Raw genomic sequence first — 72,089 nt, 5'->3', positions numbered from 1 at the left:
TTCTGCTTGTTGCCATTACAACTGCAACGTGGAATTGTGAAACCAAAGGTGTGTAAAGACTGACTGCTAGCAATGGTATTTTTTATGAAAATCCTTTATTAATATAGCATTATCTGAAATATTAAACAAGCTTTTTCAACTTTATTTCTTCGGGCCTCAAAAGATGAATATTATTTCCAACGGTGTACTTCATGCTACGCTGTGGGTGTTATCAATATTTTATCATGCGTCACAAATCATTGGCCTACTATCACCGCTAGATGACGTAGCTCTTTTTATTGGTGCCATGAACTCGGAATGAGCGATTAAAAATGCCCTCATTTGTATGTTACTTCGTATTGTTGTGAGAATTGTACAAATAAAGTTATCTTTGATTATACAATTTGATCAAACACAGCCATTGTTACTGAGCAGTGGTTCAAGAGTCGGATCGGTAATAATCATTAAAATTTGGGAGTTATGCTATAAGCTAGATACAGTTTATGTTTATGTTATTTTGGGCGGTAAATGTTGGAAACTGGATTACTATTTTTACTAAATTTAATAAGTTTTCAGATCATTCATGTTCACCGGAATCCCATGGACCTCTGTATATCATACTACCACCACAGCCAGTTGATGATGGGATATAACGGCACTCTTGAGGATTTTGCCGCTTTGTTTATAAAAGACTCCTGTAAGTTCCCAAATAAGGCCATTTGGAAAATAGACAACCTAGGGTAATTCTTTGTAAAATAATTGAACGGCAAAAAAAAATCACAAACATTATTTGAAGAGGTTAGTTTTTAATAGCTTAATTATAATATGATGGCTTTCTACGACGAAGAGTTCAACAGTATTTTGAGTTTCCAGATTTGGTAAAATTGATTGGTTCTTGTTTTTTAAAACAAAATGTGGATATCTAAGGCATAATGTGCAGTTGAAAAAAATCTTACATCCCTGTACAAACATTGAAATGATGATAAAGTAAGCTGTAAATATTAAATCAAACATTAAAAAACATATACGTAAACAATTAATTTGGTAAATTTTTTCACACAATCCAACTTTATTATCTTTATTATTGTTGCTATATTTCATCGTGTATATTTACCAAGTAATAACATAAAAAATATTATTTTTTTTAAATAAAACCATAGCCAATATTTAATGGAATTTATAATTTTACTTGAATAAACTCTTCCTGAAGATAGAAAATAGCAGATTTTTTGTGTGTATGTAACTCAAAAATTAAATTTTAGTTTTATTTAACTAGTTCAGTACAAATGTTTTGTTATTTAGAATTAGAAAATATTTTACTGGCGAATTACCATGTAATGCAATTCTCTTTGTTTTAACCAAAATGATATTATTTATTGATAATTTTGTGGTTTCAGTGCTATGTACACCTTTCTGGAAGCACCATTTGGGATATCTGGAAAAAAAGACTGATTTTAACATACTCTATCTTAAATACGAGGATATGAAAAAGGTAATGAATAGTAACAGTGCGAATTTTAAAGAGAATATTTCTCTACTATCCTTATCAAGGGGAGCGAATTGATCTAGTGGAAGAGTGGGGGGCCCGAGGTCCCGGGTTCAAATACCGCCGATCACCAATGAATTTTATCCATGTGATAATGCAGCAACCCTCTATTACTAGCCTGAAGTAATGTGTTAAACAGATCCGGGCTAGAAATAGGGTCCTATGATGTGAAATGGGACAAAAGAACTTAACTATCCTTATCGAAGTATAGGTTAAATTTTGTTACAGAGGATGTAATTCGTATAAGCATTATGTATATACATTCCAAGTAGAAACTTACTAACATTAGGTAGCTTTGTACTACGGTGCACTTATCATTATTACTACCCTGAAATTGGTACCCTTACACCTGTTCCTTATTAAGCTTGTTTAACTGTGCAAGCAAGAGTACAGTATAGGGCTAACTAAGGGAGCTTCCAACCATATCTTTTGTCATTTTATAATTCCTTGGTATTTATATCATCGTAAAAATCTTCAGAAAGTATTTAATAATGATCGAGAATGTAATCACAAAACAAAAAAGTTCTGTGTATACTTTCATATAAATCCAACACCAGGAACCCCCCTAGACATTCTTGTAGGTTTTGGGAGGGGGTGGTGGTAATGTAAATCAAATAGTGTTTTATTTTTCATCATAAAGTAGTGAAAAGGACTTATATGGTAATCCAAAAACGTACGATTGATTAAACTATATTTTTCATAATAATATCCATTATTATGCTTCTCGCTAAAATCAGAAAAACTTTCTAGGATCTCGCATCCAACGTACGAAAAACAGCAGACTTCCTCAGCAAGCCTCTGACAGATGAACAGGTCCAGATGTTGTGTGACCATTTGAGCTTCAACAACATGAAAAACAACCCAAGCTCCAACAACGAGGACGTGGTCAGCATGACAAAGAGGTTTAACAAGGTTGAGAGTGAGGGGAGATTCCTAAGGGAGGGGACCGTGGGGCAGTGGAAGTCAAAGTTCAGTCCGGAATGGGTCTCTAGGTTCCGTAAGTGGACTGAAGCTAATGTCCAGGGAACAGAACTTGAAAACGTTGTAGAAATGACAAACGGTGTAATCAATGTATAGAAGTAATTGTAGTTTAAATACTTGGCATCTTTGTATAGTATCCTGAAAATTCTGGTAATATACTGGGTGTGGAAAAAACCGAAATATTTTTGCTCAGCGACAGGTGATCTGAGGGTGGTGGGGGTAGGTAGAATGGTCGCCTGAGCTACGTTTGTTTGTTATCAAATCGTTTAGGCAATGGTTCAGTCATTGCAACTTAGTGGCAGTCTTGCGCACTCTTTTAATTAGGTCGACATAGAGAGGTCCCGTCACAATTATCTGTAATGGAATATCAAAATGCTTTAACATGTGACGTAATTTTCCTGGCGGACGACAAGTGGGAAATTACGCCACCGGTAATAAAACGAGGATCCCAGGATTCGCCCTAGTCTGGTCGCGGGGAGTTTCCCAGGAGTCGATAGTGATTCGGATAGCCTAAATTTGATAGCCCTGGTTGTCAGAGCTCGAGACGAACGTTACGGGTTACTAAACACCCAACTAGAAATCACCACTCTAGCCTAGGGCTTGTGGGGAAATTAATAATTTTGCTTGACTCTGTGGGCAAATATCTAAATGACACACTACTAGCTAACTTAACGAATCAACAAGTAAGCTAAGTAGTCACTCCGCTTACCTACGGAGTTAAGTTGTCAACCTGAAACAAACAAGGTTAGAACAAGAATAGGCCTAACCTAGTCTAACTCCCACAGAGTCCGAATTTACTAAAATGATAAGAAAACAAGTTAGCCTAAGTGGTCCAGGTGAGGAACGAACAAAAAAAAAGGAAACTAAAAAAGGTGAAACTGCTCCTTGAGCCAAAAACGAAAACTAAAACTTTAACTTCCTCACGTGTTCAACTTAGACCAACTTCGACAGAACTTGTCCAGCAGAGACCTGTCTGCTGGAACAGACTTTGGTACGTTTGGGGAACTTTAAAAAAAAGGGTTTTAAGAATTAAAAAAGAAAGTCCCAAGACGGATTATGAAACGTAATTGAAAATATATTTCACCAACTGCAGTACTTTACACAAATTGTTGGTTAAGGCGTATGACTAGGTCTGCGAATCAGGCCTAGCCTTCAAGTTCAACCAAGTTTCGTACACGAAAACTGGTCAAGTAATATACAATAATCTGTAAGTTAGTTACAAAACTTACCCGATGACGAAATTATATCAAAATATTCACTACGAAACAATACATACGAACTTAAGCTTTCAGAGCTTGCGATACGAACTTTAACTTGCACGAATTTTCGAGAACGAACCAAAAGCGAAACAAAACTTACCGAAAAGCCGGGCCGGGATTACGAATGACAATTCTCCTCCACAATTCTTCTTCTTCCCTCACCTTCGTCTCAGAATCGAGACGAAAGTTAAAACGCTTCCTGATTGGTCAGCACAAACAGAGTCAGCTGAGTCCCGTGTCAGCAAAGGCAGGCGTGACAGCTTTAACATGCTTTATAGCTGCCTCGCTCACAAGGTGGATCAGCTGCTCTTATTCTCTCCCGTAGCCCGCCCTCAGACGCAGTCGAACAACCAAACAACCAAACTGACACCAACGTCGTCTGCTGTCTTGGAATTGGAGGTTAGGTGCGATGTCAGTTTAGCGTCGCGACTAGGGCACAACAACAGCTTACATTCAGCTGTTTAAGTTTCGTGGTTTAGCCGTTATTTTACCCCCTACACATTTGACCCGTTACACCCCCTCCACACTTCGGAACGAAAAAAAAAGAAAAACGAGAAAAAGAAAAAAAGCTGTTGAACTTTCCTGCAGATGACACATCAGTAGGATCGTGGGCAGGAAAAGTTGACAGAAGCCGATGCCGGACCCCGTTGGTCCGGCTGCTCCAGGGTGTTGACGACGAAAAGTGGGCGAAATTAGGAATGATGTAGACTGTCTGAGGCCGAGTTGCCTCAGAGGTCTGGACGAAAACGAATCGGGGCGAAGAGTAACCAAAGGTGAAGAGTAGGCGTGGGGTTTACAAAGGTAGGGTAGTACGGCAGGCTCGGAGTCTTGGAAGCGGGGCGAAGAGCTACTCACGAGGATACGTCACCCCCAGACGAGGGTTAGCTATGGCTGCTTGTCGGCAGCTTGACGTGGCCGATAGGACTGACGAACAACGGATCACCAGACGTCGCTGCGGTTGCGGGATCCTTGCAGACTAGTCACGTGCACAGAAAGGTTTCAAGTCTTTCACGTGAACGACGTGCACTGCAGCGGTATCCTCATCACGTACCTCGTAGAGATTAGTACCTCGACGACCGACCACAATGCAGGGGCCATGATATTTTGGTGCTAATTTCCCTACGATGGCGTCAGCAGCGGAAGACAGGATGTGAAGTCTTCTCATCACCTGCGCGCCAACTTCGTGAGTCACCTCCCTACGACGGAGGTTATAATATGTCGATTGCCTCTCGTAGGCAGCCTTGAGGTTCTTGTGTGTCTGCACGATCAGACGCTGAAACTCATCCAGTCGTTTGCGATGGGTCTCACTTAACGAGGGACCTTGGGGAGTTTCAGACACCTCAAGCGAAAGGCCACGGACGGCACAGGGAGGCTTCAGTTCACGTCCGAAACACAGCATCGCGGGAGTGAATCCAGTAGAGTCGTGGACAGCTGTGTTAAGGGCGTACTGAAACTCCACCAGGTGGTTGTCCCAAGACCTATGGTTGCCTTTCACGAACTGCGCAATCATAGTCTTCACCACCCGGTTCTGCCTCTCGACTGGGTTTGACTGTGGGCTGTAGGGGGCCGTTGTCTGTAGCGTGATGCCCCACTCATCAGCCAACTCTCGAACCAGTTTACCGACGAACTGCGTGCCGTTGTCCGTAATCAACACATCCGGAGCTCCATGTCGAAGTAGGATAGCCTTCAGCTTCGTCACCACATTCTTTGCGGTTGCAGACGCAATGGAGGCGAGTTCCGTCCATTTGCTGAAGGTATCCTGCACCACGAGCAGAAATCGCTGACCCCGCTGTGATCTAGGCAATGGGCCTACTAGGTCAGCAGACACTGCGTACCACGGTCCTTGGGGTTGTCGGAAGTACATTTTCCCAGCTGGTTTCGTTTGGGGTACTTTATAGGCCTGGCATTGGGCGCAAGACCGTACATAGGCCTTCACCTCACGACGCCAGTTAGGCCAAAAGTACTCCCCACCAACTCGGGCTAACGTCTTCTTCACCCCAAGATGTCCTGCCGTAGCCGTGTCGTGGTTTTCGTGCAGTACCACGGATACTTGGTCGCTTGGCACACACACCCTCCATGTCGTAGGTTGATCCTTCCTCGAGACAGCACGGTACAGCTTACCGTCGCGAAGCTGGTATCTCGAGTATCGCCCAGGGTGTTTGCTGACCAGATTGCGAAGGCGGTCATACCAAGCACCGTGGCTGCCCGGCGGGTTACCATCGTTGTCCGCGTCGGATGATGGGTCGTCAGTCTCCTGCTGCGTCGGACCAGGAGCTTCGTGATCGATAACGTCACCCGCCGGATCATCGCCGAGTGAAGGTTCGTCACCTTCAGCATCGGTTAGGCGTCGTAACCGCAACTGTTTCCTAGCACCGCGTCTGGTTAAAACTCCGACCTCAAACGTAGGTTGATCGGGTTCACCAGACGAGCTGGGCACTTCAGGGACCGGCTGACGAGACAGGGCGTCGGCCACTCTGTTCGCTGTCCCCTTGCGGTACCTTATCTCGAAGTCGAATTGCTGCAACTCCATAACCCACCGAGCCAGGCGCCCACTAGGCTCACTGAGCTTAAGCAGCCATTTTAGGGCGACATGGTCGGTTATCGCAATGAAGTGGTAGCCTTCGAGATAAGCCTTGAATTTCCGAACAGCCCACACGAGAGCGAGACACTCCTTCTCGGTAGTTGTGTAGTTCTGTTCGGCCTCAGAGAGTAGCCTACTGGCATACGCAACGACCACTTCTCGGTCGTTTACACTCTGAGTTAACGCTGCTCCCAGGCCATAATTCGAGGCGTCGACCTGGAGCACGAAGGGTTGGCTGAAGTCGGGACAGGCGAGAATCGGGGCCGTCACCAAGGCGTGCTTCAGAGCTTCGAATGCCTTAGTTTGTTCGGGTCCCCAGAGCCACTTGGCGTTCTTCTTCAGCAAACCTCGAAGCGGAATGGTTACTGAAGCGAACTTCTCGACGAATCGCCGATACCACGACGCAAGGCCTAGGAAACTGCGAAGTCCCTTGACGTTCGTGGGTGCGGGGAAATCCTGAATGGCGCGGACCTTCTCAGGATCCGTGGCGATTCCATCTTGGCTCACGATGTGTCCCAGATACTTCAGCTCCCTACGGGCGAAGTGACACTTCTCGGGGTTTAAACGAAGGCCCGCCTCGCGTAGGCGGCGAAAAACAACCCCCAGAAGTTCTAGATGCTCCTCGAAAGACGTCGACACTACCACAAGGTCATCAAGGTACGCGAAGACCTTCGGCTCCAGCTCAGGCCCGATGACTCTATCCAGAAGGCGCTGGAAGGTGGCACCGGCAGAGTGTAGGCCAAACGGCATGACCTTGAACTGAAAAAGGCCTAGGCCTGGCACAGTGAAGGCGGTCACGGGGCGACTGTCGACGGCCAATGGCACTTGCCAGTAGCCTTGCTTCAGGTCCAAGGTACTAATAAACTTGGCCTGCCGGAGCTTCTCAAGGATGGCGTTAATCCTAGGCAGAGGATAGGCGTCCTTGATCGAGGAGTCGTTCACCCTACGCATGTCGATGCAAAAGCGGTATTTCCCAGTCGACTTCCGGATCAACACGATCGGAGAGCTCCATGGACTCTCGGATGGTTCGATTACATCATCCTTCAGCATGGCAGCTACTTCATCGTTGATGACCGCTTGCATTGCAGGGTTACGAGGGTAGTGGCGCTGTTTGATCGGGACAGCGTTTGGTTTGAGCCGGATGACATGCTCAGTCAACGCCGTGGGTCCCACAACAGCATCGAAGAGAGGAAGTTCTTTCTCGAGAAAATTCTGGCGATGTCGTTCTTCCGTTGACGTCAGCGGTTCCAGTGTGCCCGTCGCACAAGGAAGAGTCGTGGTCGTGTCGAAAGTGCCATCGTGGTTGACGTTTATTCGTATGAGGTTAAGGTTTCGAATACACCTCATACCCAATACGACGTCCGTGGTGAGCCCAGGCACAAAATAGGCTCCGAGTATGAGGTTTTCACCTAAGATCTGGGCCGGGATGTGGTACTTCGTCTCAATCCGACAACGTGTACCATCAGCCATCCTCAGGTCCGCCGAAGATATCTCAGGTTTTACCCCACACTCGTCGAAGTGACGAACAACCTCATCCCCGACGAGGTTTACAACTGCTCCGGTATCCAACAGAGCGTGAAATCCCTTTCCAAGGAGCGTGACGTCGACAAAAGGTCGGATGTCTGTCGGCTCAGACGATTTTCCAGCCGACACGTACGAGGTGCTCACGTAATTGAGCTCGGTAGAGGTCATAGATGGCTGCGCTGCGGGCTCAAGTGACCTCACGATGCCTGAACCCGATTCAGTGAAGGCCGTTATGTACTGGAGCCATGAGCTCCATTCTTCGGAGGTAGTGCAGCCACGGGACGTGGGCTCAGGCGACCTCCGGCGGCCTGAGTCCGTCTGGCGTTTCCCGCGCGACAACCGCAGCTCGTAGTGGCCACTCCTACTTGTTTGCAGTAGTAACACCGCAACACTTTCGGCTGAGTACAATCCCGGAAGACATGTCCGCGTGCATCACAATTCCAGCAGATCGGAGGGTTGCGGTTATTCGGTGATCGAGGTGGGCTCGTAGACGGTAGGCCCCGGTTTCTATTGTTAGGAACGCTGGCTGTCGTATGCTTTGGATGGTTACCCCCGCTCCTCGCAGGGTTATCACCAGTGCGGCCCGTCTTTGGCGAGGTAGGTTGCGGTTTACGGTCGGGCTCAGAATAGTCCATCACCGCAACATCGACAAAACGGTCCGTTCGGCGTCTGGGCGTGTAGGCAGTCTCAGGTACCAATGCTTGAGCGACTGGAGGGGGAGGGCGGAACAGCTTGCGCTCCCGTAGCAGCTCCTCGTATTCGTCGGCTCGCTCGATGAGGTCAGGTAGCGTGACAAAGTCATGACGTCGTATCATGAACTTGTATTCCGGCCTCATGTTCAAGTACACCAGGTCGATGGTTTCCTGGTTAGAGAACGTGCCGCTCCGTCGGATCAGGGTTGTCAGAGCAATCACAAAATCTTTAAATGACTCTGTTTCACCCTGAGTGCGCTTCCGTATCTCGTCATCTAAGTGGCGATGATAGCCGGCAGGGAAGAACTGGACCTCAAATGCCCGCCTAAAATCGTGAAAGGAACGCCACATCATTTTGTTGTTCCTGTACCAGAGGAGAGCTTGGCCATGTAGAAGTGAAGGCAGCGCCTTTAAAACGTCTTCTGGCGACAAAGAGTAGGCCTCTCGCAGCTCCTCTAGACGCTCCAGGAATGACACTGCGTCCCGCCTGCCGTCAAAGCGCAGGTTCCACTTCCGCACCTTGTCGCAGAGGGCGGACGACGTTTTAGCAACGTCCTCATGTAGGTCATGACTCCGCAGGACGTGAGAAGACCGTACACCTCCATACGCATCGTTTGTCCAAGACGGGACGGCGTACCGAGAGGTTAGCTGGTCGACCTTGTTAGCTGGCGGGTCGGCGTAGTCACCCTCATATGTTTGTGGGCCCCGTCGTTCGAGGTTCAACACCTCGGCTAACGTGTGCTCCATGCGGTGCAGGTCGGCATCGGGCGATAGGCCTAGCATTTGGCGTATGCGGTCCAAACTTCGATGTATTGGGTCCTCGAAGGGGTATTCCCGAGGCAGAGACCCTTGAGCCGAGTCGAAGGTATGCTGGGCATCAGTAATGTCCTCTTGTCCGGCGAAGGACAGTTCGTGCGGTGCCGAGGTGACCGCAGCAGGTGGGCTCTGACGCTGGAACGTAGCCCTGGGTAGGCCTACGAGTCCATAGGTACCGGGTGGCCTCCACGCAGTAGGATGATGAATGGACCCCGTTCGGTAGTCAAAAGGCGATGGGCGTGGAGTAGAATCATGCATCGAAGTACGGGCCTGGTTATCTAACACCTGGCCAGTCATAGGCACCTCCTCCTGGGAGGTTGCGGGGGTCTGAGCGCCAGCGTTGATCCGCCAGTATAGGCAAAGGCGCCTGCGAAGTTCCTCTACCGTGCCATGGGTGGGTAGGTCGAGTCGCTCCACCTCAGCGATCAACTGTAGTTTAGACAACCGGTAGATCCATCCAACGCGAGGATCTTCCGTTGGGGCGAGCGGAGCGGAGTAGCCGGTCGAGGTCATCGGTCGTGTGTACACCGTCGATGTTGTGGTAACCGTCGATGCGCAAGAGCAGGTGGGGATAACCGATGACGTAGTCACCACGGCACCAGCCGTGGTTAGAACTCCTGGCGTCGTACAAACTTCAGGGAGTGAGTCAGGCATAGCTGCAAAGTATTAGTGCACAACAAATCAAAACAAATGGCAACAACAATTTAAAAAGGCTGAAATTGCTTAACAATTATGAAAAATCCACAATAGGCCTATTTAAATTCAAACCTAACGTTGAACAGAACTATCTAAGTCCAAACGAGACAACTTAAAAAAAAATTTTTTTTTTTTTTTTTTCAGCCTAAGTCCCAACCAGGTACTCAAAACCCAGAAAATTTGTTAAAATAGGACCAAGTCCAAACTGCTCCAAAATCCAATAATAAAAAGGCTAAAATGCAATAGGCTACTGTAAAGTAAACGTTTTACCTAAAATAAATAGGCTATCACACAAATAGGCTAAAATATTAAACGCTAAACACCAATAGGCCTAGGCTAGCAATAGGCTACAATGACGAAACCAGAAAATATGTAGGCCTAAGCTACCTAATAAACTAGAAATGCTAGGCTTGAACGTTAACGTAGAATAAAAAATAACAGTAGGCCTAGGCGAATACTTGAAAGGCTAGAGCGGTTAACGTAGGCTAAAATCTTACAACTCGACGTCAGCTGCTACAGCGATCTTAGCTTGAGCTCACCAAGTACTATCAGACTATCCAATCACTGGTCCAACTGCTTCGGGCGCCATTTATGTGACGTAATTTTCCTGGCGGACGACAAGTGGGAAATTACGCCACCGGTAATAAAACGAGGATCCCAGGATTCGCCCTAGTCTGGTCGCGGGGAGTTTCCCAGGAGTCGATAGTGATTCGGATAGCCTAAATTTGATAGCCCTGGTTGTCAGAGCTCGAGACGAACGTTACGGGTTACTAAACACCCAACTAGAAATCACCACTCTAGCCTAGGGCTTGTGGGGAAATTAATAATTTTGCTTGACTCTGTGGGCAAATATCTAAATGACACACTACTAGCTAACTTAACGAATCAACAAGTAAGCTAAGTAGTCACTCCGCTTACCTACGGAGTTAAGTTGTCAACCTGAAACAAACAAGGTTAGAACAAGAATAGGCCTAACCTAGTCTAACTCCCACAGAGTCCGAATTTACTAAAATGATAAGAAAACAAGTTAGCCTAAGTGGTCCAGGTGAGGAACGAACAAAAAAAAAGGAAACTAAAAAAGGTGAAACTGCTCCTTGAGCCAAAAACGAAAACTAAAACTTTAACTTCCTCACGTGTTCAACTTAGACCAACTTCGACAGAACTTGTCCAGCAGAGACCTGTCTGCTGGAACAGACTTTGGTACGTTTGGGGAACTTTAAAAAAAAGGGTTTTAAGAATTAAAAAAGAAAGTCCCAAGACGGATTATGAAACGTAATTGAAAATATATTTCACCAACTGCAGTACTTTACACAAATTGTTGGTTAAGGCGTATGACTAGGTCTGCGAATCAGGCCTAGCCTTCAAGTTCAACCAAGTTTCGTACACGAAAACTGGTCAAGTAATATACAATAATCTGTAAGTTAGTTACAAAACTTACCCGATGACGAAATTATATCAAAATATTCACTACGAAACAATACATACGAACTTAAGCTTTCAGAGCTTGCGATACGAACTTTAACTTGCACGAATTTTCGAGAACGAACCAAAAGCGAAACAAAACTTACCGAAAAGCCGGGCCGGGATTACGAATGACAATTCTCCTCCACAATTCTTCTTCTTCCCTCACCTTCGTCTCAGAATCGAGACGAAAGTTAAAACGCTTCCTGATTGGTCAGCACAAACAGAGTCAGCTGAGTCCCGTGTCAGCAAAGGCAGGCGTGACAGCTTTAACATGCTTTATAGCTGCCTCGCTCACAAGGTGGATCAGCTGCTCTTATTCTCTCCCGTAGCCCGCCCTCAGACGCAGTCGAACAACCAAACAACCAAACTGACACCAACGTCGTCTGCTGTCTTGGAATTGGAGGTTAGGTGCGATGTCAGTTTAGCGTCGCGACTAGGGCACAACAACAGCTTACATTCAGCTGTTTAAGTTTCGTGGTTTAGCCGTTATTTTACCCCCTACACATTTGACCCGTTACAAACAGATTAATTCAAATTGATCCGTAGGTATGGAAGATTGTTAGAATCGAAACTCAAAATTCGTGCTTCCGGACGGGCCTACGAGAAATGTTTTCCACAGCAGCATGAAATCTATCGAACGTTAGTTGTCTGACGTCCAATCTGACTTAGACGGCCATTTAACTTATTTTTCAACGCAGAAGCCGTTGTTATAAAGTTAGTAACCACCGCATGATTGTGCTACTCGACGGAACCTCTCCATGTTGACCTAATTGGAAGAATGGATGGGACTGCCGCTGAGTTGTAATGTATTTTAAATAAGACTCAATATCAATTGCGCGTGGCTAAGGCAACAATGTTCTTGACTACAGATAATGGCTGTGTGTAGGCTTTCTTAACGAGCTACCCTCAGATTACCGGTCGCTGAGCAGCAAGCTGCAGAAAATAGATAGTTTTTTTGGCATACCCTGTATTCTAAGCTAGACTATTCTTAGCCTAAAATTGTGCCTGTTTAAGAGCACTAAAAATGTAAAATTGTAATGTTGATAATTATTGTAAAAAGATAATAATAAAAAAATACTGTAAATTAAATTTAAAATAACTAATGTCATTCTTGGATGCATTTATTAATGGACCCTAGACAGAAAATCAAAGTAAAATGTAAACCAAAACCACCAGGTACGATGTAAAAAGGCTCGGCTGAGGCACAAAACCTTTACACCGGTGGATAGGGATATTAACTTCGTATGACGAAAATATACACAAAGCAATTTAAATAGAATATATACTTTTGTTTCCAGTTAAAAGTTGATTAAATATACAATCAGCCAATTACAGCACCCAATACACACATCTGAAGAATCGGTCTTGAATTCTTTACTACGCTTGCCAAATGACCACCTCTACAATGATAGGATAATTGTTTGGATCAAGAATCAAAGTTGAGGGGTAAGCTTCTCACCCCTTTATGTAGGTTATCAAACAGGGATGACATGCCAAATGCACAATTTTATGTATGATCTCCTAAGACAGTCCAGTCCTTCTAATGTCCAATCTAGTCCAAAGTCTAAGGGACAATCAGTTAATCCAAGTAAATCATTATGACATACCTAACAGAGACATGAACACCCAAAAGAATATAATTTGCAATACGTATAGAACACATACAATTAAATTAAGTCCAGCATTGAGCCATTTATATTGTCAAGTGTTATCGCATATTTGCTAACAATTTATTATCAGCAGTTTGGTGTTTTACCAAGCGATGTTAGATAAAACCCATGTTCTTGAAAACACACGCTACTTTTGGCACGCACAAATGTATCCTATTATGTAGGTACTGCAAGAAATATCAAATTTGTTCATTCTTCTTCTCAAATTTAAAGTTTTAAATAACTCTTTTATCATTTATTTTCTTTGGATATTGGTGGCTAATAACTACTTACAACTAAGTACTATTTGTAAAGGGTGACTTACAGGAACCGGACGAATTTGCAACAGCTGTAGTATTGTTGCTACACATGCTAAGGTGATTGAGGTTAGGTTTACCTTTTCAGGGTTGAGTTATAATGGATCAGTGTACGATCGCCATTTTTTTGCATTTGACACTTTTATTTAAAATAATGAGTCGGTAATTTCATCACTCATCAATAATATTGCATTGGGCTCTATCAAACAATACAGCACTTGCATACGCGCTGCAAAATCAACTCTTTTTTTGTAATCCACCACTTTCAGTTCTTGGACAACCTGCATTTTACAAGGATCAAACTGGAGGTGACTTCAAAATCCTCCTCACAGAAACCCGAATTATGTTTAGCTCTAGGGCGTGTCTTCGGGCAGATCTGCATGAACTCCTGTTTACTGTCACTCTCATTCACTCGACGTTTTCGGATGTCCTCACAGTCCTAGCAGAGTCTGGGGCTTCTTTTCGTTATTTTTCTAGTTGTTCTAAGCACTTCAACCCAACTTAATAACGTATTTCAGCTTGGAATTGAATCATTTTTATCGATATGGAAGTGACGACGAAAAATCCACTGTGTTGAAATAATTTATTCAATCAAACTTGTACTCTTAAAACAACTATCTCATATTTATATACTCTTAGCACTTAGCATATACTCGTATTGACAAAACTAACATTTAAAACTCACCGATATAAAAAAAGATCATAACATAAATAAAGTATTTAGGGACTTAACATTATAACAATTTTGATGGAAACTTGGTTTGGTCTAATGCCATTTTAATAGTTTGCCTTTTCATACAACCCAGTTATTGTAAAATGATAGTATTCATCACTAAATGGTTATTCAAATATTAATGTTATTGACGTAGACTAATCAACACAAGGGGGTATGTTTTATCTATGGTCATGACCATTCACATTACACACTATTGATGACAAATCACAAAAAATTGGTAATTAAAATAAATAAATTGCAACTTGTAAGTATAGACGATTTATACAGAACGTAAAATTAAATAATGTGGAGCACTTGCGCATCCTATACAATATATTGAATACTCTTTTGGAATATTTGGATAGCTAGATTAAAACATGCACTACGATAACACTATGATGGTATTATTGGAAAAAATTAATAATTTTGATGTTTTATTTTTTATTATATTTTTATACAGCCAATTCAATTTCCCTTTATTAGTTTTATGATTTTCATAGACTCTTGAGTTGCTTATGCAGAATATTTTATGTTGTGCTGTATTGCTCAAGGAAAAGTATACAATAATTGAATAGGTTAATGATGGAAAATGTTTTTTTTTTTACCAGACAATCTAGCTAAAGTGGAATCGAGACTATAATGTTTAAATTCTTTGGTTTTCAGTTTCCACACCACTTAACCAGACGGGTTTGCATAGTGTTTGCAATATGGAGACTAGCCTGGTCGATATAATTAATTGAAGTAGCACAATGCCAAACGCCAAACAATTATACTGTACCAGACTAAAAACTAAATCCTAAGTATTACTGTAACTGCTTTTGGTGCAATACTGTTTAAATCGTTATAATTTTAGTGTAAATATTGAAGCCTAATGTTTTGCAAACAATGTGTCATGAAAATAAGGCGTTGGGATTTTTTGTACTAAAAATGTCCTTGTTTTGTAAAGATGTCAGGTAAAATGGTATGAAAAAATTATGCACATTAGCTGAATTATGGATTGCATTACGTATATTGCCTTACAAATTCAACTTAAGAAAATATGTGGTTTATTTGAATGTGATTATAAGAAACCGGTTAAGCCAATGAAAACGAAATGTATTCCCCGAGGGCTTTAAACAGTGTTTACATAACTTTGCCATTGATATTTTTATTAGAAAACTTTGTAAACGTCACTCGAAATGAGGTAAGGAAATGGAATCTTTTACTTTTTATGTAAATACTATAATCATAAATGTATGTCCTGTGGTCCAGCTACCGTACTTTATGACAGGTTACCTTATGACGAAAATAAAAAAAATATATGCCAGTAATCAATTCTTTAACCTAATGAGCAAATACCTCACCATTCCTGTGAGGGTCAAGTACAAATTTACGAAACCAAATTAGGACAAAAACAAATTTTTATGGTGATTCAAAAATTCAAATTGTTAGTTCTTAGAATACAATTTATAATCATTAGAAAAGTTACCTTATTGTTCTTAAAATCTAATAACATATCCTACGTTAAGATATAAATGGAAAGCAATAGATATTAAAAACACCTACCTAAATCGTACATATAAATCAAACGTGTACCCCTAAGGGTGTTAACAGGGTACATTTATGTTTATGTTAAATTGTTTAGATTTATACAATCTATTCTCAATAGAATAAACATTTTTACGAACTAGAAAAAAAATTACACTCATTATTAGCTAAGTTATTGTTTAAAAGTCATTTTATATTTTCATCGGTTCATTTGCTTTTTTTAGTGAACTGGTGAGTTTTGAGTAGACTAGCATTGAATAAGGGTCAAGAACAAAGTAAAGAAACTTGACAAATCATAACCTTAGACACGGAAAATGCAAATATGGCGTGAGAGAGCACAATGAAGCTAACACAAGAAAGAATGTAAATTTAATCACTTTAACATTAAAATACACGTTTAGAGTTGGCCTACCTAGTTCATTAGAAATCTCTCTGGCTATTTTGAGCTGATATTTATTCCAAATGCCGAACGTACTAAAAAGAAATAAAAAAGAGCGATGATTAAAACTCCATCTCTATCGTTATATATTGCACGAAATATGATCTTAAGTATATAAGCGGGCATAGAAAGATGTAGAACTCCCATTAAGTATACATTTGTAACTGTGTAACATTTTGCAGGCTAATTTAGTTGGATCAAATGAACAACAACAAAAACCATAACAAGCTATTCATTTCATATTTGTCAATAAATTTGCTTATGTAGTATATGTGAAAAAGATAGCCCTATTAATATTTAATATAATACTTGAGTTCTTAAAATATCGAAAACTACTTGCAACACAGTTTGTCAGTTCAATTTAAGCTATTACTAAGTTACGAAATATTTCATGTTGTATACTGACAAAAAATACGTGGTACAGCATTCTATTCGTGAAACCGTAATTCTTCAAAACACGCATACTTCATCATAAATAAGACTAACTTATGGGTTTATGGGGGTTTTTATGGGGTAAAAACTGGGGTTTTCCATTGTTGACCCTAAAAACATAAATATTTTGGAATTTCTTTCCCATTATTAGAATAACGTGGGAATTTAAACTTTTTTTAACAACAATTTTTTTTTCTCCGTAACCATTAGGCATACAACAATGCTTCGATATACTTCCTCGTAGCAGCAAACCTAAGCATTTGTTAAATCTAACGTTATTTAAATAGGGAATAAATATGTCTTATTTATGGAAATATTTTAGTAACAAGTTGATCAGACTAGTTGAAATTCGCTTAGTCTGCAGGTTTGCTGTGGTCAAAATCACCCTTTGTAGTTTGAGGATGGCAAATGGAAAATTAAAAAATACAATTTAAAAAGACCATACAAAAACAGTTTTGAATGGTAATTACTATACCATACTTTACCATACTGTAAAGCAATTTTCTCATAGGTTTAAAAACATTGTTTCCCACATCTACAAACTATTATAAGTTTCTCAAAAACCTTTTACGACACTTACACTTAGTGGTGGCTCGCCAACGTAGCGTGTTTAGTGGACGGAGAATGGCCAACTATAATTCTGTACCTTTACCGCACGAACACCTTAAGTGGGGCTTAACTATATAGATTACGTCAATGCCAGTAATTCTGCCTTAGCCAAAACTATTCTACCATTACATATCGATCTGCACTTTTCAAAACTCCTGCAAGGGTCAAAGTAGCCTTTAAAATGTAAATTTGGTTTACATGTTGATGTAGAATTTTTATTTTAGAATCTTTAATTTCGGTTGTACATTCTCAACAAAAAAGTTCAACATTTTAAATATAAAGCTCGAGTTCCGTAAACTATACTAATCTGAATAATTGTTAGAAAAACAGGAACAACAATTTCTTTTCCATGCATAATATTATATTTAGTACCTAGGTCCGAAAATGACTTCTCGACTTCGTCTCGAACTTATCTCGAGCCAGCAAAACCATTTCGGTCCGTGGTACGAACGCTATTTTCCCCACACTTTACCCAATTACCATTATTCACCACAATGAAAATGCACAGTCTACACAACGACAACTTTAGGGTTATATAAAGAAATATTTGTTTAGAAATCAGCAAAAAAATAATAAAACAGTTGCTAAGCAGCGGTGACAAAAACAAGTCTATTGCAACAGCTTGTGTTTTTAATATAGCTACATTATTTTTAAGCGAAAAGTTGTTGATTTTGTGGCCCTAAAGGGATGCACAAACCTGTTCGGCCTCCAAAAAGACGATGACAGATGGCATGGCCAGCAAAACGTAACTTCAAGCCACCAATTTAAGTATGTAAAACAGCTAAAAACATCATAGTGTGGTGAAAAGTATATTTACTACGAACTAATAAATAAAGTTTCTATGAGTCCAAATAATCTTAAGTACATTAAATATGCAAGAATAAATATGTGTGCATGCTGTTACGAAGAACATTTAAAAACAAATTGTATTAAGGGTAGTTTTCAAGGACACTCAACATTGTTTGTAGCCATGACGCATGATGAAATATAATTTCCCTAATTGACCGTTGCGTGGAAAAAGGACAACCATATTAATTATTATAGCTGCCCAGTAATTAAATGTCATCATCGTAAACTTTTTATGGCACCCTTCATTATCGTAATTAGGTTTTCAATAATAAACGAATCAATTATGTCAATGGTGCTTGTAGCCAATGGAGTTTCATTTAATTTTATCATGAAATAATCAATTGCTTACATCTGTTAAATGTAGATATTAACTGTATTACGTTGTAAAACATTATAAAATATTTGTTTTGTATAACTATGCTTCTACGTACTTCTAGTGTGGTGGTTTATCAGTCAAATAATGAAGATTAACTTCATTTAATTATTTTTAACCATAACCCCATGTGTTGGACTATAATTATTCAATAGCTTGTTACTTACACAGAAATTTCCTTTTGGACCCTTGGATGGATACAGTTCTGTATTCATTTTTTGGTAATTTTTATATTTGTCTTATACCTTAAATTCACCAACTAATACCTTAAACACCCTGAGCATGTTTACGTAGCAATATATTAGCTAACTAAGCCAAAGGCTATTTTAATTTCTTTAATTTTTTACAGTCGAGTAAAATAAATAATTATTGATTTCCTTAAACTAAATTTACCTAAGACTAAAACAATAACTAAATAATTGCACAAAGTATGGGGTGAACTTAAAATGGGTAAATTAAATCTAAAATAATTAACAATCTTTGTATGGACAATACTTACAAAAACCTCGTTTTTGTACTTTTACATTTTAACTACAGCAGTTCTACCTTTCATAAGGTTCACATACCTACCATGAAGACTCATATATTTAGTTATGATGGAATACACATTCCATTCGCATGATAGTAACTAGGTCATATCTTAATAAGCACGAATCGTATGTATATTCATGAAAGAGCCTCTGCCCTAGCTGTCATAATGCACCCATTTCCTACAACGTAGTGTATGGAATGACGTAAGAACAAAAATGTTTGGTCCAAAATGGAGTATTTTCTTTACCAATATTTAACTTTGGTAGTTAATATTCCCATGCTATGTGAGGACGGTCCTACGATGTGTGCAGTGGCAAGTATAACTTAATTAGGACCGACCATGTGAGAGAGTATTGACGTACGGAACGGCAAACTGCACTAACTGAATTGTGTTGCTCTTGTTAGTCTTTGTTTTATACAGTAAAACTACTGAGAGTGATGCCAAATTCATGTGCAAATATTGTAACAAGAGTGTATGTTTCACATTATGAATAGACTACTAGTTAAAATTCTTGTAAATTAAACATGTGAATTTTTAAAAACGAACACAATTGTTTTTAAAATTAACTTGTCTTGTAGTTTCTGTTACACATTTCCATTATTGTGCTCCGGTTAAAAAACTATCTTTCTGTTTTAGTCCGCAGGGCAACTTTTAAGTTGCAATAAACCTTTAGGTAGATTAAATACAATTGGGATCTTAGATTTGCAATTGGTTTAATATACCAGTTGTAGAACATACCTACCTTATAAACACACTCGCTACTGCAATCGAAAATGCCATTAAATTTAATCAAATAGAAGCTTACCTACAACCACAATTGGCCATATGAGACACATACAAAACCAAAATCTGTATTTGTATTCCATTTATTGGATTTTCTAATTATGTCTGAGTATCACTAATAGCATATTTTCATTATTAGCATTAATCTTTGCACTGTAGTATACAAAAAACTTTGTGGAATTGCCTTTTATGAAGAAACTTATTAATTTATCACTCCAATAACAATGTGTATACTAAAGTAACAAAAGGTTGTATTACTAAATGAACTGTTACAGCCAAAGTTTCATCCGTAATTTGATTATTTTGTGTATTAAAGTAATTATTTTTTAATCGTATCCATATATAAGAGCTTATATAGCCAACAACTTGTAATTTGCCTCTTTTTCATTTGTATAATAACTGGGCCAGAAACGCCTCAGCAAACTATGAAACTAAATTTAGACATCATCTACCAAGGTTTTTTTTTCTTTTTTACTCTTTTTACAACATATTTGACAGTTTTTTTTCAATAAGTGCTGCTTTATAACGTTTACACAATTTCTATTAAATTTTTATTTATCAGTACACGATTTTTAAAAGTACATTTGTATTAATTATCACATAGAAGCAAAATAAATTTTAAATGATAGTAAGTGTATGAGAAAATCTTGTAAAAGATTAGTTCACAGAATTTGCTAGACGATGAAGCTCGTGATTGGTCGGTCAGTAATTATCTGATTTGATTTCTCCGGAAATTGAAGAGTGACGTTCGGTTTGAATCCGATTGCGATTTTGCAGTGAAAAATCTGAAAACCAAATGAAGATACAATGCTGCTGCAAATAGTATAAATCAAACCTATATTGAATGAGGAAAATTATGCTATTTACATGGATCAATAAGTTGACTTTCTTCCTCAATAAAAATCTGCCAGAATGTGCTTTTAATTGGTATGATATTGCCATTAAAAATATTTGATTCCAAATTTTATGAAAACCGTTAGCTTTACAAAAAGATACAATATAGTTAGTAAATTATATCTAGTTTTCAACGATACATTTTTTTTTAAGAATGGTTAAATAATAACAGAGAAATGTCTTCTTTTCTAAGCGCATGACCACTTTCCTCCATTTAAACAATGCTAATACTCCTATTACATTGTCGAAATATCTTTACAATCATCTGTTATACGTCAACCAGGTGTTTTAAAACATAACAGCTGATTGAATCATTTTTATCATTTATAAGTGTAAGTTGTTGTTTATTATAAGTAAGTTGTATTTTTCTAATAATTTCTCATGTATCAGCAAGTGTTTATGTGTTGTAGCCAGTCTGTAACAAATACAATGGTCGCCATCAGATACAAACCAGTCAATATGTCGTGCCCGACCTCAACAACCGTCATTATGTTCCACCCAGCACGTAACACAAGAATGCCGGTGCATGTATCATACAGTATTTTCTTGCTTCGGTCCAGACCTACCTTGTTACATAACATTCTTGCTCTATGCATATACTGTAAGATTGCATACTATCTGAAAAATAAAAACTTCAACAATCGCGATATTAGTAGATTTTTAGGATCTGCGTACTACAATTATGTTACTAAATCATCATTAAAATTGGCATTGTGGTTAAATTGTGGGTACCCTAAAATGGAATGTTAGATGGCGTTTTAAACCTATTTTTGCCACTTCAACGATGCAGTTGCATCCTGAAGACAGGATAAACAACCATCTACTTTTACCATGGAAACATATATCCTAGTTTTACTTAAGTATTTACCGTAACAAATGGGTAGGGTTTAACATCTTTGTTGATCTATACTAACCATTTTATGGTTCATCCCGTGTTTTATTATTACCCACATAATTTAAGTAAGAATTTAGTTTCAGATGGATTCAAAACATAAGCTATACTGATACAATACACATTCTTCGTTATTAATCAAATGTATACATTTGCATTCACATTTCATAAAGCTAGTGTTTTGTTATAAAGAAGATTTATCATCTGCCGGCTACGTCCAAATTCACCAACATTTTTGGGGTCGTTTCTAATGTCAAAATTCACCAACTTTCTATCTGGAGCAGGTACGATATTTCTCCTGGCGGGCGGGGAAGGAATTCCGAATAGTTTGCCCTCGCCTGCTCCGTCTCGTCTCGGCGAGAGTGTACTGCTTAGCACTAATAGTACTGTTTAAGCTGTGATTGTTTCAGACAGCTTTAGGTAAGGTAAGGTTAGGTTAGGTTTGGTTTGGTTAAGTTAGGTTAGGTTAGGTTTGGTTAGGTTAGGTTAGGTTAAGTTAGGTTTGGTTAGGTTACAGTACACTCTCGCCGAGACGAGACGGAGCAGGCGATGGCAAACTATTCGGAGGGAATTCCTTCCCCGCCCGCCGGGAGAAATATCGTACCTGCTAAAGGTAGAAAGTTGGTGAATTTGGACATTAGAACCGACCCGAAAAATGTTGGTGAATTTGGACCTGGCCCATCTGCCTATTGGGAAAACTGGAATTCAAGAAAACAAACAGAAACATTTAGTGGACATTCTGCTGATTGTTCGGTTTGTAATTGACTGATTTGATCACTTCGGAAATTACACAGTTGTATTGGGTTGGTAAGCAAACTTCATTCGCATCGGTAACATACCAAAAGTCTGACAGAGTCACATCTTTTGACAACAAAATATATCTGTAGAGTCAAATTTCACCACACAATTTGCCATTTAGACACATCATAACGAAATTAAATTAAAGTACATAGTAAAAAAAATCGCATACGTAACATTTTTCAATATCGTGTGGTTTAACTTCGGATTTGTGACATGAACACATTACATTGTAATACTATCAGTTCATTGGTTCTCATTTTACTATAATACTATTCTTGTACGATATTTTCCTTAAAACCATAAATATTTGTTTTTGAAAACATAGAAATCATTTTACAATGTAAAACCAAATATTTAACTTAAAAAACCTTGCACATTCATTCATAATTTTCGACTCATAAATCCCATTTACCTATAAACCTTAATTTCATAAGGCTACTAGGTAATATTCCAAAGCTAGGGGTGGTATACTTTAAAATATAAAAATTTAAAATATTTTGATTATTTTACATTTAGACTCAATCGGAACTGTTTTGTATGTTGGAATCTACTTAACTTTAAACACAAGATATTTATATATTTTACGAATGTAATGTACAATAAATAAGAGGTATCAAGTGTAATTGGGGGAGGGTTCTCCCATAAAGCGTTATTAAATTTCATTACAGTAATTGGACATTACGTTGGGGGAGGGTTATAAAGTAAATTATAATTGCCCAGGATTACTAAATGTTATCAAGCCGCACGCGAATCAATTTAATGACATGCTTCAATGTGTCATGGAGTTAAAAAAATGTTCCCCCATTGTTTGTCACGGACGTAAAAAGTGCTCATTTTTATTTTTGTCAATCAACAAACCACTGTCATAACCTTTTACCTAGCTATCTAGTGTCTAGTAGAGCAGGGTTAACAGGAGATTATTCTTAGGGAATATAATAACTCATCTACTAAGCCTTCCCCTTTAGGGTACTTAATAAAACCTTGTCTAGCAAGCACAGCTGTTCAGTTGATGATTTGTTATATCACTAATCCAACCACACTAACTACGAATAAACTAATTTACTACTAATTTTTACATTGCTAAACAAAAAACTAAAATGGTAAGTTATACACTAATAACTGTATAAGGTTGAGCATTGTTTTGTATAGGACTATATTGCAGAGTCAGCAATATCTCCGGTTGTCGGACGTCTTACTCTGCAACATAAACCACATATGCTGCACCCTCCGACATAAACAACCCTGCATGTCTGGGAACACTGGGAATGAAATACTTACAACTGACTTCATCAGTTTGGTCCTTACAGCTTACTCATATTTATCGAATTAATAATCTGAACATTCTTAAATTTGTACCTCTCGAAAATGTTCAATTAGATTTGCATTTTGGTTAGTTGTCGTATTCTAAGATCCGTACCATTATAATACGCAGTTTAGTCAATGTCGGTTTATACTGTCAATGTGGTAAATCGGGTAACGTCTAAGTAACTTAAGATTATGACACCTCCTATGATGTCATAATCTCGCTATCGCTTATCCAATCACCATAATCCTCAGTCTAGAGGAATGACGTAATCTACCTACACCAAAACCTATCTGTTGGCTCTTTGACCATATATATATATAATCAACCTTAGCGTATTTCTTAAATCCTCTTTAACTCCCCAAATGTGTTACACAATTCATCTCCATTTTTTTACTGTTTAGGTGGTTACGTTTAGAATGGTTGTTCCAAGCCAAACAATTATATAGATTATATGCATACAGTATGTTAAACTCAAAAAGCTGTAACTAGTACAAAGGGTTACATTTTGGTACATTATGGAATACAGTATTATCCTGTGAGGTTAAAACCACTAGAACGACGATTTGCATATGTCTGCCATCGAAGAAACCTAATGTAAAGATAGGCTTCATATTCTACATTACAGGTAACACAAGAATGTCTTAGTACTTTTAGTGTAGAGTGGAATATTTTACCATGGGAGTGTGGTACAACTTAATAAGATTCTTTATCCAACATATTTGCTAGAGATTACGTACTGTTTACATTGTCTGACGCTCAATTGTTATTATTTCAAGAATTTATAAATTTGAATCTACGCTGCAGACTATTATTTTAATCTGGTATTATACCTACATATTACAACTCAGGAATGGATTTTGATAAGATGTTGGTAACTTGACCTTCATATATCGTGTTGGAATTTTAAACACTTGAAATAAAATTGAAATACATAAAACCATACTCGCTGGACATTTTGATGATGTTCCTGATTGGCTGGACACTGGACAGTAATTGTGTTGCCTGACTGTACCAGAGATGCAAAGAGACAGCCACGTTTCATTCACATTGGAAAATATTACAAACTTAACGATTTCCTTAAGATGGTGAAGAATCAACATTTCGTTACAACTTAAATTCGAAACATGCATAGCTTCTAACGAGATTGCTAGCATGTCATGTGAAAAATTACAGTACATTTGTAAACGTATGGAATTTCATGTGTTGTTGTGTGAGGATTATATTTCTTTGATTTGTTTAGATTCATACGCAAATGTAACTCTCGTGATTTTTAAATATTACTTAAGTATTGTTAATTCATAAGCCAGGAAAACAGCAAATGTTGAAATTGCGTGACAACTGACATTTACGTTAATGTATAAAAGGAATTTCAGTGATGGTCATTACAGTTGTAAGTAATCTGAAATCACTTTCCAGCAATCATTTTGAATACATTCATTTTTTCTCTGTTAGTCGTACATAAGTTAACTTCAAAGTGCTGCTGTCGTTTAGTGTTTCAAAAATATTGATCGATACATCGTAATATCAACACTGATTTGTTTTCCATTTAGTATATACTGTATATTAATAATATAGGTACTATAAAACATATCTTCTGGTAAAGATTAATTTCCTTTGCATAACTGTAAACTATTATTATTTAAACTTATTATTTCGCCACAAACAGTTATTCTTATTATCACAATCAAAATACTTTAACTCTCATGTGTAGTAAAATAAAATCACTGCTTGTGTATTACATCATTAAACGTATAAAATTTTTATTTTTTGAGGCTTATCGTTAAAACGCAACTCGCCAATTGTGTAAAGTACTGACTATAAAACTATGAAAGACCTGCGAAACGTGTTAAAGCGTATATTAGAAAACATTGCTTGTAGTAAATATTTTTATATACCTTTAGCAACACAACTATTCCCCGTATCTACACATTGGTGTAGAATAACATTATGCAGTCACATCCTGTAATAATTCATGTTATTTAGTTTGGTACTTTTATGACCATCACTTTTAATTATGTGGGAAGCCAATTAGGTAAAGTAGTCACCTAGAAATCTGAATGTTGCTTATTCGATCCTAAGCAAGATCAGTTCATCTACACAGACACCTAGACGTGTTTTTGTTCCATTTCGATGGATATTAGCCTCCGGATTACTGTTTAATACTTTAAGTGGTTGAAATACACGCATTTAAGTAGTCCATTGTGCATCTAGACTACACATCCTGGCGGTACACGTTGCTCACTGTCTCAGTATGTTTTTGTGTTTTGTGGCGTATTTGATGCACACATTGGTGATTTGGTCATGTGATTAATGATCGTAAACCAAATCGTTCATGTTGGAAACGACAACTGGACACATTAATTAAAATTAATATGAAAGAAACAATTTACCGCAATTCACTGGCCCAAAGAGTACTTTGATGATTGTTTGATTATAATTAAATAATTTTTACTGCAGAAATGTCTTAATCCTACAACATGTAATATTAATAATATCAACCAACCGGACACATCGTGAACTAACATTTGAACCAATTAATGAAATGGAGTCCTGACGGAATAAATGAAATGAGTGAATTTGACTACATGATCTGAAAATAGCTATCGATGAAATTAAGAAAACTATTGTTTAATACGGTACCTCCAACGGGGCCATACCCCCATTTCCCATGTCTTTAGCAAGGCATCCTTCTGGGTTGACAGCAGAGACACGACAGCCGGTCTTCGGTATTATAGTGGTCAGTATCCCCGCCTGTCACGCGGGAGACCCGGGTTCGATTCCCGGCCGGAGTGATCTTGTGGAGATCAGTCCACAATAATTTAAATATCCCGCCACGTTCAAACCATGATATACTATGAAATATTACGACATTATGGCCGCGCGAACGGGGCGGGATATTTAAATTACTGTGGACTGATCTCCATAGTTTTAATATTAAAATGTTGTGCCTGTTCATTATCCGTGTGTTTTTCGTTTAATAAAATATATAACGACCTTCAAACTTTAAATAAAGTTACAACTTTATCCGTGTACTCGTAAAGATGACTCCACAGAGATGAAACCGGTTGCAACATAAAACAAAAAATGTGATCACTTAAATGCAGGTATTTAAACTGCTTGGCTTAAAATAAGTGTTATCTATTCATTGGGTTACCAAGCAAAGATATGGAAATATTTCATTTATATAATAGTCAGGTTTTGAAATGTCCACACTAGGTATACAACGCCTAGTTTGAATAGCTTAAGAAAGCAAACTAAAAATTCAAATTAAATAATTTACGCTAAGGTTTTGACAAAAATACTTTTTGATTTACATACTTCTTGTTAGTTAGGGACATCGGGCATATTGTCTAATCTATGATCCTATCCACTTATGAGAGTATTGCGAAGCCTATTGGATCTGCAAAGTATCGAGTGCCCTCAGAAAGGCAATATTGTAGTTGAAGAACGGCTGTAAGCAGACATAGGCCGCACCTGCTTCGCTTCCTCAGCCCAGCGTAAACAATCTCCATGTCTTAATACAAGCAAATATACGATCTAATAAGGTGGACTTCAAACTAAACTAATGTGTTTGTCCTGTTTGAGCAGTTAACAAAAATCTTTTCGTCTGAAATGTATTTTATCTGTTTTTCTTGCTCCATGAGTTAATTTTGTTGTTAGCAGAGTGGGGGATGAAATCATTCGACTTCTATTGCATATCGAGATAAACGTAACCAATCAGATTGATTTCCCTTGAAAGCCTTGGGTTTGAATACCTGCTATTAGGCAATCCAATGTTGTAAACACAACTAGTTTCGGAACCTGTATGGCACCATCATCAAGCTGTACAAGAACGGTTTTCTTTCTTCATACGAAGAGATTGATTAACACGAAAATAATAGATAGACATTTAAATACGACACAAACACGAATACGAAGCATTTATGGTAATTGATCAGTGTTAAGAATACAGACGACGCTAACCCGTTGGAGTTTGAGTCCAGTCTACTAACTGGTGGACAGTGTAGTGGTGTACGTCCGCTATCTTATCATCTCAGCATAAGATCATACAGGATGATGGTGCCAAACAGGTGGCAAAACGTGTGTTTACAACAACATTGGATTGCCTAATAGCTATATTTGAACCTTTTTTAATATTATTTGGCAATCCGGAGGCAACATCTATAATGGACCGTGTATATCGTTCAGGTAAGATTCAGTGAAGTGTTTGAGCTATTTTTATTTACATTAACATACGAAAATATTTTTTAGTATGTTTATTTTTCTAGGAATACATGCACTAGGATTATTTATCTTCTGCTACGTGCTGTGTGGAACATAATGATTGTTGTTTGAGGCCGGACACGACATATCGACTGGGTGATATCTGATGGTGACCATTGTTGTAGCGATTATTAGTGATTATTAAACAATACTGCAGTTTGCAAATTTACACAAAAACTAGGTCTAAGAATATTGATGATGTTGTGAATGTTTTTTATGCATAATGTACTTTATCTGCTATTATTTATATTGGTTTTAAGGTTTATTATTTATTTACAATATTGAACATACAGAACGTAAACATTAGAGTAGTTTCATTTTTATTTTGGTAGGTTAGTAATCAAATCTAGTTTAGAAATGTGTAGCTCAATACATTTCTAGATTAAGTATGTGAGATAGAGCTTTATGCACTTTGATTTGCTTACTCTACTCACAATAATCAATACATTGTAATTTGTACAGTTGGATAGCTCAGAATATAATTAATTATCATTAATACTCAAGTAGAAGCCGTAGCGATGGATAAAAACTTGACCCTTTAAATCTGATCTAATTTATATGAGTAGTTGATGTAAATGTATTGGCTGTATAAAGTGGCCATTGAGAAAAGGCTGATCAAATCCAATATAAAATTTGTAATCTCATACATTACAGATATTTTGCCATCTATTCATTATCACCTTAATATGCTCTCGCTGATGTGTCTGCGTCACATGGATCTATTTTCATATATTTATGAAATTATTGGACCTAAAGAATTCCCCTATTTTATAAGTTCCTTTTTGATCAACCAACCTCTTATTAGCCTAATTGTGTAAAAATATGAATCATTTTTATGTAACCTGAGTTAAGCCTTTCTCGAATGAAATGCATTGAGTAATTCCCATGTAGCTTTCGTCACTCCTAGTGGCCTGTTCTATTGATTTATTATTGTTATTATTATTATTGATTTATTTATTATAAGAACCCACCTCCTCACTAAAACTAGTAGAAACTAGTAGAAAACTAGTAGTTTTCTTTCTATCAGCTATTTGAGCAAATGACATGACAACCATTCAAATGTATACATCGACGATTAAAATTTATTATTACATTAGTGGGTGAAAATTAACCACATTACTTTCTTAATTCTGTAGATAATCAAGGATATTTTTTTTATATTACAGGGCGAAAATTACTCCTATATTAATATGAGTTGGCTGTAAGGACCAAACTGATGAAGTCAGTTGTGAGTATTTCATTCCCAGTGTTCCCAGACATGCAGGGTTGTTTATGTCGGAGGGTGCAGCAGATGTGGTTTATGTTGCAGAGTAAGACGTCCACCAAACGGAGATATTGCTGACTCTGCAATGTATACAAAGTACCTCAGAGGTCTGCAAGCCAAATTATACATAGACAATTTGACATTACTTCTCTTGGTATAGATTTTAAATTATATTTGGCACATTTATGTATTCACATGCTATAATATACGTTGAGGAATTGATTCTTTAAGTCGAGTTTAATTTTGGTGGCCAATACATTTCCGGTTGTATCTAAGATCGCCCATGTACTAAAATTCAGTATACATAGCTCCCACAAGACAATTTATATATTTTCAGACTGTTTTGTTGTTTAATTTTAAGGCGGTCTATATTCCTTTATTTTTTCAATTGTACAAATATTTTATTTTACATTCAATAAATAGTACAGGAGCTAGCCCACTGCCAACATTTCTAATAATGAATACCATTTAATAAAATATACAGATTATACCCAATAGAGGGGTATGCATAATGCATGCTACGAATATGCATTTGCTCTAACCAAGCATTATGTTCCATTAGTAATAGTAGCTCCACCACTAAATATTCTTTATCTTATTCCCAGCAGGTCGATGTTGATAATGAAAACACTAAAAGTCTTGCTTGGCATTCTATATTACATGATTGTATAATTAACATAAATATGATTACATTTCGTTTGCATACTAAAGAGTGAAATACCAACGTCTAGTTTATTCCTCAGATTACAAGAAATATTTAATGTGTTCGTGAGCAAAGGTAGTAATGTCCTCGTTAAGTATTCTAGAAAGCACGGCAGACCAAATAATTAACGCTGCTAATAAACACTATTTCTTCAACTAACGGTAGATACGTTAGTATAATTATCTAAGTTAGATCAAAATCAATAGCTATTTGTCAGTTTTTGATGATTTTAACTTCGTCCTTGATTTAGTGTGGTCTATTTTATTTCATTTCTAGGCTTGGGTAAAACATTATTTTTATACACAATTTGCCTCCAGGGTTTATTAATTGACATAAAATGGGGTTACTAAGCTGTCATCAATCAATCCTATATTTGTCGTCTGAAGAGAAAGATTTGAAAATGGGGGTTTAATCTCGAAAATATAACGACAAAAGGATCGAATGATAACAGATTAGTGACCTCACTTTATGTTAAAACATCATGGGTAATTTTGTTAAAAAGATAACATTTCGACCCTTTCTTGTATAACAGCGCAACGTGCATATTTCATGTACAGTATCATAAAAAATTATAGACACAATTTATAAGATACAGTGAAGTAAAAAATGAATTACGCATGGTTAGTGACTTGTACCCTAGTTTATTTATATCATTTCCTGACTAATTTAAATATTTAAGCTGTACTTGATTGAAGAGTTTTAGTCACAAAGTGTTTTAAAAAGTGGTTTATTATTAGTCAAAATTATAACAGCAAAATCTCCTGTACCAATCTAGAGTACTATACTTTTCCCAAAGGAAAAGTTAATTACCCACCCGCAGAGACCACAATCGGTGCAAAGATCGCTGACTGTTCTTTTCACGAATTTAAGATCGAGATATTAGGCAATTACGTGAAGAGCACGTAGCCTGGCTCAGCACCGAGCAGAGTAGAAGTGAGGTTTGTGTTACGTGATCGATGGACGTGGCGTCGGCGCGGCGCGGTGGGTGACTAGGGTGTCTAGAGGTGCTTGGGGTGGTGACCACGCACCTACCTGTAGCACTGTCTACTCAGTTTGTCTGAGACTCTACACAGTGCGGGAGTGTCTAGAACACTTCTACATGACGAGTGTCTACATCGCTTTTGGATTTCACACAGACAAGAGTAAGTGGTTGACGTAGTTCGTTAATATTTCGACCTTTCTCAGAACAGAGGAGGGAGGGAATATTTGAAATTCTACACCATAATTTAAATTACCTGGTCTGAAGTAATTGATGTTTTTGGTGATGTTTCTTAGAATTGTGTTTTGCACAATTTAATACCTCTAAGGTATAATTCCTTGGTATAGTTGAAATTTTAATTTCAAAAAAATCTGGAGTGTAGTTTGAATTATGCCTGAATTGAAGTGGTTCATAATTACAGGTAAAGTTTGGTAGATTTTATTACGTACGTTGTAAGACATTTAAAATTCCTTTAAATATACGGAATTGGATACATTGTTTTAAAATCTAGGCCTTATTTAAATTCAGTTAGGCAATAGAGTGATGACATTTAGGATAAAGTTTAGAACGGATCTTTAACACAGTGTAATTAGTTGGTGTTTGGGGATTCCTTGGTATAGACGACCGAATTGGAAATTCAGTTTCACGAAAATTAGACTATAATTTTGTTATCTCTTAAAGATAGATAATCGGAATGGATATTGTTTGGCATAATATGATTTTAAAAGTGTAATATATTGGTGTAATTGCTTAATTGTAATTTTCAATTTAGTTACATGAAAGAATCCTGTTTTGTGATGTTCGGTGAAGTATGATATAAACAGTGTAATTCGTTAGTGGTTGGAGTTTCGTATGTGCGGATAGAAACGTGATAGGTTTAAGTTCTAATTCATTTAAACAAAAAAATTATCATCAAGGTTTGACGATACCCATACAGAAATACTTATATTTACAAAATCATGTACATTAAACATTTAGTTACCTAAATTGATGTGGTAGTTTATGTTTATGAATGATGTTAGGTCACACAAGACTTGTACAGGGGAATGCTAATGAGTTAGTATTGCTTGGTATAGACAGAATTGAGAATACTGGTTCCACTAACCAAACTATAACAAACATAGAATTTAGTTATTTGTCGATATGGTTGAAATTCGACAAAGTTTTGTAAAACTTAAATGTAAAAGTAATACGTTAATTAATGAAGATCCTTGGTATCGAGAGCAATAAACATGTTACTACAAAAAGTAAGACTATTAGTTAGTAACTTGATATGTAGAAAGTAATTATTGTATATTATAATGGGTAGCGTTTGATATATTATGATCTATAAATTATAAAACAGTAGTATTTTCTAATTCCCTGGCATAGTTAGAATTTGAGTTATTGTTTTAGAAAAAATAGACTATACTTTAAATGTCATTATCCAATCCAAAGTGGACAGTGTTTATAAGTTCCGTTAAGTAGACCTTGATATGAGCAAATAACACAAGAAAAAAGTGTTTTTCCTATGTAATATGAGACTCCTGTCATTTAAAAAACATGCATGTTGTCTTTTAGTGGGGGATCGTAACCAAAAAAGTAATATTTTATAGAAAAAAAACATTGAAATAGACAAGTTTACTAGGAGTTATATTTTTATTTACAAACCACGTTAAATTTAGTTATACCCAGACTTTTTTGAAATTCAAAAAATGACATGATATAAGATTCAAGATGTAAGCTATTTTCAGTTATATTTTAGATAGCGTGCTTCCAAAACTTTCACAAGTAACTTAAGGTGTGTATTAAGAATTTATTTAGATATTTATTTGTGCCACGATTCAACAAAAACATCTAAACATGTTGCTAAATATTGTAAAATAAATCATTTACCAACAAAATTACACAACCTATGAAAAATTTATTTAATAAATATACTCAGAGCTTTGAGTTAAGATATCTTCTAGGCTCCCATGTTACTAAAACGTGGAATCAACATTGTCGTTAGGTAATAATATATTTAAGACAATCTTTTAACTTATTATGGCAAATTATTTGGTGAACACAAGTATTTATATGTTCCAAGTAATTTTTAATAATAAATGTATACATACTTAGCCAAGGTATAGACATACACTTAATATCATAATACGTGTAAAAAAAAAATTACGGTAAATTCTACACCTGTGCCACTTGGCCTTTGGAACTTTAATTGTATCATAATATTTGTGGAAATGAGAATGATATTTTACCATTTTATAATATTTGTTAGAATTTTATTTTATGAAATTATTGTATTATTACAAACTTGTTTTATTAAAGCCAATAATTTTATAATGATTTTACAGTCAATAAATATGTGGCTTGATAACAAAGTGTCAACACCTAAACTGTTATTCAAGAAATTTAAATTATTAAAAACATCACCTAGATAGACTTCATACACTTGTAGCACAACTTTAAAAGAGTGGGTATTATGTCTAAGAAAACTGGTTATTAATGGTAAAATATTTTAGAGATTAATTTTCTGAAGTATAGCAGTTTCAAATTTCTTTTTTAACGTTGAAAACTATTATAAAAATAAATAATATCACAAAAAACTGTACTTGCTGTACTTCTCTTCCGTCTCGAATATTCGTAATAACCTTTACAATGTCTTTGAAGAACCGTAGTTAAGATTAACTTAAAAGTTCAGGTTTTATTTTAAAATTTTGAGTCTAAGTTACACGTACTTAAAAAAAAAACCAACCAAAAAAAATTAAAAAAAATTAAAGTACTAAGACATGTTTACAACTTTTCAAGTTAACCACTTTCACAAGTACTAAACCAACAACAACACGAACACTAACTTTCCCAAGTTCAATATTACTTCTTGTCAAATTTCAATACACGTTCTTACATAAACAGATTTACATATTCTGTAGGGGCGGGAAGTGTAAAACAACCCTGGAAACGAAATATTCAATCAAGCGAATGCTTTTACTCTCGTCCATTGGACTGGAAATACACAATGCACGAGCTGCCTTTCATCATGTATCCATCTCGTTTCACTCCCAAATCTCTGGAGGGTTGTGGTAAAAATAACATGAACGTGTTTATATTTTTATCCAGAAGGTTAGAGAAATCGCCGAAGACTATAATCATTTTAATAACCAAACTATACTGAAATAATTTGTGATAATTTTGTAAACCCATTTAGGCAAATTGAATTATTTCAATAATCCAACTTAGAAATTACTTTGAAAGATCAGAGAGCATTTCGTACAAAAACCGAGGTTTGAAACATTTTAGACTAAACAATTCAAAATAAGTTTAATACTTAGCATTTATTATATGTATTTACATCTACCCACTGTATGCTTTTAGACTTACATAAATATAAAGAAACTAGATTTAACCATCTCATGAAGTGTTCGATATTTAAGATTATCATCAGTTTTTCATTAAATTACAGGTCATAATGCTATAAAGGTAATTTTTTTTATGGTCAGATGACCTTTTTATTTGGGGTGGTTAAATATTTCAAAACTAATAACATAAAAAGAATTTTGATAGAGACTCGATTGAAATTAGTGGGTTTTTAATTCTAAATAACTACAACATTTACGACTAAATTAAAATCTAGTTCCCGTATCAGTGTTGCCACCATTGTACAGCACAAGTGTGAATATTTAAATGAGTTTAATCTAAAATGATAACGTATTTTATTATAAATATTGGCTAGTGATTTCCTTTTATGTATATTTAGTTTAGTCTTTTGATCCATCGCACAATACAAGTTTAAATACAAGTTTAAGTACAAGTTTAAATCAATATTTAACTGAGCATGCTGTATGTTAGATTATCTTATCTAACAATTACATTACAATTACAACTAAACCACATGAAATATAAAGATTTGATCAAAATAGCCAAATTTGGCTCGTAAGGAGTTTTATTGATAACTTTTTAAACATTCCATAAGTTTCTTTTTATTCCTTTTCAGGTAAATATAACCCAAAAAAAGTTGACAAAAATAGCTATATACATAGTTTAATATACTATATTGTATATTTTAATATAATGAATATTATAAAGTAACGCCATCTCTTTTAATAAAAAATCACGAGTTACAAAACTAAATATTATAGAGGAAAGCTAGGAAGTTTAAAGTCGAAAAATATAAAATAAAAACTGACCTCTAACAACTGAATGTGCAAACCAAACCGCTCTTGTTATAAATGAAACGTAAACAATGCAGAAACTCTGGTCTATTTAGGCTCTTCGTTGTTTATTTGTTCAACTCACTCTCCGAGTTTATAACTCAACATATCTCCACTGTAGACTACACATGTAAGCTGAATAACAATTAGTTCACTAAAATATACTTTTTTGAATACAATAATAGAAACGGGATTCGTTCATTAATGTTTTAGTAAATAATTTTAATGTTTTTCGGGTTGTTTGAGTACTTATTTAAAGATATTTGTGTAGAGCACATTTGATCAACATTGCGTTTGAATTCTGTGCCACCTAACGTAGCTTAAACATTTTAAAAGTAAGATAAAGAACAAATTAAACTTATTCTGTGCTAGTGAGCTGCAAAAAAGATGTTCGGTAGGGTAAACTTCTACAGGTTTAGGTATAAGTGTTAATAATTAATTACTACTTATTTAATCTTAAATAATACAATTTGAGATATGAATATGAATTTATAAATCTTATTCTTGCATCCCCCCCCCCATATTCTATATTAAATAGGATATTTGAAAAAAAACTAAGATTTTCACACAAGACATGAAATTTGTTTTATTATTGCTTCATAAATTTTAAATATCTTACCGATCATCTTAACTATATTTCCAGCTTTATGGCTATTTACGTTTACCATTAATTTTACAACTATGTTCTACAAAAAGGTTTTATGGGGGTAAAGTAGTGTATTGCAAAGTAGTAAAATGTTTATGCTCCTTGGTATTAAACTTATTATTATTTGCTAAGTGCTAGCAGCCATGCAAGACGATTGTACTGCTGTAAAATAACTTCTATTTCCTAAGTGCCTAATTACAAGATTAAAATAGTAAATTAAATATTGCGGAGAAACTTTTACAACGGAAATATGTGTTTACATAAAAGGATGCTCTAGTGTAAAGTACCATGCTGACCTACTTACATTCCGTTAAAGGATAGCACTAAGCAACATTGCTCATTGCGTTTGCTTAACTTATTTAATAAATAACTAATAATTACCTCTTAAAATAACAAAGGGTATTTGGGATTAAAATAAAAACATTTCAAACTTCGATGTAAAGAGCTTTTAAGCTTTTATATTGGAATAAATAAAAAAAAATATTTGTAGTAATAGTGTTATGTTCAAAACTTTATTTCATAAAACATCATTTAATAGTAATACATTTTGCTTGTAAACGTAGGTTTATACAAACAAACAAACCAGCATGATCTAAAGTATGACTATTAACACGTGGTTTTACAGGGCAAAAAAGTTGTTTTATTCATTTTCGACTCCTAAACGAAAAGTTTTGCCTTTTTCCTAAATAATATGGATCTTAAAAACTAATAATGTAATATGCTAAAGCGTTTTTGTACGTATAAATAGGTACCGAGAAAAAAAATAAATTAATAATTTTATGTTATTATTACAGAACTGTATCAACTGTTGTAGTATGATAAATATATTTAGATTGAATTTGCCAAATTTCTTTCGGGCATAAGCTATTATAATTTCAATAAAAACAGACTTTATTGCCTTCCATTTAGCAGTGATTTGAAGTACTTGTAATACTTGATTCTATTTAAGTAAAAAAAAAAAATACTTATATGGAAATATTTTTGTGAAAATCCGACCAAGTCAACAATTGGAAATTCATTTATTCCGCAGATTGTCTGCAGTAGGGGTACTGACAATTTTATATTACGTATTGAAGTTATTTAAAATCATTCAGCTAGTGAATATAAAAAAAAAACTTGCTCTCATTTTAGCAAATTATATTTAGGGAATAGGTCCAATATTAAAACTCGGGAAAATATTTGTTATGCAGTATAGGCCAAAATAAACACCATTTGTTATAATCCATTTATTGCGTGTCCATACTTACGATATTTTGAGTAAGATCTATATTTTTTCTAGAATTTAGTACAAACGTTTAAACCCATAGTAATTTACCCATATTATTGTGTTGATAGTAAAAATAATATTTTTTTAAATTGTGTTTTCAGTATGGGAAAGGCGTGTTTTATGTGGCAAAAATTGAGTTTCCTCTATTTTTCACGGACAAACATATTATTTCGTAATTGCGTTCTAATATAATTTTTCTACAGTCACCCGACAAAGTGGTATTCCTTTTACTGATTATAGTACAGAAAGCTGCTAATTGATGCATTTACTAACTTTGCCACACAGTTGTCACCTTGTCACACACTAGTATTCCAATCAAACAACACAAAACACCGTGCTTTCATTAGACACGTAATACGTGTACTCTTGAGAATAAGTTGGCAACACTTAAATATATTACGATTACGATTAGATTGTGCAGCGTTTTCCATTTAGTTTAATGTTTGGATAACATAAAAAAGGGTTGAATTTATGGACGTATACTTGCTACGGCTCGTGCGTAGACAAATACCTCACCGTATTGATCAAGTTTGGAATTGTAAGTAAATGTTTATACTATTGGAAGAGGCTCTCTTAAAACAGATTTCAAAACAGAGTGTTAGTGTTAAATCTCAATCTTTAGCAAATAAACTACCTATTTCTTTAATTGCTTGTGTACAATACAGGTAGTCAAAAAATATATATATTTGCTGACTGAAAAACCACTTTAAAATTATTATGATTCAATCAATCCTTTTAAAATTAATTATAATAATTCATATGATTTAAAAAAAATTGTTTTAACAAAGACATTTGTACAATTGTTCATAAATACAGTACACACATCATGTTTTGTTATTGAACACTATTATTGACTGGTAAAACTAACTAAATAACTTTGCCTGGTAAAATAAATAGTTATTCATTTAATTTCATTTAATTATTCACAAAAATAAATAACAGAAACACAGTGCAAGCTATGGCGTGGCTTGATGAAGTCTCAGTAGGAATGACTGCGACTTTGTGTGGTTGACAGCTTTAAGTGGACGACGTTTACAATGCCAGCTTCCTTACCTTCTGTTTATCTGCCTAATTATTTTATTCAATGAAAGCACCGAGTATTTTGTCAAGAGCATTTTGTTCGTTTTTAAATAACCTACATACGGAACAATAATAATTTTGTCTCTACACTCCATTGGTTTGGTAATTAGTGTAGTTAGTGTTATTCAAATGTTCTACTTCCAACAATTAAATGTAACATTTAAAGTTTTAGATGCATGGTTTGACATGACTTGTTTAACAGTGTTAACAATATGGCATAGTTTGAGTAAAACACATTTACTGTTTCACTGATCTAAGTGCTAAAATTATATTCAATAACATTTTACAGACGTTAACATTTTCTTACGGGATTATTTTAAGTGATTTCGAATAATGACTGTAAAATGAATCAAATTATCACTTGGTTATTAACTAGAAAAATCTGGTTTTCTAAGAAGTACAATTTTTTTATTAATTTAGTTTGGACCTGGGTAGTCCATTTCTTAGTTAATTAATATCCCAACCGCCAATATTTGGGGGTGAGCTGGCTTAGTGGTTAGAGCGTGGGACTTCAGGGACCAAGTCACCAATGGATTTTATCTAAGTGATAATGCCGCAGCCCCTAGGTCTAGCTTGAAGTGATGTGAAAAACAATTCCAGGCTCGTGCCTAGCGTCCTAGAAAAAAAACCGCCAATATTTAAGGGTTCTCTGAATCAGTTTTCAACTATCAACAAACTTCAGACTATTGTTTGGAACGAACCGGTGACCTTTTGACTATATGCTCCTGACTAATCCATAAAAGATGTATTGTGTAAATTTACATCATAGTTTTAACAAAATTATTTTGCACAATAGTAAACTCTATAAAAATGAAATGGTATATGTAGAACCTTTGCACGATTTCTATTTCTAAGTTCAGTGTATAAAGATTTCCCTTATAATAAAAAAATGTAATTCATAAATGAATTAAATAAAAGCTGTGTACGGTATTCACTGGTACAAGGAGATAGCTTGTCCTCATTGCTATTTCACAACCAACATCGATGTAATCCCTGGGTACAAGTCGGGATGTGTTCACTACAAGAGTAGACGAGATTGTTGTTTGAATAGTAACAATATCTGATATTATATACCATATAAAATTTTAGACAATTCCATTTATTCTTACAGCTATTAAGATTTATATCAACAATATAACAAATATAAAAATTATTTAGTGTAACCTGTTGTAAACGTGAAATATAACAATTTCGTTGAATTAACTTATGGATTTGATATAATGTAGATTGTATTATATCAGGTTGTGTTTGCGGATTATCTGAATAAAATAAAACAGTAAAAGACACTTGAAATCAAAGAAATTTCAGAGTATTTTAATTTTAAACTCCTTTAAAAAAATTAAAACTATGATGCATTTGATTATGGAAAGTTTCAAACAATAGGTGATCTTGTGCTTACAATAATACATTTTAAAATCCAAATTGCTTTGGTTCCTTCAGTTAAGACATTTAAATCTATTTTATTTATAGTTTATCACTTAATATGATTGTTTTTTTTTTCTGCGGGATTATGAATATTTAATACAAAATAAATTACCGTACATCAAAGGAGACGTACCTTATCTTTTTTACAATACTAATTAATTATTTTATTTTTACTAAGCTTTATTTTAATTTTTGTAATCTATAGTGAAACGATTTTTGTAGCAAACTTTTAGAGTATAGCGATTGTACCAATCTAGACACATTGACTAATATTGAATAAGTGGTAAATCTTTCTAGGTAAATTTTTAATACAATTTTGTTTTCGTAGTGTATTTTTGACTACCTGTAATTTCTTATTTATTTACTTAAAAAGTTTGTATAAACATGTATTTGAGACTTTAAAAAATCAATGGTATTAAAGGTTTAATATAAGATACCCTTTAAGAGATTTTAAAGCACTCAATATTTGTGCAAAATGTTTTATAGTTTGTACTTAAATTGAAAATACTGCAGGACTATGGTCATATCTTCTTAAGAAGATACTATACCTTATCAATATAACACATTTTATAGTATATATTCTTTTTAATTAACTTTAAAGGTCAAATACATATTTTTGAGGGAAATGATAATAAAGGCTCGTAAATTGTGGTTATCTAAAACGTTTGTTGGTGAAAGTAACTTTTAACAATGCCGTGTGAGTTAGGCTGCATGAACAATAACAAATGCCGGCCAATGATTGTATCTCAGGAAAGCTGTGGTCAGTGTGGCGGCCATTTTGGAAAACTGCCAACAGTAATCCAACCAACCCCAGGATTGACGACAGCCTGGCTTTACAAACCCAGTTTTATTTATACTACTCTTGCTTTTTGGCACAAAAACAGGTTAAGATAAGACTCCGTACTTAGAATAATAAAAGATCTTATTGAAATATACAATGCAAATATTATACGTGTAAATACTTGGAGCAAACCGCTGATTTATAATAAACAGAATTGGCAACTGTATAAACAAGCAAAGAAGAAAGAAAGAAATATATTCTTATTTACATTGTTGATTGGGGGTTTTTGTTGATACGATTACTAAAACTTAGTGGGGTAAATTCACTTGCTCTCCAGCATTTGGTTGATTAATTTCTCAAACATCAATCGTGATCGACTACCCGGACTAGACTTAAAGTTATATAGCTTAGTGGTTAAAGTGCTCGCTTGGTAATCAAAAAGGTCACCGGTTCGATCCTGAGAAAAGTTTGTAGCATTTTGATGGTTCGAAACTGGACCCAGCTGTCCCTGATTATTGGGATTTCTATAATTAGCCCTGACTTCTGTGCTTAGTCAGTAAGTAACAAAGCTACAAATGGCATCACACTCCATTCTACACTTATCCTTCATTCATATTTGGGTTAAAATTCGTACATAGGCTGCGTTCCCAACTCAAATTGTAATAATAATAAACTAAGGAAATTAATTAGATACCTTATCAACTGTATACCTTATATCAGTGTTGAAGAATAAGTAGTTTCAACAATATAAAAACCATTTGCAACGTTTTAAATATTCAGAATTTTGTCCACATTTAGATTAAAATTACAAAAACCATAACCAGTTCTTTAGGTTGTCAGTAGGTTAAATTGACGCACAACCCATTTAATAATTTGGATAATGAATATAATATAGTGTTCTCTAGGCCTTGACAAATAACTCCCAAACCAGATTGGCTAAAATAATTAAACTTTAAGAGTAAGAAATAAATAAATTTGATAAACTCTACAAGTGACACCATATACAAAAATTCCAAAATATATACAAAAAAATAAAACAACAGTATTATTCTATAGTAATACATGCCATGCAAGACAAACAGACAGTTAGTTACGAAGACTTGAAATACTAGGTTTGTTTGGTGCTTTTTGCAAGGTTTATTATTGCAATAGTTTAGGTGCATTTCCAATATTTTTATTGAGCATGTTGTTTGTTACAGTGGTGGTGGCTGAAGTATGTGGAGTCTAGGCCAGTGCTGTACTCTAGCTGCGACTCTAGTAACCTTGCTACGCTCAGCTGGAGGATTCGATATACGTGAGTACCAATAGAAGCTGATATTCATTTAGAATCTATTTACATTGTCTATCAATAGAATATCTTAAATCAAGTATTTTTTTAAACATGAAGGATCATTTTTTTATACCTGGCATTATTTTTTGTTTTCACTTGCATTAAATGTATAAAATAACATTTTTAGAGTTGTGTTTTGACGTATATATTTGAGCTTACTTGTGATTTGTATTAAGCTCCTTAGCTTTGTTTGGATATTTCGTTATCATTTTGTTACAATTGTTATCTGTGAATTTATAGGCCTAATGGTCGGTTTTTTTTTTTGGAATCTCATAATGATAATTAATAGCGTTATTGTTGATTTGTAAATTTCATTTTTTATAATATAAAAGAATGTCTAATATAATTTACAAATCTAACTAATACATCCCTTTCTTACCTAATTCTAAATTCATATTTGGGTAAAATTACGGTCATTCCCTTTCATGTCAAAATATCAATACAACAATATACGTAAAAAAACAAATAATATTGGGGAAATTTTTTTAAACCCCAGAGTAATTATGCGCTTTGATGTCACAAAAAAAATCCATACACATTGAAGCATCACTGACATTGTTATTGTAAGCTGAAAAATAAATAGTTTAGGGTATCTTTTCGAATCATCCACCAAAATATTTTTTTTTTATTATTTACACTGAGTTTTTCACACTAATCTCCTTTTTTAGCATTGTATATTTTTGTTTGAACAGGATCATGTGACAGCTCCCTAGGACTGGAGTCAGGAGTAGTCCCAGACTCGGCAGTGACAGCCAGTTCATCCTACGTGCCCAATGTAGGACCACAGTTTGGCCGGTGAGTTGGTCGTCTAGTGGTCGAAAACTCTACCAAAAATATTTAATTTACAGACTTCTCTATTTTCTCATAACACTGCAAATAAAACAATTGATTGGAATTTCTTAAATTTTTTTTCTGTTTATATTTCGTTTATTTGATGTATTTCCCAGTGACAAGAACTAGAATATTTGATTATTGAACGTTTGTTACCTTATAGCCATAAAACTAGTGTTATATGGCCCCCCGCTTAATTGATGATGTTGTTGTTTGTTTTTGTAGAAAGATGGAGGATTTTAACATCTTTCTACAAGAACAAAGGCTATAAGGTAACAAACGTTCAATAATCAAATATATTTCGTTGTTATTTCGTCACCGGAATGGCAACCTATAAGGCCCATGTTATTTTAAAAAAATTAAAAAACCTTTTTTTAGTATATTTTAATTTATAAAGGTATTCTGCACATATACATGCAAATATCTGTCTTACGGTATGCGTAGATTTTCCCTGCTATGCACATGAGCTGATAAAAAAGGTTTTGAAGAAACATGAGGATTATAAATTTGTTAAAATGGCAGCTAAACATCCTACTCCTTATCAAAGTTACCTACAATAATTTAATCTGATAATGTTTGGTAGTTAAATTGAAATTACGGCCTGCAAGCATCGTGTTATTTCAACGATATACTAATATAAATGATTAATTCACGTCAAGATCAAAATAAAAAAATGACTAAACTGATTCAACATTAATAAATATCAAAGAGAACACAGTTGGGGCTTACTTGACTCTGTATAGTCCATTAACAGCATTAAGTTCCTAAAGAGTCAATTTCGCTCAAGCGTTTCCAAACAAAACAGAAATGCTTTTCTAAGGAAGGCTCCGCTGCTCTAATTTGTTTACTCTTGTTTACTGTAGACTAAGCGATGAGGGCAGGTAGTTCCTTTTTGGTGTTCCAATCAATAGATAAAGCAATGAGTCCAAAAGTTCCCGTATTTCTAAAAAAAGAAAACAGCTGTATTTTAAGCTACGTACTACATCTTAATTTGTTTTCTTTTGTGAACGTTAGGTTGAAGGTGGAGAGGGCAGGAGGTGGATGGTGTCCCAAGCAACAGATAGAACGTGGTGTCCGAGAGTTCCTACAGGTAGACCTGGACGAGGTGTACGTGGTCACCGGTGTCCAGACTCAGGGGAGGTTCGATCATGGTAGAGGACAAGAGTACGCTGAAGAGTACAGCCTGGAGTACTGGAGACCGGGACTGGCGGAATGGAGGGAGTACCATCGCTGGGATGGGAAAAAGGTGGGATTTCTTTCTTTGAATTGTTCGAGGCTTGGAATTATCTAAACTTAAGTAAATACCAATCTCATATGCCATAAAATAATGACCATCTAAGCTATAACTGACTGCTATGGTGTTTGTAAATACATATTTGAGACGATTTACTTTCAATAAATGATATTTAAATGCTACTTTAATCTTTATCTATTCATGTTAAAGTAAACTAAATTGAAAATAGGGCTGCTAATCTAGTGGGAGTTGATTAAAATTGAATAGATTGAATGAAGAATTAATTATGTTTGACTGAGACAATATGTTACTGTCGTAACTTAAAACAAATTTACAGTCACTTAATGAAATATTTCTTTGATAATTGTGAAATGTATTCCCAACTTGCCTTAAAGAATTGGTCGCTCATATACTTGAAACACTTTAAAATCTAAATGGTTTGAATAAACAACTGTTAAGTTTCAAAAGTCAGCTAAACAAATAGTTAATTAAATAAAAACGTAGTACGCTTTATCGTGTATACTTTTGCTTATTTTTGGATGGTTGTTTAAAAATAAATCGATGTTCGAATCATATATGTGTTAGGGACGTCTACTTCAATAGAAAAAATGTGTCGATTATGAGATGCATTACAATTAAACCTCCCTAGATTCAAACTTCTCTCCTTTGTCAGATCCTGACCGGTAACAGTGACACCAGCTCCGTGGTAACGCATCGTTTGACGCCGCCAATGTTCGCCTCCAAGGTACGCATCCTCCCCTACAGCATCCACCGCCGCACAGTATGTCTTAGGCTGGAACTCCGGGGATGCCCTCACCATGGTAAGTTACTACAGGACCACAAAACACTTCTTTCAGCAGCACACTCACCCTAGATCAGAGATATGTTATATACTGTGTTATGCAAAACATTTTAGTGTATTGGTATTATGTGGTTCTGGTACTACTGGCTCTAATTGAAGTTGTTTAGATTTATACCATTTTTTATTTATCTCAAAAAGTAAGTAGCTTGTTTAGTGTAACAGATGAGTATTACTTTGAACATAACTTTGAAAAGCTGCTCTCCATGTTGACATTTAGCACTAAAATATCCCATTAACTTTTGATAAATTTTCTACTTGATTTGAAAACTCTACACTTTAAGCTCTTAATGTTGATCCCCTTAACTACATTTTATGGTTAGCTCACACGAATCTGATGAAAGAGAGCGATTCATAATCTGAAGGATCGTCAACTTACCCTCAAATACTTTTCGGTTAACTATTATATGACGATTAGGTGGTGAGTAAACGGATAAAATTGAGTTGATGAAGTATAAACGGTGTTTGACATAAATTTCTTAAAGGATGCCTTTAAGTTTAGATGACAACCTTAATTGACAGCATTAGTACTCTTACTTATTTTTCTTATTTTTGGACATGTTGTTCTTTAATTTTCAAAAGTTAATACCTAACTTTTAACGATGATCCATACAACTAGTGAGGAAGGATGGTTTCATTTTGATGGTTCACTTTACGGTTTAAATATGTTATGGTACTTATTTACCAAAAATAAAAATAAAATACCTACTATTAATTGTAACTCTTTTACTGAATTTATAATATTCAATTAATATTCCTTAATATTCCTTGTCCAAGCACGGAATAAGAGGGAAAACTCTAACGGGTCTTAATTAAAGTCTGTAAAGGTGAGAAGGGCAGAAGTGATGGTGAACAATACCCAATTATTATCACAAGAGGTCCTTCACTGCATGTCGCTGTCATTTAAACCGTCCTCTTCATCATACGGTACATGAGGCGACCACTCTACAATTCAAATTACACATTCAATTCGAGTTTTTGTAGTTTCATCAATATTTTTAATTGAATCAATATGATCAAAACAAACTCTTTGTAGTACACTTGAAGCGATCATGTAGTGTTTCTTACGTTTATTAACTTAATTATTTATACCAGAATAAATAGACAACTAGGCCTAATGGTTTTATTAATAACTTTTGTGTGCAATGGATAACCTCTGTGATTTCACATGAGCATTCTTTTTATATTTGTGTTTTTTTTTTTTCATTTTCGACGGTTCTAACAGTTTTTTCTAATGTATTAAGATCACTTTTTAAGTTGTATCACTCATTGGTAAACTCCAACCAACTTCATCCAACTTTCTATTTAAAAATTGTAAATATTTGTATTGTTAATATTTTTGTTAATATTGATATTGTTACCACTATTGTTATTGTTCACTATTTGTTCACTATTTTGTTGTGAGTTGTTATGTTGTGAATGTTTTTCATTGTAAAGTGGCTATGCCGTTGGGAAAATAAAATAAATAAAATAAATAAATAAATAAACTAATGTATATAAATTTTAGGGTCAGAATCAACTCCATAGGGGTCGAAACAATATCCTAAAACTGATTGGTGAATCCAATATTTGTGATGCAATTTATAACATCTCGATTACTGATACAACTATTAAGCCATTGTTATAACATTACCAGTATATTTCTTTATACAATCTTGGAAAAAATAATTAGGCCTATTACGAATTCTTCCTTTGGACTGCAAAGGATACATCATACAGTTTCTGATTCATCCATCCACAAGCTATCTTTATTATTTTTTTCATTTAGTATTATGGCTATTGGCTGCTTCATTGCAAACTTTTACAAATATTTTAAAGGATTAAAAAAAATTATATTGGGGATCAACGTTTTATTTTAAATACGCTGTCATTTTATTGAAATACATGTACTAAAACTACCGAATTAATAGTAGTATATAAATATAGTGAAATACAAAAACCAATAAATCATGAAATTATAAACTATATAAGCTAAATAGTTTAATTTATAAAGTAGATAATTTCGGCAACGACGTTATACGTGGTGTTTAACCACTTTTAATCACCAGAGAATCAATAGTTGGTTTTCCATTTGCAGACAAATAATGTTGTAACAACGCAAACATTTGATCAGCCCACCAACAATCAACTTAATTGTTATCGCCATTATTTTCCATTACACTCGGCATATTGCGTAGGTATAAGTTATTCAAAACGCGCCTTCTGACCATCATGACAACACCTCTCCAATTCCCGACGACCACTTTCGATGATTGGTTTTGTCAGGCTTTGTTCTCGCCTGGTAGTCAATACTTAATGTACAGTTACTTTAACAAGACATGTCAAATAAACTATAGCCCATGGAAAATATCTCCCTTCTATTGAGCTCAAGGTAATATTTATGTGGTTAAAATTAAACTTATGGATTTGAAGTTGCTAAAAAAGTAGACTTTATTATCTATCGTTCCTCAAAATTGTAATATACATGTTTCAAATAACGTGTTTTATGCAGTAAACGATTACTATGATATTGTTCTTTCATAGGCTTAATTAGGACTAGTTTTTAATGTTGCTTTTACTATACAAAGCATAGGATTTATTCCGAACAGTCTTAGTGATGTCAAAAATTAGGATACATAATTATATAAATTATGTCATGACTGCATTGTAAGTTTAATCTTACAACTTCCAAAAGTCTTTTGTAGAAAAAAAATTATAGTTTCACTGGAAAACATTAACACACATCATACGTAGGTTGCCATAAGTATGATTTGCAGTCTTTTATAAGAAATACGAAATTGTATAGTATCCGTATTTTTGCTATCCTCAAAAGCACTACCCAATCTGAACGGTTAACTGTGGAAATACATTTTACAAATTTCTTTTACAAAAAAAAATAATAATCTGCCTCAGAGGTTATTCACATATTTTAATTTATTATTTGTCGTATTTTACTTAGCAATCTCCATCACCTTATGAATATTTTAGGGGACACCATTGGTATAAAACCATTGGTATAAAATTACAATCAATGACAAAAAGCAGCTGTGCTGTCTTAGTAGAAACGTAGCTCTCAATATTAGCAGCGGTTGGTGGTAAAGGGGGAGGGGGTTGTAGGAGAGGATGAGGGTGGAAGTGATGACGAACAATACCCAATTATCAAAAGAGGTCCTCCACAGCATGTCGCTGTCATTCGGTCTGACCTCTCCATCTCCCTCATGGACCATACACTATTCAGCGATGTTTCTGTATTTAGATCGGTGAAATGTTATTTCTGGAGAGACTTTGAAGAGTAGTTGACATTGATGTAGTACAGCAAAATGAAAATGTTATCGGATCGAACGTTTTCTGGTGCACCAAATTAGAAATATTATTTTTTGAGTGACCCTTAAAATTGTGATGAATTATTATCTTTGAACATACTCTTCAAACTGGATAACTCGAGAAAAAATCTTATAAAACTTATTGGATGAAAAGCTTACTAAGGCTGCTCTAGAGATAAGGCGTCATCAGATTTTCTAAAGTAGTAATCTTTAAAATATTACATGAGTAGTCCTATGTGATCAAACATGAATTTAAGCCCGACTGGGATTGTAAATACGGTTGATTTTAAGTCATGCCTTTATCTCTTATTCTCTTTAATACAATTTATTACTTCTTAGTCGTATATGGCCGTGCTTACCTATTTGTTTGTGATTGATAGGTTGAGCTATTCAATGATTAGATAAATGAATTACTTCATTAAAACAGAGTGCGTATTTAGGTGAAGAATAATTGTTAGATAAATGTGATGGAATTTATTTTGGTGATTAATGTTCACGTTTTCCTTATCCAGGATCATTTTTCAAAAGCTCATGGATCAAGAATAACTTGGTTCATTAAAAAAGCTATTGATTTTTGCTGGCTAGATAAAGGCCTCTTGATATCTAAAAAAATCTATACCCACTCAGCTACCATGTGAATAGGACCTCCTATAGAGCATTACACGTGATTTTCTATTTTATTGAATTGTAAACACAAAGAATAATGCAGTTATTTTTAGTTTTAGATAGTCGAACGCGATGTTCGATAACTGGGTAGTTGTACAAAGACAGCGTGTTAAATATCGTGTTCCAAAGATTCATAGTTTTACTTGTTTTAAGGTTTGTCATTATAACTAACAGTAAAATAGTTCTTTGATTCATTCCGTTTTAAATCATGATGGGCCACTAGGCATTTTTTACAGATATCAGGAGATTGGATATTGTAATAAACCGTGCAATTTATCAAAACAAATTCTAAGTAACGATACTCAAATAAATTATTCCTGAAACCAAGTGATTTTACAATGGAGAACCAACAAAACCACAAAGTAAATATTCAGCTGTTCCCCTATAACTGCTTATTTGCGTGTCAGAGACCTCTGAATATTGAACATCACCGACCACCAAGTAATAATGCATTCCATCGCCTGTCCACTTGAGATGATTAGTAATGTCATTCATTGTTCTAAGCTGGCATCCGATATTCAATACACCACTTAACATCTGAACATCTGCCATTGGCACGAGGATCGATATTCGTTTACGACACCTTATTATTAAATTGTCACTAATGAAATCTTAGGTTAGAATAAAAAAATGTATGTTGTATCAATAGTCAAAGGTGCAATATTCTGATTATATTGGCAATTTGTGATAATCAAAGCGTTTTTCTAATTTTATTTTATGTATGACCAATGGATGTAAAGGATAGACTATTACGACATCCAACCCGTTGATTATATTTCTTAGAGTTATGTGATCTGCATTTGTGTCGTGCTGGAGAGCTTTACCAATTTGAGATAAGGAATACAACTAGGTCAGATACATTTCATCCTTCTTGCACTTCTTTTATGCTATGGTTAAACAGAAATACACAAGGGAATACTTGTTTCAGGGGAAATTAGTCTAAAGCAGAAAATATGATTCACTTGGAGTTTTTTTGTCGAATCACATGAAAAAAATAACCTAAACGAGTCAATGAAAACTTGTACTTATCTTTTACTTAAATTAAAAAAATAGTATAAAGGTGTTAATTTGTAGTTAATTGGACTTTTAGTTTGTAATGCTAGCTTTTTTAGGAGATCACTTAAGTTATTAAACACTCAGGCCATCATTTGGCATCGCGTCTCGTAGAAGCTAAATACCTTTGTAGGTTAAGATGCAAAACATGTATATTTATGAAAAATAATCTTGGTTAAGATGCAAAACATGTATATTTATGAAGAAATAATCAACTTAAAAGTAATCGGAACATCTTCCAAACAAAACAAGATAAATGAACTGAGTTTATTCTAAATGTTCCAGGGGGTGTGATGAACTACAGCATGCCTGAGGAGCCTAGCTGGGAGCCTGGTCAAGATCTAAGTGATGTCAGCTACGACGGGGAACGAACCGGCGGCATGCTGCTTGGAGGCTTGGGCAGACTGGTGGACGGGACGTACGGTGGTGACAACTTTAAACTTGACATTGGCTATGGAAAAGGTAAGAAGACAAAGTTTTATAACTCATACACCTGGATTTTAATATAATATCTTTCTCTGACAACTGGGACTATTCAAGCTCCTACTTATCAACCTTAAAGTATAATCTGTCTAAGATCTGCACGTTTATAAAAATATGTCACCAATTAATTAGATAGAATTACATTTCATAAAATTAAATTTTTACTTTAGCGTAAAAACTACTTAAGTCCTAGGGAAAACTAAAACATGCAGTAAATAAACAATAATGTAAACATCAAAATTAAGATAACTTATCACATAGTGTTTAAGTAATATATCGGAAAGATAATTCCACTAGCAGATAAAACGCCTTTGTGTTAGTTTTAGAACAAAGAAAATAACCTAAATACCCAACTTACTGACCTACCAACATAGCTTGGTTTTGTTAAATTTATTTAGTTTTACTCTACTTTTAAGTACATCTCTAATTATGCTAAACTGAAAGGACATATTCCTGTTTGCTAAATGCTTTTAATTTATCAATACATTTTAGATTATCAATAAAGATGAAGAACTTATATTAAAAAAATACATTCAATTATATTAATAGTAACTTGAAAAGATACTAATCCAAGCTGGTCCTTGTGCCTGAGATATCTTCTGAAGTATCTAGGTCAACGGTATTACGTAACAACAGGACAAAATGGGCTCCCTTAGCTTAGTCTGAAAACCCAGAGGTAGTAAAAAGGATTTGTAAAGGATAATAAAACCCCTAAGGGATTCATTGAGAGAACAATGTGTTATGTTTACATACACCAATAATATTATATTCGTGCGATGGTAAATCAAATGTTGTCCTTTCTAGAGGTCTGTAGAGAATAAGTGAAATCACAAAATGCCAACCACCGTCAGAAAAGTTTTGTCTACCTTCATAGTTCTTTTCAACATTATACATTTTATATCAATAAAGATACAGTTTTTTTCATTATTTTTCGGAAGGAACAATCCGGAACAAGACACTCGCACGAACAAGTCGAGCCTTGACGTCACTGAAGTTGGCGTTCCGTCTTTCGACTTCATCTTAAATTTCGTCACGTGCTCTTTCTATCCCCACGCAGCCAGCCTGAAACGATAATACATTTGAGACGTCTCTTGCAAAACTAAAACCATCCGTGCGGTTTAAATATTAAGTAGAATATTTTACTTGAGTAACTCTAACATTCAAAATGGTTTGATTGTTAGAATTTGTTTAAAGTATTGTTTAAATTAAATTGGTTTTTGTAAAGAGGAGTCCGATAGTGTGATGATATCATAAAAAATTAACCATAATAAATGTAGTAGCATTTATCATGGTTAAAAATTCCCATTATAGTAGTTTAAATGTAGTTGAAAATGCCCATCATATTACCCATGAAGTATCATGGGAATTTCAATTTTTACAATGTAATATAAAGTAAAAAAAAATAAATAAATACTTAATTGCTAGAGATAGCATAGTTCCCACACGTTACTTTCTAAACATCATAAGACATTACTGACTTTTTATTCTTTCAAAAACTGTTGTAGGCCCTATAATCCGATAAAAATCTGATATAATTTTAGGCATGCCTATTTCCCCTTTGTGTCCTTCATGCCTCATATTTGCTTAAATACGTCAAATATTTGCGCAGGTAACGGCTGGGTCGGATGGAGAAGGGAGTCTTTCCCCCACAACCACGTGGAACTTGTGTTTGAGTTCGACAACTTGAGAAACCTCACTGCCGTGCATATTTACACAAACAACTTCTTCAGCAAGGGCGTACAGGTAAGTTACAGACAGCGGTTGGGTGCTTCCGAACATTCTAGATTGTTTGGCAACTTGGAATAGTATAACTTATACTATCTGCGGATAACTGACTTGGTAGGAAGCTGTGTGGTTTGTGACTTTGATTATACGAATATTGCCATCATCATAAAACAAGTGGTTAACCTTCAAACATGATACAGTGATCCCAAAGAAGGCTATTAAATGTTTCTTTTTGATGAGGGATTAACATTTATTGTATGACTTTTTTCTTCAGAAATTGATACATGTTGTTGAGAATTGGTGTAGAAATACTAGAAGAATTTACTTAGCCTTATTGTACGCAATACAGTAAACACATAATAAGTTCACTCGTGGTTACCAATTACGATTGGACCCGCCAATTAAGAATTATTAGTAGGAAGGAAGAATAGAGTATCTAGGGGGCTACTCTTTCCAGTAAAATGTAACACGTGTAATCGTGGCCACTGATGTAATCATAACTCAATCCTCAGTTATTTAATTATTAAAAGGAAATAAATCATAACATTTGTGGTGCCACAAATTAGATTGGATTAACAACATGTTACTGTTACAGGTTTTTAGCAAAGCGAGAGTACAATTCAGCCTGGACGGACAGACGTATGGGGGAAGATCTGTCACATACAACTATATGCCAGACATTGTTTTAGAGAACGCCAGAAATGTGTCCATCAACCTGCATAACAGAGTAGCGAGGTTTGTCAAGATGCAGCTCTACTTTGCTGACAACTTCATCATCATCAGCGAAGTCACTTTTGATTCCAGTGAGTACAAAACAACTTAATCGGCAAGGAATCAATGTTTAAGTAGCTTTTTGATTTTACTTTTATGAAATATGTTCCATTGAATAATATACCCGCCCCCAGCAAACCAGGAGACTAAGATAATTGTATTTATTGGACCATTTGTCTGATTAGATCTATACTAAAATATAAAAAAAAAAAACATTTCAGAATAATTCCCCATTTAAATAGCAGTTAACGATTACAGAGGTTCTATGCTGCAGGGTAGGAAAAGGCGTTTTCCAGTGAATATATACATATATGAACATATTTTTAAAGTGTTTTTGACTTCTGGGGACATCATAATGAAAAGTTATTTTGGTTCCCGGCTTAGGATTACCGTGCCACTTACGTAGTGTCTCCATGTAACGTAAATATGATGAAATGAAAAATCAAAAATTAAGTTCTAACAGGGGAGGGTGCTAAAACGACCTATTTCCAAGTAATAAGAAACTAGTAGATAATTTCTATAAAATAAAAAAAAACTAATCAACTTTTAAAAACACAATATCCAATAAGACTAAATATATCATTTAATACAATCGTAACATATATGCAAATCCAGAAGGGCTTCTAAAATGCTAAAATTGCCATTATTACAACAAATCATAAATTAATTTTAAATAACATACGAGAGAATAATGTGCATATATTATTCTGAAAAAATAATTCACTTTATAGTTTGTAGATACTACTGCATAACTTTTACTACGCTAACCTAATCCCTTTAAGGAGATAGATACTACACCTAACATCGAAATATAACACTTTTACGTCGTAGAAAGATTACCAAAATATTTTGCCTCAGCTCCAGTTGACGGGAACCTCACCTCCGACTGGACCACCCTGGGGGGAGCCGAGGAAACAGTGATCTACGCCCGAGGAGCTCAAGACCTCCCCTGGGAGCCCTTCGAGACTAGTACGTTCCATCCTATCTCTGGATATCTTTTCACCTTTATGTTTTCTCTTGACGCCGCTTAAATCAATCCCTTCTATCTCGCAAAACGTTTATGTGACTAGATGATGTATGTGACACGTATCAGAATGGAAATAGATAGCAAAAGATTCAGAGATATTGTTTGTTCGTTGGTAAATATAAACGGTCAAACGATGTGGTTGCGACTTTTGTAAAAAATAAAACTGGAAGTTTCATAAAAAATTTTTCTAGACGCGTATTAAAGTTGCCCTTGTTAATAGTCTTTTCGATTACTCCAAAATATTACAATAAAAATAGTATTTAAATGGTTCGTGTTGTGTAAATTTCAATTATACACTCATTTCTAGACTGATAGGCCTACATTAGTTTAATGATGCAATTTATCTTTAAATTTAAAATCCTAAGGTTTAAGTTTCACTGATTAAATTACTAAAAATATTTAATAAATTAATATTCAAAACATTTCGTAATATTGAATAAATAAAAGACAAATTTAAGTTAATTGTTTTACCAATCATATAATTCGTCTCATTTTGAGGTAAAATTTAGGAAAGATTTAAATAATTGATTACTTTTATAAGAACTTACATGAATTTCCCCCATAGTTACTGCGGAGAAGGACGGTAAACAAGAGGACTATGCAGAGGTGCTGATAGGAGTTCAGACAGCAGTGATGCTGCTGCTGCTCGGAGTGTTCGTCATAATCCTGTTCCTCAGCAGACGACAAAAGCTGCAAGGATCTCCCACCACAATACTCAGAAACCCCTTTAGTGTCAGAGTCAACATGAAGGTATGCAACGGCTTTGCTATTGCAATATGTTTTTGATAGTGTATTTACGGTAACAGATAACTGAGTAAACAAATTCATTCCGGTATGTTTTTTCCTTCGTGATGGCATTATTCATGTTATTCTTAGGTTGTCGGTTACTCATCACTAAAATAAATTAATCACAATTTACTAAAAAATGTCGAGGTATATTTCAAGTTTACATCAAAACTCATCTTCAGCCTCTAGTAACAACATATCAAGTAAATAAACTATGATTTATAATGTTTGTATATAAATTAATTAACATATGTTTGAATTATTTTAAAATTAAGTTAGTAGGAAAAATTTGTATATGTATATATTATGTACATGTCACAGTTAATTTATTATTGTTTTTCCAATTTTAATTTTGTTTTTAACCTCTTCTCTAATTAAAGGTATAAACATAGGGCTGATTGTAGCACTAGGTTGGGATATGCTTCTTTTATCAACCGCCATGCAAGCAGCTTCTTTGAGATTTCTTAATTTCCAGTCTGCTTCCTGGTAGATCATAGTTGATTCAGACCAATGTATTCTATGTTCTTCAGAGAAAACATGTTCACTTAGTTTGGAATAACTCTCCAAATGATTACTAATGCTCTTCTGGTGTTCTTTTAGTCTCTTCTCCATAGGTCGTGATGTTTGCCCGTAATAACTTCTTCCACATCCACACGGTATTTTATAAACTATATTTTTTGTGTCTTGATCTTTGTTCTTGGGCTTCACTCTGGTCAGAAAACTTCTCAATGTAGGTCCAGAAGAGAATACTGTTGTTATATTAAAATTAAGTACTGTTCTTATTAAGTAGAATAGAAGAAAGACCTAATTGTACCATATCTATACCGTATGTCAAGGGTAAGTCTGAAAAAATAAGAAGATTGAACAAAAAGTTTAATTTAAGAACAGTATTCTCTTCTGGACCTACATTGAGAAGTTTTCTGACCAGAGTGAAGCCCAAGAACAAAGATCAAGACACAAAAAATATAGTTTATAAAATACCCTGTTAATGTGGAAGAAGTTATTACGGGCAAACATCACGACCTATGGAGAAGAGACTAAAAGAACACCAGAAGAGCATTAGTAATCATTTGGAGAGTTATTCCAAACTAAGTGAACATGTTTTCTCTGAAGAACATAGAATACATTGGTCTGAATCAACTATGATCTACAAGGGGCCCATTTCATAATAAACTACAAGTTACAAGTTACAACTTGTAGCTTGTAATTTCCATTAGATTTGCATTGGCCGATCAGCTGATTTACTAATAATATTAGTTTGTACTTTATTATGAAATGGGCCCCAGGAAGCAGACTGGAAATTAAGAAATCTCAAAGAAGCTGCTTGCATGGCGGTTGATAAAAGAAGCATATCCCAACCTAGTGCTACAATCAGCCCTATGTTTATACCTTTAATTAGAGAAGAGGTTGAAAACAAAATTAAAATTGGAAAAACAATAATAAATTAACTGTGACATGTACATAATATATACATATAACAATTTTTCCTACTAACTTAATTTTAAAATAATTCAAACATATGTTAATTAATTTATATACAAACATTATAAATCATAGTTTATTTACTTGATATGTTGTTACTAGAGGCTGAAGATGAGTTTTGATGTAAACTTGAAATATACCTCGACATTTTTTAGTAAATTGTGATTAATTTATTTTAGTGATGAGTAACCGACAACCTAAGAATAACATGAGTAAACAAAGGTCAAGACCCTGTGTTATAAATATAGCTAAAAACATGTCTATTAATTTGTTTATTTCATTTTGTACAACGATAACACACCAAGTGGTAAATTTCAAGTAAAATTTAATTGAACAAATAAAATTGCATCTTTAGTACTGAATAAGATCAGCTTGTTCCGTAGGATCATTCATCAAATAGAAAATGAACAACTACTGCTGATACGGCAACACCATTTTAGCAGATATTTGCTACAACATTTTAAAAAGTCATATACTTACAGAAATGCCATTGCGGTCGAATCAAAATTTCCAATTCATGTATTGATTCTAAATGATGCTTGTAACTTTTGCTTAAATTATTTTACTACCATTAGCTGTGTTACGTAATGCTTTGGACACACTTACTTATCTGTGAAACATTTTCGTTAAATATTTTGTGTTTTCATCATACTGATACTGATTGCACCACGAATTTCACTGCAGGATCTGCTAATGAATTTGTCGCCTCTCAACAACAACCAGAATCTCCGAAGCAACTTGCCAACTCCTGTGACTCCAGATGCGGTCACGGACTCTCTTTCTCTGTGTATGGAACAACAACATCCGCTTGTGTCGTCATACACGTCTGAAAACAACTACGCCACACTGCCATGTCATCAAGCCGCTAAAGGTACGTTAACTTAAGATTGTACAATCTTATATTAAATTTAAAATAACACTTTAGTCCCAGTTGGTCTAATTCTGAGCAGTAAAACACACACCAAGTAGCAATTAGGCTCAAAAAGTACTTCATAACATGCCATAAAGGTGTGTAGAGTTTAGTTTTCCTAGAGTAAGCCATTACAAAATTTACAAGGGGTCTTCAGACTTGGAAAGCTGTAAGTTAAATTTAACTTCTGAGAATTTCAATTATCTGCCATTCCTTACTGGATTGAGATGGATACCTCTAATTTGCGTTGTTGGTTTTTTTTTACCAGGACCTTCAAAATGAGGGGTCACTCGATGGGTCTTGCCTTTTGAACATTTTGAGTTCTCCCCGAAATACCGGGATGTATACTAAGTGTTGGTTATGCCCAAAAAGTTATTCTTAACATGCCATAAAGGTGTGCCGAGTTTGGATTTTCTACTATGGGCCGTAAAAAATTAACAGGGGGTCTCCAGACGTTTTACTAACCGTGTATGGGTGATCGATATAATAAAATATACGAGTGCTATTGGGATGAATAAAATACTAAGTTATTTGTTACCAGCTCCATCCATAGACCCTGAGATACAGCATAAGCTACTACCGACTGAAATGGAGAGGGAAAGAGACTGGGACTTGGATAGAGAGCGTGAAAAAGAGAGGGAGAGAGAAAGAGTTCAGCCAATGAGTGAAGACGAAGAGGGCTCTGTAAGACCGAGTACTGCAACGGGAAGTCCCACCAAGAGTGTCATGTCGCTGCAGCTACAGAATCCTTCCACACCGGTACAGCTGACTAGTGCCTCTAGGATGAACACGTTATCACTCAGTGGCGGCTCCTTCCCTGGCCCAGACTCTCCTAGCAGGAAACGATACCATACAGCGCCCAGGGACAAGCATAGGGTGAGAGAAAACATTTAAGCTCATTTATGGAAGATAAAGTTTAATTTGTTCGTGCTTAGTTACAATGTATCAATTCAACGTCAAATTGTAGCGAAACATAGCTTACAATCATGGTAATTGATCTTTCATAATACTAAACCGGATCTAACGAATAACTAATTAACTCTATACTGAATGAATATATAATACGGAATATTATTTATAACAATCATGGCTAGTGTTGTAATTCATGATATTAGCTTAAATTAATTATACATATTATTTGTTTGCAGCAAGCACCCCCAGTGGTGACGTGGAACATCGCCCCTAGCATGGGTGCTCCGTACAAATGCAGGGAAACCGACCTGATACCGATTCCACGGTACTGCCTGCAGGTCCTGCACACCGTGGGGTCCTGCCATCTAGGGGAGTTTCATGTCTGTCAGTTAGAGGATCGGAAGGTAAGCAATCCGTTGTAAAACTTATCATTAACGAATCTACATAATTAAATTAATAATATACATCCATACCATGATTTTTAAGTTCTGGAAATCGAAACCTGGAGATCTATTGATCATCGTGTAACCTCTATCGATCTCCATAGTAAATCTAAAAATTCAACCACCTTAAGTGCAACCATGGATAAAGCATCTCCCTTAGTAGATTCCTCATCCTTGTGGAACAGCTGAGGACGATTTTATTGTTAGTTCCGTACGGTGTTCTGAAGAGGTCGTGGTTTGTTTACAATTTGTTTCTTGTTATTTCAGTAATTTACGAGTAAAACCTTGTTTAGTCAAATAATACGATCTAATCATAAACAATGACTCATCCCCTAGTTATATAACCAAACTATAAATAAAAAAAATCTAGAAATTAAATTTTAAAATAAAAAAATAAAAATTCGTTGACACTAGCGCTCAGTGTCAAAGTACATGAACTAGACACGATAAACATGCTTCAAAATTACAATGGGATCAGAAGTCTACTTGTGTTGGTTAGTCTATGGTGTAACCTAGTGGTTACTGTGATAAATGTAAACATCTCCCACGTTCAAATGTTTAATAGGTATTTAGGGAGTATCTGAACATCCTTATGAGGATAGAGTTAGTTATTAAAAGAATATATATGGACCTTAAAGTAAAATTGTTATTTACATGGTTTCAACCTTATCAGCCTTATCAACTCATTTATAATAATTGTTTAATTTAATGCAAACCATGTGAATAAATCAAATATTTTAAGTTTGACAGAGAAATGACCCTATCTATACCAAGTCAATAGCCATTCTCTGATTCTAGCGATTATGTATTTCAACTTTGATAGGATAACTTGGAGTCTGTATCATAGTAAGGCTTGTGTATTCCAGGAGCGAGTAGCCGTGCGGACTTTGAAGGGTGATTGTCTACGAGAGTTGCGCTTCCTCTCTAGTCTTTCGGACACAAATGTTGTGCGTACCATTGGAGTATGTACATCGGAGAACCCTCCATGGGTTATCACAGAGTACACGGGTGACCTGGGCGATCTGGTGCGGGTCCTCAGAAACAACACGAGTCTCAAGTAAGTAAAAACATATATATAAAAAAAACATGAACTGTTTTTTACCAATGGTTGAACTTAAAATTACCCTAAAGTGGGCATTTATATGTATTGTTAGGATATATAAAACAATAATTAGTAAATGTTTGGCTAATAATTATTACATTTCCTATTTATTCCAACAGACTAATTGGCAACATCGTAAGAAGCATCATAACGTAATTTAAGTAACATAATGGAAAATGTTTATGGTTATTTACAATTATACTGTATTCATTTATTTCTTAGAATATTTCCTTATACAAAAGACAAGAAAACCCTAATTTTCTAAACAGACAATTTAATAAATGTATACAATTTCTTATCTATATAAAATAAAAACGTGGTGTTTCTTATAAGATTGTAAACAATTAAATGGATTGCACATATTTAATATACATAATCACAAATACAGTACGGAAGGTATTTTATTTGACAGCAAACTATTTACAGTTATGGGTAGAGGCTAAATATATTATTACCATTTGCATAACCTCTCAACAATAATCATAAATTAAAATAGGTTTTTATTTGACAGGTATGAGTGCCTTATGTTCATCGCCACACAAGTGGCGTCAGGAATGAAGTATTTGGAGTCTAAAAACGTTGTTCATAAGGATTTAGGGGCGAGGTAAGTTTAATTATTTACGTTGATAATTGTAATAGAGTGATAAAATGGGAAACTTAAAATACAATTACATTGATATAAGTCTTATTTACCAATAGCACCAGCCTCTGAGGATAAGAATTAAAATAATTATTTAATGGAAAAGAATAAATGTTAGTTAATCTGAAACGTATTTAGAGATATTTTTCAGTGTTTAGCAGTTTCACGAAAGATATCCTGTTACATAGGTTGTACCTAATAACATGTATCGCTAAATGGACTTTCTTGACACATGTTTTACCCAAAGTTAAAATTCCAATAAATTTCGTATCGAATGCAATTGGATATTGAAACGTTTACGATCTTATTGCTAAACTATTATCTCTTATGTTGTTTAAGTAACTATTTTATGTTTAATTTCTATATTACTTACAGGAACTGTCTAGTGGGAAGAGGATACATCGTAAAGGTAGCAGACGTGGCCATGTGTAACCCGGAGTACAAGGAAGACTATAGTGAGATTGGTGGAAGACCTCTTGCTCCAGTCCGCTGGCTTCCATGGGAGAGCATACTTATGGTATGGGCAAAGAAATTCAACATTTACAAAGTACTTATAACTAGGAAATAATGACTGGAGGTTTCTTAGCGATATGCAGAAACCGAAGAATTTTTGTTGCGCCTAACTCGTTCAAGGTGGGTTTACATGTCAATAGTATGTGATTTTTCATCTTTAGCCAAGAGGTTCTTGTCAATTGTTTGCAATCTAATAAAATCCTTAGCATCAGTTCTGTCATTACTGCAAATTACGAATATCAATAGTATCAGTTTTGTCGTTAGTTGCTATGTGCATATCATGTCATGTAATGGTAAAACATCATACGATTATCAACAAACCACATTGTGTGCAAGACACACCTGATGCTATCTCCACCTCCACCTCCACCATAACACCTTCAATGTCCGTCCATCTCCTTTCCCCAGTCAACTCAAACCACCAATGCAATGAAAATTCAATTACTACTTCCCGTACTAGATCTATAGTCAACGGCAATAGTTATATTCACTATGTTGAAGAGAACTTGTTAGATCAAACGAAAGAAGCATTGCAATTTGATTTAGTCGTTGGTTATTAGTTTTAATTGCTTGAACCATTTTATCCTGCCACTTAGATTCTCTTTTCTCACTAATGATTGCCACTCTATTGACTTAGTGCAGGCGAGATTAGTGAATGTATCATACCTTTTCTTTTATTGGTGTACAAAGTCGTTACATTAGACTAAGGATTGTTATGAATGGAATGTTTTGAGGTGAATTCTTTCTTTGAAAATACGTACTTTCACAATCATAATTTATTCACCACATTTATAATGGTCCATTAGGTCCGTATGATATACAATGAGAGGCTGGTCAGATTTCCTGGAATAACATAATTACCATTGCATTTCACTGACACCTGACACAACCTTGATTGCAGGATCGATACACGTGTTCGAGTACAGTCTGGTCTTTCGCAGTCACGCTATGGGAGATCCTCAGCTACGCCCAAGAGAAGCCATTCAAACACCTGACCAATCAACATGTCATACAGAACGCTGAACATATGTACTACGGTGGTGAACTGGAGGTTGGTTTTAACTAAATTTGAAACCATTTTTTTCCAAAATCGTCATAGTTGATGTAAGCCACCGACAGATTGTGCTGATCTAAATTACTGATTTCTGTTGAATAAACAATATTTTTTACCAATTCAAACTAGGAATGACTTATTGTGACCTAGCAACTGTTATGACCCTTCAACTTGATTGATTCAAAATTGATTTTTAGTCACTAGTGCACTCTGTGACTGGCTCACATAACTACGTTATTTTTGAAACAAAAAGTTGGCTACAGCTGATCCATGATGGGAAGTCTACTTAAGTAGGTATCTAATAGGCAATGGTTTATTTCGGTGATTTTAATTTAGTGCTCCCGATTTATGGTTACAGCTTACATTTGTTGTTATGTTTATGTTTACTGTAGTTTTTAACACGAAATTTTGCTTTTCATAACTATTTTCAAGGAGGGGGAATTAAAGAAAAATACTAAAGGTTCGATTAATACCAAATTGTTGTGTGAATCTTAAACAAATGGTACATAAGTTACTGGTTTTATAAAGGTACTCAGCATTATAAACAATGTGATGCTACAAACTAAGTATGATAAGACAGTTTGAATTTAAAATAACATATTTAAAATATATTCTTAAACACATACAAAAGTATTTGGAGTCTTCATAGCAAGCGGAAATATATTTCGGCTGCGTATTTTTTACATATTATATTTTTTACAATTATATTTTTTACAATAATTATAATAATCACCAAGGAACAAGTGTAAAAAATTGAGTTGTTGACAATGTGAAATTGACTTAATTGCAGATTTTACTACCGAAACCAACAATCTGCCCTCAAGAGGTTTACGAACTTATGGAGGCTTGCTGGAAAAGAGAGCCGAAATCCAGACCAACATTCAAAGAAATCTACATGTTTCTCAAGTGCAAGAATTTAGTAGCATTGGACTGTCTTAGCTCAAAATGATAACTGTATTATACTAGCTGAAATTTGTAAAAATCCTGTATTATTTTGTAAAGAATAGTTTAGATGTGTACATATTGATTTAGTTTACATGTTAAGTATTGAGTTCACATTTATCACACTATAAACTGCACAACTAATAACTAGAACAACTGTAAATAAATATTAAAAAAAATACACGAAATGTAAACAAAATCTTCTTTGGTCAGTTTAGTTGGTATACTTTTGCTGGGAATTTATGATTCTTATTCCCCTTAACACTTACCAATTCTATGATCTTTTTAATTTGGGATGTTTTTGGTGTATATTTTCGTTTCAACCTAACCATGAGTAAAATAATATTATTCACGCTACCGTTTCATTTAAAGGTGAATTCATCATTTATACGATGTAAATTTTTTATCAAAATTTTACAAAATGTATGACTATGTAAAACTTACAAATAATTAAAAATATAATATACTAATCAATATAACATTCACTGTCCCAAAATTGACTATAGTTTCCTTACCTCTTTAACATTGTAAACTCTAGTTTAACAAATGTAAACTGGAATATCTAAAAAAAATTTTATTATATATACTTAACTCAAACACATTAGTAAGGTTTTTAAAACTAATTTTGATTTGAATGTACAATTATCATACTTCTGTTTCTTTATTATACAAATAATATGAATTCCACTAAATTATATTTTATCCTTAATCCGTAAAAACACGATTATAGTTATAGAAACATATAACTCACATAACCTATGTACATAGACATTTATACCTTTAACTACGGAATGGGGGATACTGTATGTAGATATGTAGAAAAGGTATTTGATAACTGACTAAGGGACCCAACAATTGTTGAAATATTTTTCTAAGCCGTTAACTATGTTAATAATAAGAGACTCGTTTCGAGCTGATCCGATACACGTTATAGACAAAGGTATGTAGGCGATTCTTGTAGATAGTTTAGTACCGTATGGCTACTTTTAACTAATTGTGTATTATTACTCAATTTTTCTGGTCAGATAACTAAAAATAACATGGACATTACAAAATAACATGGTATGAAACACCACTAGTGGAAATGATTATTAAAATCATATTGTTTTTACGCAACAAATTAAGCACTTAAAATGTTGATACGTTTAAAACACTTTGAATGAAAATTCGTTCATTAACATACAGCTGACTGTATACTTTTCATGTGTTGAATATTTATACAGTTAGTGTAACGTATATGTTAAACATTGATCGCTCCTTTTTTGTCATAAAATATATGCTAGTGCATCTTTTGGCTCAACAGCGTCTATGTTTTATTTAAAAGGCAATAGATTAACATTTGATGATTGTTTATCCATACGAATATAATACAATACAACTTTTAATATCCTTTCATATATCTAAATTTATACTGTAAAGATTTACAGGACGGTACAAGACGCTTCAATGGTAACCGACTTTGAGTACTCATACTAACGCCAGATCCAATTTGAAACCATAACAATCAAACCAGCGTTCTCACTTAAATACTATTTGGTCAAAATACCCAGCAACAAGAAGTTTCAAATTCACTACATTATTTGTATCATCTCACCATTCTATTGGACCTGATAATGACTAATGAGTGCATTCAAAATCCGTCATCATTATTCGTTATGCATATTTACGGTTCTGTAAATATATACAGTATAAATAAATATTTTCAAAAAGTGTTGGAAAGCTTTTAATTATATTCATACCTTTATCTGTTTATTTCAGACAATCCAAACAAATATCTTGTAATATAAGGAATAAAAAAATATCTATGTATATTTATCTATAATCAAACCAAGACAATCTCTTGTTATTTTAAAATCTATCAACTGTTATCTTAGAGTTACCTTTGACTACTATTTTCCTATCAATAGCAAAGTGTACCTATCTATTTTCCGTATAGTTTAATATGTTTACTTATAGTTGTGTGTACTCTATAGTATTTAGTTTTGCATCGTAATCTATAACACTGTTAAGTTAATTTTGAAAAACTAACAATAACAAATAAATGTAGAAAAGAATGGGTGCAAATGAGAATTATTTGAGGTTTAACTGAAAAACCGTTTCTTATTAAACAATAAAAATTCTTATTTTAGTTCTAAAAAAATACTAGACTGAAGTTTAAACGTATTTTCTTTCTACTAAAACTATTTTGACATAGCGAATATACGTTGGCTATATTGTGAACTGTTAGTATATTGTGGAGAATTGAATAGCGTGCTGAGATGTAATCTTTTATACCAAGTAGATGTAGGGTGAGGCAGTCCTGGTAGCAATACAGTTTGTGATATACTGTCTATAACATGGTTGTGAGACATCTGACAAATCTATGTGTTCTTGACTTCACCCGCTTTTACTTAGGTAAAGTGCTTCCAGTTAGGTAATAACTACAATAGCGTAGAGTTTGTATAACAATAGGTACTGCAATAAGATGCACACAATAAATTTAACTTTGATTCGCACTTTCTACCTTGGTGTTTTATTTCGTACCTACTTTCCTTGAAGAGTTTGTTTTTAAATGTTTTTGGTCAGAAAGAGAGCTATTAAGAACACTCTCCGTGTATTTTGTTAAGTATATAATATTACAAGTTTTAAGAATGATTAAGGTAATTTAAACATATTTTACAATATTTTTACCTTTGGAAGTGCAAGTAAATAGTTTAATATCTCACACAATTTGATAGGAAGTATACTTCGTACCTAGGGTCGAAAATGAGGTTTTGTGGCTCGAGGTAGTTTTTCAGTTCAAGACGATGTCGAGAACTTAAAACGATCGAGAGCTGCAAAACCATTTCGGTCCGTGGTACGAACGCTATTTTTCACCACACTATACCCTATTACCACTATTAATTCACCACAATAATAGTGCACACTGGTAGTCTACGCAACTACAACTTAAAAATTATGTAAGAAATAATTTTAGGAATCAGCAAAATTTATAGTAAATATATTATGTAGTTGCTAGGCATTGGTGACAATAAAACAATTTTATTGCAATGCTATGGATACTGATTGTGTATTTAATAAGCGTTAATGTTTTATGAAAGTAAGTGGGCAGCTGATTTTCGGCCCTTGGGATGTAAAAACCTCCTTGGTCCCCAAAATGACAATGACAGCTGGCATAGACAGCAATACATAGGTTCCGGCCTCCAAAAAGCGTTTTGTTAAACTGCTAACATTATTTGTATTGCTAATGTTTGTTAACATTTTAGTGTGGTGAAAAATAATATGTTTTTATAACAAAATATAAAGGTGAGTACTTGTTTAACGATTTAGGTAGGTATGGATAAGGGAAAAAATAAAATAGCATAAAGAGTAAAGTAAAGAGCCGAAATATTTAATCAAGGACAAGAATTAAAACAAATTACGAGGACAGAAGGTATTGATATAAAAAGTGTATATCAATGCTTGGAATGTAGCGTAAATGAAATAGTTGCAAAAAGGCTGCAAATATTTATTCTTTAACATTAATATATATAGACTTCAATTTCTGACAATTAATAGAGTAGTAATAAATACTAAGTTGAGTGCATAATTACGTGAAATCAAATATATTTCACTCGTCGTTTTTTCACATTTCATAGTATAAATAAAATAACCATAAACTTTTAGTAAAAAAAATAAAAAATAAAAAATATTATTTTGTTTCTTTGGACGCTACTCTGCGACCAACGTCGGCTAGCCTCAGAACACAACAAAGTTAGGAGTGACATTGTGCGTTTGACATTTGTGAGTGGTGTTTACCACTCTATCGCATTGCTTCAGCAACTTACCCTCAATAGCAACAAAGTTAAATTCTGGAATCGTTATAATTTTTTGAAAGAAAATTTCGAATTTTGAACACTCAAATTATTTATTAATTTTAGTTCAAATCATTATTAGTTTCTGACTATAAAAAGAGGTTAGGTGTTTAAGGCAAACTTTTTCCTTTTTTTAACTCTCTTCCAAAGGTGATTTAATAAGAAATCAATAGTAACTGTTCTAAAAAATACGTATTTCAGAGTCATATTTATGCATTTATTTTATATGCGAATTCAAAGGATCATATTACTAATAGTTCTTTCTCTTAATAGTGGTAATCATTTTATTTGCTAAACCTTGTTGTGCAAAATATAAGCCATAAAAAGTGGAAAAATTAACTATAAATCCATACGTATTTAAAAAGATGTAGTGTTTACATATTTTATTTCAAGTTCTCAGTTACTTTAAGAAAGAAGTGTTTTATATAATCTGAGATGTAATAGCATCACTATTCGTTGTAATGTACATACAAATACTGAAACAATACATCTCAATAAAAATATTAAATATTTTTATGGTTAATATAACAAATATATTTCAGGGATGAGTATGTCGCTAATTAAACAGGTTCTAATTAATTAGAAAACAATTGATAAAAGCACGCATGTTAGCTCAACACAAATTATAATTCATGATTTTTTTCATAACATAATCAATAGAAAAACATATCGTAGTAAAAATAAGTATAAATGAAAAATTGTACAGTCTTAGAGAAGTCATAACATGTCCGAAAGAAATAAATTCTTCATGTAAAAAACTATTATTGAATCTGTGCTATGACATAGTATAATTAAACCAAAACTGATTGCAATTTGATGAAATTTTGAACACTGCATAGTAAACACAACAATAAAGATAGAACAATCTTAAATAAAATCATCAACAAACTTCCCTAATAACAGTTATGAATCATCAATACTAAACTTTTCAAATGTATATTTAGTGTGCATTTTTTCATAGTCATAAGTTTAATTAAACAAATTGGGAAAATTGAAGGTTTTTTTATTGTCTTTTAAAGTGTTAATGATAATAGTAATTGTAAAAACATCTGTGTGAAAACTGTGTTATGTTTGCAGTAGAGCAAAACAATCCCAAAGGGTATGAATACGTGACCAGAGAATGAGGTGGGTTTATAGTTAAACGGTTATGGATATTCGTTTTTTTATTTCATAACAAGGACATGATATGAAAATATATTTTATATTAAAACAAAAGATTTATTTTATCATCATAAGTTCTTTTATGCCTGTTTTTGCATAATAGGACATACTTTCGGATGGTTAAGTTTATACCCTTTACTTATGGGATTAAGTGTGGTATTTTATTTTAAACCAAAAGAGAATGGTTTATTTAAATATAAATGTGAACATAAAATAAAGTTTAAATTATACTTAGTTACGATTCTTTTTTAAACCAACAAATTAGTTTCAATTGTTCCATAAACAAGCAAAAGCAAAATAAAAAAATATGAATATGTCAATGTAACACTCTGTCTACGGTGCAATTAAAATTCATTCATTGTGATAATTAAAATCTCGTCATTGCTAAGAAAAAACAGATGTCTACTGCTACCAGTGGTCTTAAGTTAGATTTAACGATTTTGACTCGTGCTTTTAATTGTAATATTCTATAAATGTATAAACCTATTTTAGAAACATTCATACTACTTGTTAAAATTTCTATAAACCTTGAACAGGCTATCATTTAAGTTGTTTTCGTTATTATTCTCTATACAAAATTTAATTTTGATCAAACTTATATTTGTCAATAAAAGTAATCTTGCGCTTGTTGTCTTTTAAAAGAGAGAACAATATAATTTACATCCACAAATATTTGGAACTTTAACAAGTATTTTTTCATACCACATAATCAATCAAAGATGTTTTTAATAGTTATTAAAAACCCCCCAAACATATACCTATCAACTGCACCAAAGGCACTATATAAAGAATTAAATAATTGAAATAAAATCACTATGTTTGTAAATTGACAATTTGAAAACTCGTATTTAAAAACCTACCGGAAAAATGTATCGTTAAAACTTATATAGAATAAACTAAAATAAACCATTAATTATCTACAAATATTAGCTAAGTTTTTAAAATCTTAGCTAATAGAACTTAGCTTGCAGAAATTATTAAAAAAAAATGTTTCCTTTACCAAGTTCTGCGATGGTGGGTTTTCAATTGAATTATGATTTTGACTACCATCCTAATAATTTGAAATGCTTATGATTTTTTTTTGTCAAATGTTAAAACTTATTGTTTTGTTATGTTTAGAATTCACACTGTTACCAAGATTTCTCATTGAGAAGAATTATGTTATTTAATTTGCAGTTTTTCACTCCAATAATGTAGAAATATATCCAAATCTTTGATTGTATACATCTTTGTGGTAACAAACATTATTTTATGACAAAGTACCAAACCAACGGAGTGTAAAGTCTGACCCACATAAGCAATATAAAGTGACGTAGTACTCCTGGGAAACTCCATTATTTATAGACTGTTGCTTACTGTCTTATATGTGTTACAATGTGGAAAAGAATTGCAGTTAAAATAGAATAAGGAGGGTGTTGTTGAATTTAAATGATATAAGAAATCAAAATTTATTTAGAATGTTAATATTACGACGGTTGATTTGATAAAACTGTTGTTCTTAGTACATAATATAACGACCTTGTAAATTTATAGTCATCAACTATTTTTTTTTCAGAACTATATTACATTGAGGGTACGGATAAGTAAATTGTATATTGCCATAACGTATATTAAATAAGTCGTTAGTTTAGCGCATTATCATAATTATATTGACTTTTACAGATTTTTATTACATTGGTTTATTACTGTACAGTAGTTAGTATTTTAAATAAGGCATAGCTAAAACGAAGCGTAGCATATCCTTTTTGTAGACCGTTATAAGTAATACCGCATAAAACATTTTTATTACACAATGATAAAAAGGTATTTTTTACACATCTGTGATTGAAAGAACTGCTAGATTACCAACTCTTTATAAGAAGCAACGTCGAAGAAAAACACAAAAAACATCACTTGTAGGAATAGAAGTCCATCCCTAAATTGTCTACGAAGAAGCTTTATGGACCCCACTAGATTCTAACAATCCCCCTACGCACAAGTAGCAATTATAACTGGTAATTCAAATTATGAGAGAAAATGAGTATTCACTGTTTGTAACTCTATAACTCTAAGTCTGGCAAAACTTCGTATTGTTCCAATATAACTTAGTGACTTAATAATACTTTCAGATCGTTGCTTTGCGTTGCTACTGAAGTTAATTATGTGTTCTCATTTCATTGTTGTAATTCTCATGAGGCAGATGCAATTGAGTTTAATTATTTATAACATAACATACATAGCAAAATCATCATTTAAATACAGTTCTTAGCTGAACATTTTCATTGAAACCCCATTATCCATAGTTAAAACATTGTGATATACATAATAACTTTTTTTTTATCCGTTACATTTGTGGACTTTGTCCGTTCAGTGAGGAGAATTAAAACGTATAAAAGGCATAATTTGTCAAAGAATGTATACACATTATTTATCTGTATTAAATGACACACATGTGCAAATAAAATATAGTTATTTGTCGATCTATTTTCAAATCGTATCAAAATAAAGTAAACCCACTAGTAACGAGTAACAACAGACTAAAATTACTGTCTACCGATTGGTAAACCATTAGTAAATAATTAATGAATTGTATTAAAAGATCAGGAAATATAAAGAAGCGTTGGCCGTTGTTCGACCCTTCGACAATCAATCAAAGTGATTTTTAAAATTTTGACAGAGCCGCTAACAGCACACAGCATCTGTCATTTACTGATTAGTTGAATATAAGACCAAAAGGACTAACTATCACTAAGTGACGATCAAGTTAAGATAAAAGTGGATTTTCTTACGATTTATTTTCTAAATAAATTAAAGTTAAGTAAAAAGCAACCCACAAAAATAACTACCATTTACTTGTTAGAAAAAATTAGGCAAACAATGACTATATGATATACAGTGTGTTCAAACAAGGTGGGGGCATAGTTAACGTAGTGATTTCTTCGGTCAAGATAAAGAGAAAATCATGAATACAAAGTTTTCCGAAATAGCTTCGTTAACAAAATATTTGACATTAAATTATTCAAAAAATATTTATTATATATTGATATTTAATATAATAATTATAATATAATATAATTATAGGTGATAATAATATTATCACGATTTTTAGTCGTAAAACTGGAGGATAATTAAGCCTTACACACTAGATATAGATTTAGTAATATCATTGACTATATAACACTAGTGTTATATAGTCAATTTGTTATATAGTGAATTTTTTATATAGTCAATGGTAATATGCTAAAATGTTAGATAATTACGATTCTAGATTTGTTAAGGTTTGTCCTCATTGTGCAACTAAAAATCGTGTTATTTCAGTTATTTGTCACTACATATTTTTTAACTTGGTATCGTTTGATAGGAAATTTTAAATGCTAAATAAGAGTGTACTTGAGATGTTTTTATTAATCTTCAAAAAAAAATTTATTGTAATGGACGCCATTTCAAAATTTGAAATTGGATAAATGTATTTTTAACATGAGTCTCTTTTACCTTAACATACAGTATATTCCAAGTTTCATAAAGATCGGTTGAAAAAATTAAAAGATAAAAATGCGTATGTGATTAACAGAAAATGTCAGATACTAGGTTATCGAAGCGACTTTGAAAAAAAAATATTCTTGATTTTCTTCTTATTTCCATCCAAGAAATCATTACGTAAATTATGTTCCCACATTTTTTGGACGAGCTAGGAAGATTAAATAATAATTTCACAATTTTAATATTTTTCAAAATTAAAGATTACGATTACTAACTTTAAATTTAAAGAAACCGCATACTTTTACCCAGACAAAACCCATTATTACCAAGTGAATAAAAACTAATTCTCGATACACGTCTGGTGCGCCTCCACACTATCCAGCCCGTGCACGAGCAATATAATGTGTTTGTAAATATGTTATACCGTCGAACATTGTTTTATGTTACGTACTACATCTTTAAATGTTTTGTTACGATATTTTCAAACATTCCTTCAGTCAAAATAAGCTCCCATACAACTTTCTTTGGTGGTTTGATTAACAATTCTAATCACAATGGAAGAGTTTTAGTTATCCAGTGAACGTTTTCGAGTTCTTAAAATTTTAGCAGACGGATAAAATAATAAACTTCAAAATTTTAATTCACTTTATATTCTATAGTTTTTAAATTTGTTCTACTTGATTTGCTGGATTTACTGACAAAATAATAACACAGACAAGAAATGTAATACGTTTTCCTTTTTGGAAGTGGGAATTGTAAATACATTTTTACTGCTAAAAATAACGATTCCCTAGTTTCTCCGAGTTTTTGTTTGGATGGTAAACCCATGTTATAATGAACAATACAAGTAGACAAAAATAATTTATTATTAATCATGAAGTAAGCAAATAACTTGTATCACTGATTTATAACCAGAACAGATTTAATTTGGTTTGTATGTGTGTTGAAAGGTTATTGCAATTTCATTTGACTGTTTTAATTAAACCATTAATTTTATACAGAGAGCTGTTTATTTCCGACAATGTGTTATCCAAAGCTAGTGGAAAGCTTTACTTTATTGTCATGGAAATAATATTGCGTATCATAATTGGGTAAGGACAACAAAGTGATACATACTGCTTGAGAATAGTGTATTTCAGTATCATACTGTGCGAGGACATTAATTATTGAATTATTGACAGGGTTATTATTTTCAAGAAGGACTTAAAACTAATTTAGTGTAGAGCATGCATTGATAGTATATACAGGTATATTTCATTTTAAATCGTGACTATAATGAGAAATATAATTTTTTTATCGCATCTTTAAATATATTGACAGCAG

At 34.1% G+C, this 72,089-nt stretch overlaps 2 protein-coding genes across 3 annotated transcripts in view; both read left to right on the top strand.

The window, feature by feature from the left end:
- The window catches only part of LOC128995305 (luciferin sulfotransferase-like), a 6,883-nt gene extending 4,000 nt beyond the window's left edge, over nt 1–2,883 (top strand). For both annotated transcript variants that reach the window (XM_054420280.1, XM_054420281.1), the window contains 4 exons: nt 1–48; nt 556–676; nt 1,377–1,471; nt 2,276–2,883. The exon at nt 1–48 is cut by the window's left edge and continues 142 nt beyond it. In XM_054420280.1, coding sequence (XP_054276255.1) covers nt 1–48; nt 556–676; nt 1,377–1,471; nt 2,276–2,602 — 591 coding nt within the window. In that variant the 3' untranslated portion in view covers nt 2,603–2,883. The remainder of the gene's footprint in view (nt 49–555; nt 677–1,376; nt 1,472–2,275) is intronic.
- Nucleotides 2,884–30,937: 28,054 nt separating this feature from the next.
- On the top strand, nt 30,938–62,751 carry LOC128994817 (discoidin domain-containing receptor tyrosine kinase B-like). The gene is made up of 18 exons (XM_054419614.1): nt 30,938–31,028; nt 41,448–41,542; nt 42,271–42,373; nt 43,424–43,655; nt 44,317–44,464; nt 49,809–49,985; nt 51,616–51,749; nt 52,327–52,534; nt 53,361–53,471; nt 54,095–54,279; nt 56,482–56,668; nt 57,249–57,583; nt 57,856–58,023; nt 58,929–59,119; nt 59,676–59,768; nt 60,180–60,321; nt 61,219–61,368; nt 62,162–62,751. Exons 2-18 carry the CDS (start codon nt 41,464–41,466, stop codon nt 62,318–62,320), a joined length of 2,802 nt encoding a protein of 933 aa, XP_054275589.1. The 5' UTR covers nt 30,938–31,028; nt 41,448–41,463; the 3' UTR covers nt 62,321–62,751.
- Nucleotides 62,752–72,089: the final 9,338 nt, after the last annotated feature.

This window comes from Macrosteles quadrilineatus, unplaced genomic scaffold (assembly GCF_028750875.1).
Source record: "Macrosteles quadrilineatus isolate MER2022 unplaced genomic scaffold, UCM_ALF_1.0 Scaffold_5__1_contigs__length_97177068, whole genome shotgun sequence".
NCBI lineage: Eukaryota > Metazoa > Arthropoda > Insecta > Hemiptera > Cicadellidae > Macrosteles > Macrosteles quadrilineatus.
Note: the sequence above shows the minus strand (reverse complement) of the source record. Positions and strands in the feature narration are given on the sequence as shown.

Coding starts and splice junctions, on each gene's coding strand:
- LOC128994817 (XM_054419614.1), top strand. CDS start 41,464: ATGTGGAGTCTAGGCCAGTGCTGTACTCTAGCTGCGACTCTAGTAACC. Junction 42,374..43,423: donor GTAGGACCACAGTTTGGCCG/GTGAGTTGGTCG, acceptor TGTGAACGTTAG/GTTGAAGGTGGAGAGGGCAG. Junction 44,465..49,808: donor CCGGGGATGCCCTCACCATG/GTAAGTTACTAC, acceptor TAAATGTTCCAG/GGGGTGTGATGAACTACAGC.